The sequence below is a fragment of the Marmota flaviventris genome, chromosome 6 (assembly GCF_047511675.1).
Source record: "Marmota flaviventris isolate mMarFla1 chromosome 6, mMarFla1.hap1, whole genome shotgun sequence".
In the NCBI taxonomy this organism is placed as follows: Eukaryota; Metazoa; Chordata; class Mammalia; order Rodentia; family Sciuridae; genus Marmota; species Marmota flaviventris.
Genome location: NC_092503.1, coordinates 87,469,859 through 87,541,947, shown reverse-complemented (window position 1 = coordinate 87,541,947; position 72,089 = coordinate 87,469,859). Strand labels below are relative to the sequence as shown.

Sequence of the window (72,089 nt, the reverse complement as noted above, 5' to 3'; positions counted from 1 at the left end):
TCCCTTCAGATTGGGGGTTATTCTCAGCTTCTAGTATTTGCTCCCATTCCTTGATAGTGGTCCCCTCCCTCCATCTTCAATGACAGCCATGGCAGGCTGAGCCATTTTCACGTTTTAATCTCTATGACTTTCCCTCTGCCTTGTCTTTCCTTTGCTGCCTCCTCCATCGCATCTCTCTTACTCCATGTGTTTACTTTGCATATAAAATTCAGGATTGATTTGTCTGTTTAAGAAACATACTGGCATTTTCATTGGGGTCAGATTACATTTGTAAGTTAACTTGGGAGGACTGACATCCTGATGATGTTGAGATGTGCTAATAAAGCATACGAGATGTCTTTATTTTTTCAGCCTACTTTTGTGTTTTATAAAAGAATTTTATAGTTTTCTTTATATACGTGCTGGGCATTTCTTGGGAGATTTGTTCCTAAATGTTTTATCTTTTTGTTACCATGGTCTTTTGTTTTCATTATATCTTCTAATTGGCTTTTATTTGTATATATAAATTTTACTTATTTATGAGTGCTGATTTTACGTCCTGCTGTCTCACTGATTTTTGTTTGTTAGAGTTCATTTTATCCTTGATTTTTGGAGATTTTCCATGCATACTATCATGTAATCTGCAAATAGGGGTAGATTTATTACTTATTTCCTACTCCTTTACCTCTGGTTGTTTTCTCTAGGCTGATTGCATTGACTGTGACCTTCAGATAATGCCAGATACCAGTGAAATTAGTGGGCATCCTAACTAGTTACGGACGTCAGCAGAAATGCCTAGTTTTTCCTGATTAAGTAAGGAACAGATGTGAATTTTGCCAAAGTAACCTTTATCACCTATAAAGAAGTTCATATCATTTTTCCAAACACCTATTAAAATGGTAAATGATATTCACTTATTTTCTAACATAAATCATCTTTGCACTCCTTGTGTAAACCTTATTTCTTAGTGTGTTCTAAGAGTCTGTTCTCTAGTATATCATTAAAGAATTTTGGGGAGCGGGGAAGATGGCGGCGAGGGGAGTGCATTGCCCCCGTGTCCTGCTTCACTGTGTGGGAGTATGACAAGTCAGGACGGCTAAAGGCTATCTTGTTAGGAATTTCCAGCAATAGTGGGGTGCTCCGGAACCTGGAGGAAGGATTTCCATCGCACGAGGATCAGCTACGGGGACTCAAACGAGAGAGGTTTGTCGCACGGAGGGTAACACTGCTTATTCAGCAAATCGCCCCGCGGCTAGAGTCTGCAGCGCACGCTGGGAAACGAGGAGATAGCGACGCAGGGATACAGCGCTGCAGTTTCTGCCAGCTGTGCAAGCACCGTACTCAGGGCTGAATTCTGGGTTCGAGACGGGGGAAGGAAGCAGTCCATCTCGGTTCTCCACACCGGTCAGACCACAAAGGAGGCCAGCGGCCACCATGTTGAAAAGCTGACATCACCATCGCTGTTTTCGACTGACCGCAGCTCATTCAGCCATAGAACAGGTAATTTCAGGCTGCCAGTCGCCTGTGGCTTGCAGACAGATTGCTCGGGCTCAGTGCCTGGGTGCTTCTTAGTGCCTGCTCTTATGGGAGCGAGCACCGAGCGCGGTGCGGCCGAGTTCCAGCTCCCGGAACCGCCCTGGCCCAGGGCTGGGGAGCCTGCGGAGGCTGCTTCTTGGAGTCTGCTCTTATCAGAGCATACACCGAGCACGGAGCGGCCGAGTTCCGGCTCCCGGAACTGCCCTGGCCCAGGGCTAGGAGCCCGCGGAAACTGCTTCTCGGTCCGGGTCCTGCTGAGGGCCGGTCAGGACTCACCCGTTGCTTTGGTTGCCCGGCAAGGGGAACGAAATGCTGCCATTCGCATAGGATACCAACATGGCAGAGATCTGATGTCATCAGAAAGCGGCAGAGGAGAGAACTTCATCAATACCAGCGGCGACAGAAACAGTTAGTCTCCTGGTAGGGGGGGTGAGGCACAGACACCCCAGTCTCTCTCGATTTGTCGTCGAGCCAGAGGGGAGGAGCCGGGCCGCTGCCAGCGCCCTGAGCAGGCCCAGCGGCTCGCCGGCGTGGTGACCGCGTGACCCCAATTGGAGAGGGGGCGGAGCGGAGCCGCCACCCGCTCCCGCAAGGTGGGCAGACCCGCGACCCAGGGGTACACGGGCGTGGTAGGAAGGGCAGGGCAGAGCCGCCGCCTGCACTTGCAAGGTAAGCAGACCTGTGACAGACTGGCGGGTCAGGCCCAGCGGCCTGCCAGCGTGGTACACACGTCACCCCAACTGGAGTAGGGGCAGAGCAGATCCTTCGCCCACGCCCGGATCAGGCCCTGCCGGTGTGGTGGTCACGTGACCCCAATTGGAGTGGGGGCGGAGCGAAACCGCCACCCGTGCCCGCAGGGTGAGCAGACCTGTGACCAACCTGCAGATCAGGCACAGCGGTCCACAGGCGTGGTAGGAGGGGCAGGGCAGAGCCGCCGCCCGCGCCTGCAAGGTAGGCAGACCTGCGACAGACCGGCGGATCAGGCCCAGGAGCCTGCCAGCGTGGTAGCAGAGTCGCCGCCCGTGCCAGGAACACGCCCAGCGACCTGCCGGTGGGGTAGTCACGACACCCCAATTGGAGTAGGGGCAGAGCAGAGCCGCCACCCGTGCCCGAAAGGTGGGCACATCTGCGACCGACCAGCGGGACAGGCCCAGTGGCCTGCCGGTACGACAGACACGTCACCCCATTTGGAGTAGGGGCAGAGTAGAGCCGCCGCCCACGCCTGCAGGGTAGACAGACCTGCAACCGACCGGCGGATCACGCCCGGTGGCCTGCCGGCGTGGTACACTCGTCACCCCAATTGGAGTAGGGGCAGAACAGAGCCGCCGCCAGTGCCCAGAACAGGCCCAGTGACCTGCCGTCGTGGTAGTCACGACACCCCAATTGGAATAAGGAGAGAGCAGAGCCGCCACCCGCGCCTGCAGGAAAGAAACGCAAGCAGTATGAAAAGACAAGGAAAGAAAGGACCACAAGCAATGCAGGTCAACGCAACTTTAGAAGAGGTAACAGCTGCAGCAGATGGAATGCCAGATAAAGAATTCAGGATATACATGCTTCAGATGATCTGGAGTATCAAGGAAGACATTAGACAGCAAAATCAGACAATGAAAGATCACTTCGACAATGAATTATGCAAACAAATCCAGGAAGCAAAGGATCAACTTTACAGGGAGATAGAGGTTATAAAAAACAAACAAACAGAAATCCTAGAAATGCAGGAAGCAATAAACCAACTTAAAAACTCAATGGAGAATACTACCAGCAGAGTAGAACACTTAGAATATCAGACAATGAAGACAAAGTACTTCAACTGGAAAAGAACATAGACAGCTCAGCAAGACTGTTAAGAAACCATGAGCAGAACATCCAAGAAATATGGGCTAACATTAAGAGACCAAACTTAAGAGACATTGGGATACAGGAAGGTACAGAGCTCCAAACCAAAGGAATGAGCAGTCTATTGAATGAAATAATAGGAGAAAACTTCCCAGACGTGAAGAATGAGACAGAATCCCAAATCCTAGAAGCCTACAGGACGCCGAATGTGCAAAATCATAAGAGATCCACACCTAGACACATTATAATGAAGATGCCCAACATACAGAATAAGGAGAGAATTTTAAAAGCTACAAGAGAAAGGAAGCAGATTACATTTAGGGGTAAGCCAATCAGGATAACAGCTGATCTTTCAACACAGACTCTGAAAGCTAGAAGATCCTGGAATAACACATTTCAAACACTGAAAGAAAATGGGTTCCAACCAAGAATTGTGTATCCAGCGAAATTAAGCTTCAGGATGGAAGATGAAATTAAAACCTTCCACGATAAACAAAAGTTAAAAGAATTTGCAGCTAGAAAACCATCTCTTCAAAACATCCTCGCCAAAACATTACAGGAAGAGGAAATGGAAAATAACAATGAAAACCAACAGTGGGAGGTAGGACAGTAAAGGGGGGCGAAAATAATCAAAGAGGAAAACAAACCATGTTTAGTAACGGAAATAAACAAAAATGGCTGGAAGAACAACCCATATCTCAATAATAACCCTAAATGTTAATGGCTTAAACTCACCAATTAAGAGACACAGGCTAGTAGAATGGATCACAAAACAAGACCCAACAACATGCTGCCTACAGGAGACGCATTTGATAGGAAAAGACATACATAGGCTGAAGGTGAAAGGTTGGGAAAAATCATATCACTCATATGGACTTCGGAAACAAGCAGGAGTGTCCATACTCATATCAAATAAAATAGATTTCAAGCCAAAGTTAATCAAAAGGTATAAAGAGGGACACTACATACTGCTTAAGGGAACCATACACCAACAAGACATAACAATCATAAATATATATGCCCCAAACAATGGTGCAGCTATGTTCGTCAAACAAACTCTTCTCAAGTTCAAGAGTCTAATAGACCACCATACATTAATCGTGGGAGACTTCAACACACCTCTCTCGCCACTGGACAGTTCTTCCAAACAAAAGTTGAATAAGGAAACTATAGAACTCAATAACACAATTAATAACCTAGACTTAATTGACATATATAGAATATACCACCCAACATCAAGCAGTTACACTTTTTTCTCAGCAGCACATGGATCCTTCTCAAAAATAGATCATATATTATGTCACAGGGCAACTCTTAGACAACATAAAGGAGTAGAGATAATACCATGCATCTTATCTGATCATAATGGAATGAAACTGAAAATCAACGATAAAAGAAGGAAGGAAAAAGCATACATCACTTGGAGAATGGACAATAGGTTACTGAATGATCAATGGGTTATAGAAGACATCAAGGAGGAAATTAAAAAATTCTTAGAGATAAATGAAAACACAGACACAACATATCGGAATCTATGGGACACATTGAAAGCAGTTCTAAGAGGAAAATTCATTGCTTGGAGTTCATTCCTTAAAAAAAGAAAAAAACAACAAATAAATGATCTCACACTTCATCTCAAAATCCTTGAAAAAGAAGAGCAAAACAACAACAAAAGAAGTAGAAGGCAAGAAATAATTAAAATCAGAGCTGAAATTAATGAAATCGAAACAAAAGAAACAATTGAAAAAATTGACAAAACTAAAAGTTGGTTCTTTGAAAAATTAAACAAAATCGACAGACCCTTAGCCATGCTAGCAAAGGGAAGAAGAGAGAGAACTCAAAAATTACTAGCATACGGGATGAAAAAGGCAATATCACAACAGACACTTCAGAAATACAGAAGATAATCAAAAACTATTTTGAATCCTTATACTGCAATAAATTAGAAGATAGTGAAGGCATAGATAAATTTCTTAAGTCATATGATCTGCCCAGATTGAGTCAGGAGGATATAGACAACCTAAACAGACCAATATCTATTGAGGAAATAGAAGAAACCATAAAAAGACTACCAACTAAGAAAAGCCCAGGACCGGATGGGTATACAGCAGAGTTTTACAAAACCTTTAAAGAAGAACTAATACCAATACTTTTCAAGCTACTTCAGGAAATAGAAAAAGAGGAAGAACTTCCAAATTCATTCTATGAGGCCAACATCACCCTGATACCTAAACCAGACAAAGACACTTCAAAGAAAGAAAACTACAGACCAATATCTCTAATGAACCTAGATGCAAAAATCCTCAATAAAATTCTGGTGAATCGGATACAAAAACATATCAAAAAAATTGTGCACCATGCTCAAGTAGGATTCATCCCTGGGATGCAAGGCTGGTTCAATATACGGAAATCAATAAATGTTATTCACCACATCAATAGACTTAAAAATAAGAACCATATGATCATCTCGATAGATGCGGAAAAAGCATTCGACAAAGTACAGCATCCCTTTATGTTCAAAACTCTAGAAAAACTAGGGATAACAGGAACATACCTCAATATTGTAAAAGCTATATATGCTAAGCCTCAGGCTAGCATCATTCTGAATGGAGAAAAACTGAAGGCATTCCCTCTAAAATCTGGAACAAGACAGGGATGCCCTCTCTCTCCACTTCTGTTCAACATAGTTCTCGAAACACTGGCCAGAGCAATTAGACAGACGAAAGAAATTAAAGGCATAAAAATAGGAAAAGAAGAACTTAAATTATCACTATTTGCAGGTTACATGATTCTATACCTAGCAGACCCAAAAGGGTCTACAAAGAAACTATTAGAGCTAATAAATGAATTCAGCAAAGTGGCAGGATATAAAATCAACACGCATAAATCAAAGGCATTCCTGTATATCAGCGACAAATCCTCTGAAATGGAAATGAGGACAACCACTCCATTCACAATATCTTCAAAAAAAATAAAATACTTGGGAATCAACCTAACAAAAGAGGTGAAAGACTTATACAGTGAAAACTACAGAACCCTAAAGAGAGAAATAGAAGAAGATCTTAGAAGATGGAAAAATATACCCTGTTCATGGATAGGCAGAACTAACATCATCAAAATGGCGATATTACCAAAAGTTCTCTATAGGTTTAATGCAATGCCAATCAAAATCCCAACGGCATTTCTTGTAGAAATAGAGAAAGCAATCATGAAATTCATATGGAAAAATAAAAGACCCAGAATAGCAAAAACAATGCTAAGCAGGAAGTGTGAATCAGGCGGTATAGCGATACCAGACTTCAAACTATACTACAGAGCAATAGTAACAAAAACAGCATGGTACTGGTACCAAAACAGGCGGGTGGACCAATGGTACAGAATAGAGGACACAGAAACCAATCCACAAAACTACAACTATCTTATATTTGATAAAGGGGCTAAAAGCATGCAATGGAGGAAGGATAGCATCTTCTACAAATGGTTCTGGGAAAACTGGAAATCCATATGCAACAAAATGAAACTGAATCCCTTTCTCTCGCCATGCACAAAAGTGAATTCAAAATGGATCAAGGAGCTTGATATCAAATCAGAGACACACCGTCTGATAGAAGAAAAAGTTGGCTACGATCTACATTCGGTGGGGTCGGGCTCCAAATTCCTCAATAGGACACCCATAGCACAAAAGTTAATAACTAGAATCAACAAGTGGGACTTACTCAAACTAAAAAGTTTTTTCTCAGCAAAAGAAACAATAAGAGAGGTAAATAGGGAGCCTACACCCTGGGAACAAATCTTTACTCCTCACACTTCAGATAGAGCCCTAATATCCAGAGTATACAAAGAACTCAAAAAATTAGACAATAAGAGAACAAACAACCCAATCAACAAATGGGCCAAGGACCTGAACAGACACTTCTCAGAGGAGGACATACAGTCAATCAACAAGTACATGAAAAAATGCTCACCATCTCTAGCTGTCAGAGAAATGCAAATCAAAACCACCCTAAGATACCATCTCACTCCAGTAAGATTGGCAGCCATTCTGAAGTCAAACAACAACAAGTGCTGGCGAGCATGTGGGGAAAAGGGTACACTTGTACATTGCTGGTGGGACTGCAAATTGGTGCAGCCAATTTGGAAAGCAGTATGGAGATTCCTTGGAAAGCTGGGAATGGAGCCACCATTTGACCCAGCTATTCCCCTTCTTGGTCTATTCCCTAAAGACCTAAAAAGAGCATGCTACAGGGACACTGCTACATCGATGTTCATAGCAGCACAATTCACAATAGCAAAACTGTGGAACCAACCTAGATGCCCTTCAATAGATGAATGGATTAAAAAAATGTGGCATTTATACACAATGGAGTATTACTCTGCATTAAAAAATGACAAAATCATAGAATTTGCAGGGAAATGGATGGCATTAGAGCAGATTATGCTATGTGAAGCTAGCCAATCCCTAAAAAACAAATGCCAAATGTCTTCTTTGATATAAGGAGAGTAACTAAGAACAGAGTAGGGACGAAGAGCATGAGAAGAAGATTAACATTTAACAGGGATGAGAGGTGGGAGGGAAAGGGAGAGAGAAGGGAAATTGCTTGGAAAAGGAAGGAGACCCTCAGGGTTATACAGTGGAGAGGGTAGAGAGAGAGGAGGGGAGGGGAGGGGAGAGGTGGGGAGGGGGGATTGTGGAGGATGGGAAAGGCAGCGGAGCACAACAGACACTAGTATGGCAATATGTAAATCAATGGATGTGTAACTGATGTGATTCTGCAATCTGTGTATGGGGTGAAGGTGGGAGTTCATAACCCACTTGAATCAAAGTGTGGAATATGATATGTCAAGAAATTTGTAATGTTTTGAACAACCAACAATAAAAAATTAAAAAAAAAAAGAATTTTGAATTCATTTCCATAAGTGATATTGGTTTACAATTTTCGCACTCTCTTTATCAGGCATAGATATCAGTGTTATATTTGCATCTTAAAAAGAAATTGAAATTTATTCCTGATTTCTTATAGTTTGAGACAATTTATTTAGTATTGGGACAGACTTGTCTCTGAAGATTTGATAGAATTTTTCTAGGATTTCTCAAGAATCAGAAATTTTATTAATTTGACCTACTAATTTTCTGTTATCAACTATTAATTTCTGCTTTTATCTTTAATAATTTCTTCCTTGTATTTTCATTTGATTTACTTATTTTATGCTTTTCTTAGTATATTGAATTGGGGACTTCATTCATTCATTTTTATTCATTCATTTTTATTGTCATGTAAATTATTTTTTAATCCTTGCTTTAAATGTATGTCATAATTTCTGATGTATAGCATTTTTATTATCAGTATATTTTTGGAAATTCAATATTTTTGCTTTATTTGCCTTTCACCTGAGAGCTATTTTATACAAGATCTTTTCATTTCCAGGTAAAGTATCTTTTTTATTTTTCAGCTTCATTTTTAATTTCCAGTTTTATTGTACAGTAGTCAAATATTTCTACTTTATGAAACGTACTATGAAGTTTTCTTTAAGTCCAAGACCAGGAGTCAAAAAGGTATGGCCTATAGCTCTGCATGCTTTCTCAAGAAGCTTTTAGTAACACATAAACACACAGTTTAATGAAATAATTTCAAGTGTAATAATCTTGAAGGTCAAGAACACCCACCTCACTCTCTCCCAGTGATGACTTCATTCTCCCTGGTGGAAGAAACTTCTAAAGTGAGTGTTGTGGCAATCACTTTCTTTCTTTTCCTTAGTTTTACTCCCAAATATAAATTTATGAACGATATAGGGGGGTTTTTGCCTGTTTTTAGCCTTTATGAGAATGGAATGAATAATCCTGCTTTATTTTTTAAATAAAAGATTATATTTTTAGATAATTGAAGATTCACATGAGGTTGTAAGAGGTAATACAGAGAGGTCCGATGTACTTTTCCTCTTTTTTATATTTTGCAGTGTGTAGCATCTTCAAAACTTTTAGTACAACATCTCGACTATACTACTATCATTGATGCAACCATCCAATCTTATATTTCATTAAGATCTCAATTTTCTCCTCTTCTCCATCAATTTTCTCCTCTTTCTCCATTACCTCATATCCAAGGGCATGACCCTTTCTCTCTCCAATCCTCCCTGGAAGCACTGCTTCTCAGATGCTGCCACATCAGGTCCTACATACACATTGCCAAACCCCTTCCTTCCCTCTTGCTAGGGCCATGAACTACCAAATCCCAACTTGTATTTGACTATTTTGTGAGTATTGTTTCATGTCCTACTATGGGAGGAGATATTATTAGTGTTAATCCAGAGTTCTCTGCTCCTCTCTGTTCTTCTTCAAAGAGCCATCTCAGCCTCCCTGCCTGTCCTCATTCTCTACACCAAACACACAATCTTGCTGTGATGGTTTTTTTGGTATTGGGAGCTTTGTTGGATTTTTTTTTCCTTGTGACTTGAAGATTGTAGTGTTTCTTGTCCCTTCACATCCTTAAGTCATAGCTCCTGTATAGCTTTATTTGTTTTCTGTGTGGATCTTATGGTTATTTTGGGAACATGAGGCAGAGATTTGAATCAGGCTACTGCTATTGTTATTCAACCTCATTTAATCTTTCTAACAGCTTTATAAGTTACTATCACCCCTCAGTCTATTGAATAGGAGGAAACTGAGGCCCAGAGAAGTTAAGTGATATTCAAGAAGTTGGTAAGTAATACACCTGGGATTTGCCAATACAGACTTAGTAAAATCTCAGAACTGAAGGGACCATAACATTTCTATTGCTTAGATTACTGCTATTGTACACACCCAGAGTGGCTACTGAAATTCCTTCTTGAGTAACTCTTGAGATAGGGTCTCATTGCCTCCCATGAGCATGCTCCATCTTTGGATTCTCTATGACTAAAAAAGTCTCTTTTATATTGTGCTATATTCTGTTCCTTGTGTATCTTCATTTCCAGTCCAAGTTATACACCTTATGTTTGGGGCAAACAAAGTTAAAAAATAAGCCTGTATCCTTCCTCAGCCCTCAATTATTAGAAGATAACACTGTAGCCTAATGTTCAATAGTAGATTTTCGAGTCCCATTTCATCAAGTGGCCACATTGTTTTAGACATACACTACTTTACATATATATCACTTATAGAGTAATGAACACAGGATTACTTGAAAAATCTGACCAACATAAAATTGAGAAGGTTAATTTGTTGTCCTACTGTGGGAATTATATCTGGATGTCATATATATATATATATATATATATATATATATATATATATATATATATATATATATATAAATTTACATATAAATTATATCTGATATATCTGTGTATAACTGATATTATATATATTACATTATCAGATATTAATGACATACATACAATTAGAATTTTTTGGACTATCATTTCACTCTGTGGGACACACAGGTAGTGGTTAGGAAACATCCCAAGTCTCTTGCCACGTACTGATGACAAGGCACATGTCTTCCATGACATCTTTGTGCAGTTAGCTCACCCAAAGGCTGAACTTCCACATATACAAATGCAATGTCATTGTTTCCAACCCTGCCCATCCTTTCAGCATACAGCAATCCACATAACAACTTTTTTTTGCTTCCTTTGAAAAAATTAATTATAAATGCAATAATGCCTTTATCTTAGTAAAACAAAAATGTGGTGTAGGAAAGGATTAAAAACAGAGTCCTATTGCTCGCCACTCATATCCTCTCTCCAAATTGATGATCTTTAAAGCAGGAATTTTTATTTTTTTATTACAATTTGTAACAAAATATGGTAAGAATATAATCTTATTTTTAAGTCTTTAAATTTACTAATTTACAATTTGAAAATAAAACCAAATATTTGAGGGTCTTGTAAAACTTAGGAGTTTTGGTTTTTGATTTCAGATAAATGGGTCAAATAATTTCTTTCAACAAACTGTCTTCATTCTTTCCCTGTCTGTCTATAGGCACCCTACCTCCCTAGTCAATTTCTCAAAGAATAAATTTCACACATGAACTTTTCAATAGGTTCCATTGTTGCATTTATTTTGAGTATCATCATTGCATACAATATCACAAGTTTTTATTAGTTCCTTCTCAGCATGGATTAACATTTTAATTTTACCTCAGTGTTTTATTTTCCTTCTCCTTAGGCAGAATGACAATCCATTTGCCAGATGGCTGCCTATATGTTCCTAACAGACTGTGACCTAATCACAGGTTAATTCACTGAACATGGGAGACTTATCACCTAGGGTGAAGCATGAAAGGATTTTGCTTTCTAATTAAGCCACCAATGAATATATTTTATAGGAGTTATATCCTGTAAAATTCTCCAACATAATACATATCCATATAAGCTCAATACAGTCAATGACCATATTGTTCTAAATGGAAAGTCAATATCTTTTTATGTGAAAACTTGTTATGTTTGGATTTACATCAAATTTCCACTCCCAGCACAACAATAATACAACACAAACCCAAAGACTAACTGTAAGTAAGTAAAGCTTAGATTAAACACAGAGCTAATTTTTAATTAACAAATGGGAAACTGCTTTAAAATCATGCATTAAAAATCCCCTTTTATAGAATTTCTTGAAATGACAAAATTGTTAAATATGAGTGGATTAGTGATTGCCAGGAAAAACAGGTGGGTACAAAGATAGATAGGTCTTTGTGGTGATGGAACAGTCTATACATTAATTTCAATGGTGATTACATCTGTATATTAATGTAATAAAATGGTATAGAACTACCCATGCACAAGTTATTACCAACATCAGCTTCTCAATACTGTACTATAACTTTTTAACCATTGCGGGGGGAGAATTAGGTGACAAGTACATAGGACCTCTTCATATAATTTTTGCAACATGATCTATAAATATAAATTTACAATTGCTTCAAAATAAATACAAGAAAAACCCAACCTGTACAATTTATTCACTGTACAGATAATTGCACAAAAGCTAGCTCAGTATCATTAATAGGTATTTACCAAGATGAAGCAAATACATACATAGAAATTGCCTCTGGTCATTTTTGGAATGAGGCAGGATTATGAACAAACTTTAAAAATTTTAAAGGAGTAATGGAATGAGGGATTAGGAATTTTGTGATTAAATGTGTCAAGTACAGAGTTAAAGTAAGCAAGCTGAGTCCATTTTCGGTAAGTAACAGAAACACACTGCTAGTTAGGTGACACTGCTAGTTAAGGGAATAAATGCTTCTCTTTGTCTTTTCCTTATGACATGAGCATCTAATGTCACCTAAGTCATTCAGTAGCTCAAATAATGCAAGAGGCCAAAGTCTTCTATTTATGTAGGTTTCAGGAAAATAATCCTCAGGAAAGATGTTCAGAATTTCATGTGGTTTTCTGTTGTTCATGGTCATGATAACCAGTGCTATATAGCTAAATTGATTCTGCTGTTTGGGAAATCCCCACAATTCAGAGTTTAAGCATGCAAACCTAGATAATTTTGTGTGTTTTTGTGTTTGTTTGTATAAAGAAAGTGATATTATATATATATATATATATATATATATATATATATATATATATATATATATATATACACACACACACACACACACACATGTGCACCTGTACACATACATACATACACACATACTACATAAATATATGTGTGTATACACACACACATACGTATGTTTAAAATAGGATTATTTTACAGAGTCAGTGTTCTGAATGAGAGACAATTAATCTAGAAAAGGGTGAAGTCATGTATCAACTTGTACCAAGAAATCTGTGTAACACTCAGAACAAATTAGTTCATGGCTAGAACTTGAATCTCAGAATCTCAAAAAAATTCTCAAGAGCCTAAAGACCATGATATTAAACTCCAGACGAAACACATGGACCAGAGGAAGACAGAATTTTCTTCTACATGGTCTTAATCCTGGACAAATCTTGTAAGCACTTTCATTATTATTATAAAATTAGAAGGCAAGTGAAAGAACTTAAGTTGTTTGGGTTCCTGCAGAATGTGTGATACCATAAGAGTAATTAAGTGAAATGCCATGAACTGTTGAGTCAGAAAGACCTGGGTTCCAGACATAAATCTGACATGAATAAGCTACTGAAGTTTGGGCAAGGAATTTAGGCACTTATGATCACAAGAAAGCAAGTACATAGCCACACCTAGCCTCAGAGGTATGGAGAAGTGTAATTTCTCATGTGCCAAAAGGGAAGAATGGAATATTTGTAAACAACCTCAGTGACTACCACATTTTCTTAATTCTTTCTACTTCAATTTTGTTCCCCCGAAAACTGGGACAATAATGTCTAACAGAGGAGGACACGTGTGCCTATCACGTTATGATTCACAGTAAATCTCTGGCACCACACTGCCAAAGTTGAAATCCCAGTTCCAAGCCCTATAAGCATAACCTTGGGTAACTTAAAAGGTCTCTATCATCAGATTTCTCACCTGAAAAATAATATGCATGCCTACTATTTACCTGTGAAGATTGTCTGTTAATATGAACAAAATATTTAGAATAGTGCCCAGCACATAGTAAAGACACCAAGTATTTTCTCTTGACCCCTGACACTGCTCCTAGAATGTAGAGTATCCTGTGATGACTGGGTATGATGAAGATTATTACCATAATAGAAGCCAGGCTTTCTGCTGCCCAGCACTAGCTGACTGAATACCCGAGAAAGAATAAGTTGGTAAAAACTGACTGAATCAGATTCCACTCCCATCAGAGTGAACTGTAGTAGATTATTCTTGAGGACTTTATAAAGACTCACTGTGGCATATATTTAACAACAAGCTCATCAGGTGTTATCCCCACAAAACTAGAAGCTTCCTGAAGGTGGGCACATCTACTTGCTTGCCCCTGCCACCCAATGTGATGACCTCACCAAGTGGGTGTTTATGGAGTGGGACAGGGTGGAACAGCCCAGCATAACTGCAGTGATGTCAGGGAGACTTACCACATCCAAACAGAGCCACAGGCAGGGTCTGACTCTATTCATACATACACATGACTGGACTAGTACGTGTATTGGAATTATTTTAAAATTCAAAGATGGTTTAAATGACATTTTTAAAGACACATCTAAGCCTAGTGCTGAAAGCTGTTTAGTACAGTCAGAAATTCATAGCTTTCTAATGTCTGAGTGATGCAACCAAGTTTTGGGTGTTGTCAGATTCTCCAGTAATGGGCATTATTAAACTATAGGAATAACTCATTTACCCCATAAAATTTGCAAGTTAAAATAGTGTTTTTCTACCTGAGCCATGTAGGATGCATTTTAAGACATATTTGGCTTCTTGGTGATAAAGCTTCTGATAAACTCAACACTGTAGAATCTTTGGAGTCACTCTGAAGTCACAGGGCATTTCTCTAGTCAGGTAATTTTATTCTTTAATTATGATTATTTTAAAGATCATCCAGATATTTCTCTTTCAGACCTCCTGTAGTGTCCTGGGTTTGAAGACGCTTCTCCAAGATATGTACTATTGTTATGTTTTGAGACAAAGAGAAAGTCTCTTTGGGACTTTTTTTTTTTTTTTTTTTTTTTTGGTACTAGGGACTGAACCTGGGGGCGGTTAACCACTGAGCCACATCTCTAGCCTTTTTTTATTTTTTGAGACAGAGTCTTGCTAAGTTTCTTAGGGCCTTGCTATATTGCTGAGGCTGGTTTTGAATGTTAGGGACTTCTTAGGTAAGGGTTCTACCTGCCTTATCTAAGACCAGGTGATATAGTTTTATTGATATTTTTAATACTTATTTCCAATTTTTTTAATCAAACCATAGTACTCAGAGAACTGCTTAAATGAATTGCAGGCTGAGTAGTTTTCATAAATGGACACCTTTATAACCAATACTCAGGCAAGTGAGTACATCACACCACCTAAGAAATCCTGTTGATCATGTCCATTTACACTCATCAGTCCACTCGGTGGTGTAACTACACCCTGACTTCTATCACCATAGATACAGTTTTGCCTGTTATTAAAAGTAACATAAATAGAAACATATAGTACCTATGTTCTCTTTAATGTCTTGTTTATTTTGTTCAACTTTATGTTTGTGAAATTCACACATAATTTTGGGTGAAGTTGAAAACTGTTCAGTTACAGCACTGTATGGTATTCTCTTATATGAATACATAACTATTGATGAATTTTGTTGTTGATTGAAATTTGGGTATTTTCTGATTTGGGGCTATTACAAATAGTGCTGTTATGAACATTTATATTTATTTATTCATTTACTTATTTATTTGGATAACATTCTACAACTTTCTGTGAAGTAGGTAACAACTGAGACATAGGACACAGATGTTCAGCATAAGCAGAGATCCACCAAACAGTTTTCTAAAGTGGTCATATCATCTTATGATCTCATCAGCAGTGTAACTTCACATTCTTGACAACAGCTTTTTTTTTTTTCCTTTAAATGTACTCGTTCTAGTAGGCATGTCTCAGCACTGAGTTGTGCTTTTTATTTACATTTACTTGATAACTAATTAGACTAAGTAAATTTACATTAATTGATCATTTATTATTCCCTATAAATTCTTTATTAAATGATCATTACAAATGTTTTTGTGAATTATCTGTTCATGGGTGCTCATTTTTCATTTGCTTGTATTTTCTTATTAATTTATAGGAATTTTTTATATAATCTGGATATAAGTTCTGTTACATGTACTGCTAATATCTTCATCCATATGCTTTGCTTTTTCATTTTCTTAATTTTGTCTTTTGATAAGTGAAGTTCTTAATATTATTATTATCTAAATTATGATTTTTTTCCCTTTCTGATCAATATTGTCATGTGAGTATTTTAGGGGAACTTTCACCCAATTTAAGGTCATAAGGATGTTCTATATTTTCTTTCCTGGAAGCTTTACTGTTTTACCTTTCATATTTAGATCCATAGATCATTCTGTCCTCAGTACAACTTAGTTTCATCTTTACCACAGTGGTGTCTCTATCTACTGTATATCTGTGTGTATACCACACTCTTATAATTGCCATAACTCTATATTCTGCTATATGGTAGGTTAATTTATCATTTTTTCTTTAAGAGTACCTCAATTATTCTTCATTGTTTAAACTTTAGAATCAGTTTATCAGTTTCCAAATGAACACACATGTCTGCTTATATTTTCATTTGGATTGCACTGAATCTGCAAATCAACTGGGGGAGAATTAGGTCCTTAAGAATATAGAGTCCTGTTCTTAATGAAAATGGTATATCTTTCCATTTGGTGGTGGTGGGGGTCTTCTTTAATTTCTCTGAATAATATTTAGTTTCCAGTATAGAGAACTTACACATCTTGTTAGATTTATCCTTGGGGAAATTTGAGTTTTTTTGACACTATTATAAGTAGTATCTTTAAATTTTTTCATTTTTACTTGTTACTGCTATATAGACAACAGCTGATTTTTATATATTAACCACACAGTTTTTCAATGACAGAGTAAACCAAAATAATACCCCCAAAACAAATGTTGTGACTAAGAACTTGCCTTCTGCATTTTTAAAATGAACAAGAGAATGAAGCTGTATTCAAATCTTGAGAAATCTAAGCTGGAATAGTTTATAAATATAGATCACCACTAGATATTATATGTATGTATGTATGTGTGTGTGTGTGTCTATACATATATGTTTGTGCATACATAATATGCACAAACACAAACACATTAAAGACTTATTAATTTAAACAAATAGGAACAAGGAGACCATGAATTCATAAATAAATAAAATATACTATAAATACACTTTTTTCCCATTGAGTGTTTAATGACACAATTAGGCTTACAGTGAATTATCAATTAAAGCATTTTTTTCCAAATAAAAATGTTTACATTTAAATATATCTTGTTCTTTTAAAGTCTTTACAGCATTTGTTTAGGAATATACATAATATAAAGATAAATAAACTGTATTAGCAGCATTTAGAGAGGTATAAACCTGATCAAAATCTCAAATAATAAAGTTTACTTTTGTATCATACGCAAATAATTTGAATGTAAATAATATGCAATATATAAACACATAAACATACCTTTTCATTTAATGGCTTAACAATTTATCTCAGCAAATATATATACACAATAGTGACTGTGCAAACATTCTTGTGAATACTACTTATTTATGTCTCATTATTAGCTGCAGTGGGAACATATCTAGAAGAAGAATGCTGAATAAAAAGCTCAACATATTATGTAGGTTTATATCCAGGCTCTCATACACAACAAAATATATGTTCTTAAATATTTAAATTTATTTGGTTTTAAAAGACTCAAAAAAGCAATAATACCATTTGATAAAATTAAAAAATTTTACATAGAATAAACAATCTTTTTTTTAATCTTGCACCACTTACCACTGTAAGTTTCAGGACAGCAAGGGTTTTGTTCATGTGTTCTGCTATATTCCTGGTGCCTAGAACTGACACATAGTAGGTGTTCCATAAATATTTCTTGAATAATGAAATAAATTTTGGCATATATTTAAATAAGCTTTGAAGCATTCACATTCATGACTGAAAGGTAATATCCACTTAGATCTGGAATGTGCCAATGTTCCATTCTTTTAACTCAGGTGGAATAACTGTAGGAGGACACATATGACCCTTCTTCTTTCCACTTCCAGCAGCTTTTGTCCTCACCATGTAATCCACATTTCCTGGTAGAAAGCAAAATTTCAAACACTCACAGTAATTATTCTTTTGAGAAGACTGGAGAGCATTGTCTATAAGAGGGTTGCTTTAAGTCTGCAGGCAAAATTGACAATGCTTAATGACTCAACCAAGCTGAGTGACTCAGCAAGCACTTTAGCAGTGTCCATTACCACTGCAAAACCATCTTGTTCGAATACTTCCTTGAGACCACCTGCTAAAGTCACTGTATTCACACACAGTTTTTTGTTAGACTCTTATGAAACAATCTTCCCTATTGTCTTATACTCTAAACACAGGGAGGAAGTGAAATGAAAACTTCCTTTAATACTTTTAAAAGCAATAGTGTGTCCTAGTTTACGTGACTGATGCTTATATGCCAAGAGTATAATGGAAGTAATTGTGTCAAGATTTAATATTTAAAGCAGATATAATTAACCTCATAAGGGCTTGCTATATAAGAATATACTTTATTATTTAAATATTCTCTTTAAAAAGAAGGCTTATTTAATATTGATTAGAAAATAACAAGACTCAAATTTTGGGTAAGTCAAATTCTAGATTATATGTTCAATAAATGTCTGATATAAATCATTTACTAGAAGAAGAAATGGAGTATGGAGAAATTTTCTTCATTAAGGCTGAACCTACAAGTTAGTTCTGTAGATTTTTTTCTTAAAACTTTCTTCTTACATGCCACCCCCATCTCCCACTATCCCCTATTTTTACTTTAAAAGTATAACTATATTCAGACTTTACATAGCAGGCTTTTTTTCATATTGTATATCATTACTACTCCAAGCATGGGGCTCCCAGCTGCATCTGATAAAGTAGCAAGTCCCAGAACACCAGAACTTTTGCTTCAAAAGAGTCAAACACAATGTTTAAATGCAACTCAGGTTAATGGATAACTGTTTTGTCCTAATGTGCAATCATTTAATGTTCTGGTGCTTTTATAAAACAGGCCACAGTAATCCACAAATGTAGCTTTATACCAGTTACCAAAACTTTCATCTCTTGGGTATTTGGTAACTTAAAAAAAAAATAATAATAATGTGAGATAGTTCAAAGACAACTCATCTGACAAATCATTTTACGTTTCTTAGCATGAATTCATTAATTTACCTTTTTCTTCCTCTTGGAGTTGATCTCATAAATAAAGGACCACTGGATAGTATCAAATGTGACATATAGAAATACTCCAAATCCATTCCTCAAAGTTGATTTCCAAGGCAGAGAGAGTAAACAGCCTTCTCCCAGCTTTCTTACTTGCCACAGCTGAGAGTGTAGGATGTTTACAGTATCTGTCGCTCAGTGCTCTCTAGGGAGGGGCTGGTGGTCAGCAGTAGAAGCCTCAGGAAACCCAGCACTATTTCAAGATTACTATAATATGTCACGGAAAAAAGATCAAAAAAGTATACTTGGGACTAAATTATGGCTCTTTTATAAACCTGGGCTGAAAGGGTAGGCGTGGAGGCCACACAATTCTTACTTGCTTGCCCTAAGTTCTTGTTCCCTTCCTGCTCTGTATAATCCAGGATTTTCCTGGAATCTTCAGCTTTGGCCATGCACATTCAGGGATTCTGTTAATATTGGATGTTCAATATCTATGTTTTTCCAAAATGGTCTCAAAAGTTTTATCCCCTCCTTAAATGGCACACATTTCCTTTCTGACTGTGGGAAGAAAAGTAATCTAGCTTCTCACTCTCTGAACCATATGACTTTGTTCCATCTCACTCCCACACAGAGCTGAGAACAATGGCTGAACTGTGTCTGCAGACAGAGGACCATCCAACAGTTTAGTAAAAGTTAGTTACCTTCATTGTGGTTTATGTAGTTATAAATTCAATCAAATGAACAAAAAGTAAATGTTAGGATAAAAATCATGTGCACAAAATGGTGTATCGCAAATTGTTAATGCTTAAGTTTTTTTTTTTTTTTTTAAATCTCATACTTAGAAGGAAGTAATTCTGTAATTGGAAACATATGCATAAATAGAGTTATTATATTCCTAAACTCTTTTCTAACCTTTTAAATGGTCATGATGCTCAAAACACTTGGGTGAAGAACAGAATGTCAATACTGTATATCACAGAACAACACTACTTACTAAGAACACTATATTATAAACTAAAGTAGTATATAGTCTGAAATTGTTAGAGGATATCACTCTTTCATTCGACAAACATTTGTGGGTACCCGCCATATACCAGTGATGTTTAAAAATCTAGGTGGTAAGAAATGCATAACATCATCCCTGCCCTCAAGAAAGCTTGATATGACAGACACATAAACCTTTAAGTGTAACACATGTTATGGTGGGTCAAAAGTTGCCTGACAAACCAGGCTAGGTTGGAATATTGAATAAAGTTGGTGAAGTGAAGATAGTGCCAGTAGGAATTTGGAAAGGATAGACAGTGATGAAAGAATGTCACAGAGAAAGACAAAGTTAAGGTATGCTGAGACCTTCAAGAATTCAGCAGTGGAACAAAAGATGCACATGGGGAGGGGGAGGGGGAAGTGGGGCTAGAGAGAAGCACAGGGGAAGATGGGGGCCCTTATATGCCAGGCTAAGGGATTTGGGCAGTATGTCGAAACTACAGAGGCCAAAGGAAAAGTGTAAGCAGGCAAATGGTATGACCATATTTGAACTTTAGAGAATTTGCTTTAGCAAATTCTGTAGGCAAGGAAAATAGGGAAAGGATGACTTTCTGTGTTAGTAGTATAGAGGATAGCACAAAAACTTTTACTTAGGGAAGAGATAGTAGGCACGTAGAGAAAACAAATATGAGAAAGCAGAAAGATAAAAAGCACAGCAGAAATCCATGAGTGACTACTTCAGGAGATGAAGAAGTTGCCTAATTCTTAAGTCTGGCTTGAGTGACAAGGCTTTTCATGCAGGAGAGGTTAAGTATGAAGACAAGTGATAAAGGAAAGAGCTCTGAGAAGTACCAATGGTAATGTGAAAGGGAAGGGACTGAAACATTTATGAACTCCTGTGTGTTGAATACTGAGTTCTGTCATAATGAAAGGATGAAGACATTTTTCATGACCAAATCACACAAGCCTACTCTCTATTTTACACTTGTGCTTACCCTTTTAGCTGGTGAATACCCATGCTCTTCAAATCCAAATCAAATGTCCTATCTTGTAAAGCCTCATCTGGTTATTGCCATCCCTGATACCTGTCCCCCTTCCCCCATCCTGGGAGAAACTGTTGAACCTGTCTTCTCCCCACTACTGTAACTCTACATATTCTTCTAGCAAAGAATTCTAACTTTATTATAATTATTTTCTTACTTGTCTACCTCTCTGTAAAGCCAAGTCACTTGAAAAGAAACACCATGTTTTGTTTCACTTAGTTTAGTTTTTTAAAAATTCACACCATGTAGGAGCTTAAGTTGTGGCTCAGTGGTAGAGTGCTTGCCTTGCACATGTGAGGCACTGGATTAGATCCTCAGCACCACATAAAATAAACAAGTAAAACAAAGTTACTGTGTCCATGTTCAACTTAAAGAAAATTAAAAAAAAAAAAAAAATTAAAAAAAAAAAATCACAACATGTAGCCAGGGTTTGTTTGGCACTAAAGGAAGTTCTTGGTAAACAGTGAATGAATGAATGATGCTAACATCTGGCAATTTATTAACAATTTGAATATGATTATTAATATTTTTAATCTTAAAATAAAAAATATGAGTTTGTGAAAGCTGTTTTTAAAATCCCTGATAATGCAAAGTTAGGTTGTTTTACTTTTCTAAGGAATTCAAGGCTAAAAAAAGAAATGACTGCATCACACTCTTGTCTTAAATGACAGCAATATCTCTTGGAAAGTTAATCTTTCATGAGGGCAGCCTGAATTTGAAATTTTATTTTTTGATAGATTCCAAGTGAAGAAAAGTCAAAGTAAAATGTAACTACAGAGAAGAAATCCATGTAAACAGTCTTTAAATGGACAAGAATGAAAGGAAATGGCCCCTAATAGTTGGGTCTTAATATTGAATAATCATTTGAGAGTTTAAAATGTTCTAACTGGAAAGAACCACACCCTTACTAAATATAGTCATTAAAATAACTTCAGTTACATAAAATGATTATTTTAACCACTCAAAGACAAGTCTGGAAAGTTCTGTTGTAACATGCAATCTAATCTTTTTGCTTTAGCAGGGCTTTTGACTTTAATAGGCATTTTAGTCACATAAAGCCAATCTCTGGTAAACTACCATTTGATCATTTTTAGTTCTAAATGAAAACACTTATTTTAAATGTATATTATAACTGATCACATTTGGCATATTCCATATTCAAAAAATGTGTGTGTGCATGCATGGGAATGTGCTGGTGATTGAACCTAGGGCCCTGCATTCTATAACTGAGCTAGCCCCCCCAACCCCCACCATCCCCATCCCCCACCCCAGGCCTCTATAAGCTTTTAATCTATTATATGATTTTAAAAATCCCTAGTAGTGCAGAACATCTTTCAGATACACAGGAGCTTTCTCTCTCATTTTTAAGTTAAAATGTAGCAGCTTCAAAGTAGCCAGTGAATGATTCATTGGAGAAAAAACATTGTTACCATTTTTGAAGCTTAAGGTATCTTGTGTATTAGGATTTTTAGCTGCTCATTCCCTGCTCAGGCATAGGTGTTACTAATTCTTCTTCTTTTTTTTAATTGTTGATAAATCTTTATTTTATTTATTTATTTATATGGGGTGCTGAGAATTGAACCCAGTGTCTCACACATGCCAGGCAAGTGCACTAACGCTGCACCCCAGGCCCAGCCCCAGCCCAGATGTTACTAATTCTTAAAGTCAGGTCCAGGTCTCCTACTGCTGTTGGATTTTTAGAGCCAAATGGGAAAAATACCTGGTGAGGAGGTTTCTTATTCTAAGGGCATGTTTCCATAAGTTACTTTGCTACCTGTCCCCTTCCCTTGTCTAGATCTGGCTTAGGGTACCATTTTCTTTTCCACCTTTTATTCCACTTTCATCTTACATGCGTAGAAGGTGAACATTTAATAGGGAAACATCACCCACCAGTTGAAATCAAAACTCCAAAACTCCCATAATGTAATAAACATATCATCATATAATAATGAATTATATGGAAACCTTTAAGGAGCAACTATGAGGCAACTATAAGTACAATAAATAACAATATGTACTTATTTTACAGTAACTTCATTTATAGTAACATTAGAAGTTCTTACTCTGGTTAGTTCTTATTTATACCCTGGATCCTAAAGTTTCCATATAATTCATTATTTCCTAAAGGAAAATTGCAAACATAGAACATCTTGCTATGATGTTACAAAATATGGCTAATCAACAACAATGGTTCTTTAAAGTAGATCAAAGTACTATATTCATAAAAATCATGGACCTTTATGCAACTCAAAAAATTCCATGGTTTTATGAATAGATCCTTTATTCTAAGAAACTCTACTTCCTCTTTAATTAACCTTCTCATGTTCATCTCCAGGAAAACATTCTCTTCCTTGAACACAATTTGCTATACTTTGAATTTCTAATTTACATCATCTTTCTGTCTCAGGTACTCACTGTAGCTCAAATCAACCTGTAGTAAATTCTATAGTGCGTGGAATTGCTACAAGTTTGTGTCATATTTGTTTGTGTACAATGCTTGTGATAGGTTTTTAAATTATAATGATTAGTCTGGCATAACCTTCAATCTTACTTTTCTTGAAAATTCTTTGGGTTCCAGATTCCTTAATTTATTTTTTTTTAAAGAGAGAGTGAGAGAGAGAGAGAGAGAGGGAGAGATAGAGAATTTTTTTTTTTTTTTTTAATATTTATTCTTTAGTTTTCGGCGGACACAACATCTTTGTTTGAATGTGGTGCTGAGGATCGAACCTGGGCCGCACGCATGCCAGGCGAGCGCGCTACCGCTTGAGCTACATCCCCAGCCCAGATTCCTTAATTTTTAAAACTTTCATGCATACAATTTTATTTAAGTAATTATGCTGAGAGGACAAGAACAGATACTCCTATTATGATGAATTCATATATATATATATATATATAACTTTTTGCTGCCTGTCAATATATCACTTTCCTATTAAGAGTATAAAAATCTTATTTTTTTTAACATTAGGGGGGCTTGAGTGTTTAAATGAACATACATGTGAATTTTCAATGAAAATTATAAAGTATTCAAACAAAATTTTCTTATAGGTTTTTTTTTTTTTTTTTTTTTTTGAGTCTTCATATATTCTGTGAACAGGGTTACAGGCTATAAATCATTTTGATCCTTTTAGTCATAGTAAATTGTGGATCTTATATTTAAAAGTTGGCTTATGTTGGCTATAGCCATGGAGATGGGAGTATGACACTGTGACAGAAATGAAGGTATTCTTACCACTGTTGCCATAGGAAATATATATTAGAAGACTTAATCTATACAAACTAATAATTATTTTGAAATTAAAATGTAAAATGGTAGACTGACCAATATTTTAGCTGAATCCTGAATATTTACTATAGGAATGCTCAAATAACTTTAAAATAACTGTCACTGCTATAAAATATCAAATTGTTATGATGATACTTGGTGGCATGAGTTCAGGTTTTGATGAGGCTAGTCACTCCAATGAAAAGTCTTTACCAGTATGAACTGACTTCAGCCAAATACTATTATGTTTCAAACATACTGAGTAAGCAACCAACCACCCATTTCTATATTTAACATTGTGTGTGTGTGTGTGTGTGTGTGTGTGTGTATGTATGTATGTATGTATGTATGTATTAGTAGTAGTATTAGGGAAGGGTATCTAGAAAACTATAAACCAAACTGATGGTGGCAATTAGGAGTAGGGAAAGGAGGGGAGAACCAGGACTGATCGCCAAAGATTTTAACTGTATTGGCAGTATTAATTTTCAAAAAGAGAATGTATTCATGCAATGTGCATGTAAATCTAAAAATTAAATTGGAACATTTAATTGTAAATTTTCTCATTGTCCAAATTAAAATATAGAGTTCACTTAAAAATTCTGGATTCCCTCGAGATTTAACCAAGTTGATTAACTTGTGACTTTGGGTACTCTAGAGTTCTGTCTTGGCTTTTATAAAATGATAAAATAAAATACTATGTACATTATGGTGTGTGCCAGGTATGTTCTCAAAAAGTACACATCCTCAGAAATACTTCATGTCATAAAATATCAGCACAAATACTTCTAATATTACCATGTAAAAATAACTTCATTCTTTTGGCCTTAATTTCCCCCTGTACACAGGGCATAGATTTTTCTCAAGCCAAAGGTAGAAATATAGGGTATATTGGTTGTCTCCTGCATGGTTTCTGGCCACACAATCTCTTCTACAAAAGAGGATGAGAGCCAGGAAGGGAGCAGCCTCTAAGACACATCCTAATGGATAAAATATTCATTCCAAGAGATGTTCTAGACAAAATAAGATTTTCAAAAACAAAAGCTAAAACAAAAGTACCACCAGGTGTCACTATAACACAAAGCACTGTTGGTTACTTTTATATTCAATTGGAAAGAAATGCAAGGATTTAATATTAGAAGCAAATGGGTACTGTCTCTCAAGGCTTGCCATGGCCTAGTCTATCTAAATAGATGCGAAAAGGCACAAGCTTCAAATTAAAAAAAATATATATATAAATATAGAATAAGACAATGAACAATAAATAATTTCAAATGCAGTAAAAAGACCTGTGGAGGTCAAGTTCAATTTTGCCTTTTGGCAGGCAAACATCAAGGACCACAGTTATGTGATATTTGATGGGGACAGATTTGATCATGGAGCAAATGAACAAGTCCAACTGATTACTCAGCACTTCTCTTATTATTTATTCCATATTAAGTTTGTTTCTTAAAGTGATAAGAATAAGAGTCAGAAGTGTTCATAACAAAATTTTAAGAGATTATAAATTTATTCTAGAGATAATTAATAGCTACTCATTCATCTTAATTTTATTTAATGACCTTTCTTTAATTTCCTAAAGGCATATGACTTCTTATAGAAAAACTTATATAAAACTCTGTTTGGGGTTTTAACACATAATATATATGGTAATAATAGTACAAAGAATGGAGGAAGGTAAATGGAACTCTAGTGTTTCAAATACACTAAATGTTTAACTAAATACATATAATTACATATGTAATTACATAGAATTTTTTTTATCAAAGCTAATTCAATACTAATTCTAAGTTGGTTGTGACAAATTAAAGAAGAATATTGCAATATCTGTAGTGTTTATTAGCACCAATTCAAGGAAATATAATTTTAAAAAGACAACAGAATGAAATGGTATATCAACAAAAGAGGGCAGGAAAGGAAGGACTGAGGAACAAGCAACACATAAGATAAATAGAAAACAAATAGCAGAATAGCAGTCCTAAATTCAGCTATATCACTAATTACAGTAAATGTCAAGTGGACTAAACACTAATCAAAAGACATGTTGGGCCAACCTGTGTTAAAAAGCTAGCCCCAACTATGCTATCTATAAGAGACATACTATTCAACCTCTGGTTTAGTATGGCTCCTATATTTCCTTCTGTTTAAGCTTTAATCCATTCGTTTTATTTTCCATTATGATAGTATGCTCTTTATTAAGTGGAGCTTTCTACAGCTTATCCATTATTGACTTGTAAAAGACAGAGGAACTGTCTCTATATTTGTCATATGTTACCTTTTAGGTTTTAAATTCATAATGGGCAACAAGCATGTTTACCACAATATATTTCCAACTCCATATGGGTAGGCATTACACTTGCTTCTGAAGAGATCACATATATATCTTTATCAATCCTTGTCTATTAATGTTTCAATGTGCATCGATGAAACCAAGAATGTTTGCTTCCAGAGCTATAAGCATATAGCTCCCCAAAGAAGAAATTCACATAGTAAAATATAGAGGTTGCTGCCTTTACTATAATTAAAAATTCAGGTCAATGAATTTTTGAGTTGGCATTTTGAACTTTAATATATGCATAATGTTGGCATGGTTGCAGTGAATGTTATATTTGTGTGAAGCCAAATGTAAGTCTACTTTTGATTTGCTGATGTTGCTTCATAAAGTAGTCCCTTAAGTCACTAATTTGATATCTGTGTATGATAATTTTTAAAAGTACACAATTACTTTCAACATCTCACACAGTTGTGTCTACAAAAAATGAGTAGGCACTGGAATATAATATGTGAAATTGAAATATTCAGGTTAGAATAGTAGAATTACACATCGTTTTTCTTTGGGTACTTTTTGTTACTATTTTCTAAATGCCTCAATAGATTTTAAAACAAAGATAAACAGGAAAGCACTGAGTCTCACAATGATGAGACTTAGATAAAAAGATATAATGCTCTTTGTAGATAATTTTTTTAAAAAGATGTTTGCTTGCTACACAATAATTGACTGCTTTTTAAAAAGTAGCAAGAATATAAACGTTTCTCCAGTGGCTTATTATATTCAGTTAAACCTGAACAGGGGACTTCTTATATTTTAAGAAAAGTCTGACAATGATTTCTCTTCACAGCACTGAGGGTGGTATCCTTGTGTAGTTTTTTTTTTTTTTTTTTTTTTTTTTTTGTAGCTATCATACATTAACATGACACAATGTTTTCTTTTGATGTAAAACAGAACCCAGTAGAATCAAACGAAGAAAACTTCTACAATAATTAGTATTAAAATATTCTGGTACTTTGTTTTAATACTTAATCTTTGTCTATAAATGTGTTTACAAACGCAGATTAAATTTACCACAGATCTTAATTTTTTCCATTATGTTAAAATTCAAAGCTTGTCTCAATTGAAAAAATAAACTTATAATGAAAAGCCTCATGATAAAATAACATGCTATTTTGTTATCTTTACAAAATAAAGCTTCTAGCCCAGTCTACTTTATTCCCCACCAAAAAACAAACAAAAACTTTGAAAAAAGCTGAAATCCTATCATTTGAAAACTCATGTGAAATCTGTGCATTTATTTTCTTTCCAATCTATCTGAAGGCTGAGGAGTTTCTAAGGGAAATAAGAGAAAGTTCAAATGTCTACACACAACTCAACTGGCTCCAATTCTAGCTTAATTGCTGAAGTGTCTAGGGCAGCAAAAGCCATCTCAGAGGTTGAAAGGGGCAGAACTAAGAAATTTGTAAGAAGTTGTCCCCAACATCTCCTCTATCCCCAAAAGGGAGGAAAATAAAGCAACACTAGTTAAATCTTGAGAACAAACAGTTACCTTAGAAGTAGGACAAAGAAATGAAGAGTAAAATCAAATTCTTTTCCTTAGTGATAGTATTAGAAGTTCATGGAGAGGAACTAAAGATGCAACTTTCAGAATAACTGCAGGTTTCATTTATATTCAATATCCTGACCTTATTCATTCTGGTATGGAGTTGACACATTTCAGTAAAGAGCTGCTTACAGACACGGTTTAACACATTGCCTTTTGTGTTCATTATACTTTCTTTAATAAAAATATGCCAATAATATTTGTTATTAATTTCATATTTTGTTTTGAGACATTTATCAGGTCACATGAATAGTGTGAATCTGGCTCCATTTACTACTTGTGTGACACTGGGCAAGCAATGAACTTCAGTGTATACTTAGCCTTAAGAGAGATGATGGTAATGGCAACTCTCATTAAGATAAACATCAAGCTTCTTTTTTAAAGAGAGAGAGAGAGAGAGCGAGAGAGAGAGAGAGAGAATTTTTTAATGTTTATTTTTTAGTTTATTTGTATGTGGTGCTGAGGATCGAACCCAGCACCTCGCGCATGCAAGGCAAGTGCGATACTGCTTGAGACACATCCCCAGACCAACATCAAGCTTCTTAATCATCAAAACATATTAAGTATTCTTTGTTGAGAAACATTACAGTGTTTACTATGTAGCAGGCAGTATTCTAGGTTATAGGGCTCTATCAGTGAGTCATTGATATCATGGTATTCATAAGGAGACAAATATGATCAATTAAGAAATTAACATATAATTGACAGGTAGCAATAAATGCTTCAAAGGAAAATACAGCAGGTTAAGTGATCAACTGGGAGAGACAGCTATGTCAGATGAAAGCAGGGGTTGGCTAAGGCCTTTCTTTCTTACTAAATTGATGTTTGACCAAGAAACTAAATGAACCAAGGGGGTGCCTTTGTGTGTACCTGGCATCACATATTTGTCTAATTCATTTAGATGGGTTTCCTTTTCAAAGTGTGACATACATTTATATAGGAAGTTAAAACATGGAGAAATAAAATAGTAAAAGTAGTCCAAGAAGTAAATAGACCAGAAAGAAAATATAAAGGGAGAGTAGAATAATACAGCAATAGTAAGAAAAAGAAAACATTTATTTCCTTTTGGGCAACTGAGGTCTCACCTGTAGCTTCTGAGTTTGAGCACAATCACCCTTCCATGTAGCATCCATATAGAGAAGGGAGAAGGAAAGCTGGGCACCCAGAAGTAGGCTCCAGCAGGAAGCAAGCTCCAAGGGAAGAAAAAAACATTCCTTTCCCCCCCACTCTTTCTGTGGGGGCTACCCAATTTTAGACTCAGAGATGAGCTGCCCCAAACTGATTTAGGGTTAAACAGGAGTCTTGGGCAGATTATTTTATGAATCCCCTCGACAGTCCTCTGGAGATCTGTGCATGGAATATAAATAACTTAGAAATCAGGATAAGAGTCAACACAGGTATAGCACACACCTAAACAAAGAAGGACTTTCAGAAGACGATTAATATGAGCCCTCTGGAGAAACAGTGGGAGAGATGGATGTTACACAAGCAATTCTCTGAAAACTCACTAAAGAACATGAGTCTTAGGCAATGTAGTAAAAAATTGACTCATTGTTCTGCTATGCCCCCCCACCCCCCCACCCCCGTGGCTAAAGAATCAAAATTCTTATATGGCAGTTCTAAGTTCAAAGACATTTATTTTAGATGACAGTGCCATTTTTAGAGCATTTAACTAGAATGTGTGAAATCTACCCTTAGTATGCACTTGAATTATGGGCATGAAGTCTATTAATACTAAATGTTTTAGAAAGTGAGCTGCTCCAAATTTCAGTTTCTTAGGGTTTATTTGTTACATAGTTCAAAGTTTCCCAATCTGTCTGGACCTTGATGGCTGTATTTGATTTTAGAATCTCAGTAACTTAAAAAGCTTCCACTTTTTACACACCCTATTTCCCAGCTCTGTTCTGTCCACCACTTACCCAGCAGCTGCTTTCCTCTCTCACCCCACCCACAGGCCTCTTTGAGAGCCTGGCAATAACAGACATTTCTAGGGAGGGCAGGGAAAACATCCGACTTGTTCACAGCTGCATCACCAACCTTAGCACAGTGTCTGGCTCAGAGTAACAGCTTAATAAATGTTTATTAGATGAATAAACAAATGTCTGAAATCCTCTGCCTTAGATCAGTGATTATCTTTTATCTTTTCTAAGAAGGATCTGGGAGAGAAAGCAAGCCAATATTTATATAATATGGATGTTGATTTTTATTTCCTCCCTTTTTAATATGATTACTGGATGGAGAGAGAAAATCTGTTAGGCAAAGTCTATTTGAACAAGTCTCAAGATGTCCTTGTGGAAAAATTTAGTCTGAACCCTAATACAATCAGGGAGATTCGTGATGGCTGACTAAATGTACCCTAAAAGAGCTGATTACCACAGATTAACATAGAAGAGTGTTGACGGCTATTTATCTTTGCTTGGACATTCCCTATACAACATTTTAATTTTCATCTTTATTTATTAATATCTCCAATTAAGCTGAGAGAGGATAAAAAGGTTTTCCCAATACAACACACAATTAAAGAAGTTAGTTATTATGTTGAATGAGTGAATCTGGACCCCAAAGGACTTAGACATATTAGTGCAATGGGTCAAGTCAAACCAAAAGTTAAGCAGCATTTCTAACAAATTTCCTATGGAGGTAAAGGTGACATAGCAGTAGTCCTTGTGAAATCTTAGGAATAAGTGTAAATACTTATTCACATTCAGAAAATGGGCTACACAAGCACCAACTAGGGCAAAAGGACATTCATATGACAGTGGAAGGAGTTTTAATTGCCACTAAGCCCAACCTGAATAATACTGATGACTGCCAAAAAAAAAAAAAAAAAAAAAAGAAAAAAGCTAATATGCTTTTAGCCAACATTAAAAGAACTGTGAGCCAACATTAAAAGAATTGTGCTATCTTTAGAAATAAACCAAGTATTTATGGACCTTCTATTGGCATTGTTCTGAGTGCTGTAGGGGATAGAGAAGTATTAGACATAATCCCTGTTTCTAAGGCACAATTTAGTCATAGTGAGATTATCAGTGAGAGCCCAAAACCAAAACCCCCAAATCAAAGGCTTCTATATGCAAGAGGTGGACTCCATTAATTGATGTTTACAGCCCAAACTGAAAGTCATCAAGAACCTGCTGTAAATAAGGTCCACTACTCTTTTCAGAGAAACCAAGTAACAGAAATACATCTTCAAAATAGTCTTGTTTTATTTCTTTAGTTTTAAATGGGATAAAATTCAGTTATCTGGAGAATTCGGTTGTGGAGATTAACTCATTTCTAAATGGGGCCAAATACATCAAATACCACTGTAAATAGTTAACCACTGCAGTGTACATTCCAACTGTAATGCTAGAGCAAAGAGGGAAATAAGAATGAGTCGTCAAAGAAACAACATATTATATTCCAAACTCTCATAAAGCTGAGTCAGATTTGTGGGCTCTGTGTAGTTAAAAGTCATGACACAGCCAAACTGTTAACAGGAGGAAAAGGGAGCAAAGCTACTTCTTCTAGATAAGGCAACTGTATAACTTCTCAAAATACCTCCTCTATCATGTCCCTTTTTATAACTATGGTGCCCTACATGCCAAACAATGGAAAATTTCTTTCTCACGTGGAGTTTCCCATGCCCATAGTCTTTCTTCTTTCTGCCTATATTTTGGACTTTTGACTTGATGCCACAAAGTAAATACATACTACCCCAAATTTATGGCTTCTAATTTTAGCCATCACTCAGTGAAGCACAGAGCATGCCCACCTTTCTTTTTTTATATTTGTAGTTTTGGTACTGGAGATTGAATTCAGGGGCATTTTACCACTGAACTATATCCCCAGCTTAGGGCCTCACTAAGTTGTTGAGGCTTGCCTCCTGTCTCAGTTTCCCAAGTCAGTCTCTGGCATAACAGTCATGTGCCCACCACATCAGGCCATTAGGCTCACAGCAGCTTTTCTGAATCTCCACCTTCCTCCCTTTTTTCATTCCCTTTAGCTGTGACCTACATCACTTCCTGCCGAATAAAGTATATTCTGTACCCAATATTACTGCATCCCATTACAAATCTATTCTAATGTTTTCTCATCCTCCTTCATACAAAGACACCTTTCTGCTCAAGGCTAATTACTTCATTTCTTTTCAGCTGTTGATACTGTTGACTTCTTCCTCCTTCTTTCTCTCTCTCTCTCTCTCTCTCTTTTTTTTTTTCACACTCTAGCTTCACTTTTCTCCTCCTCTTCTGAAGGCCCCCTTTGAAGCATTTTCCTCTGCCTGCCTTTCCATGCCACATTTCCCTGATTCTGTACATTCTTCTTTTCACATTGACTAAAACAGAAGACCCACCTGCAGCTCTTTCTGACCAGGGCCTGCCTTCCACACCTCCATGCTTTGCACACATTCTAGCTACTGGGGTATCTGCTCCACTGGTTCAGTTGCCCAGGATCTGCTTGTCTTTCTTTCAATATGTTCAAATGTATTTTTTTGAACTGCTTCTTGATTCTAAGTTCTACAGACCTTCTGTATATACCTTTTCTCCTAAAACTCTCAGCAGCAACTCAACCATAATTTCTCTCATGCAATCACTGTCTCCAGGGTTTATCTTCATTTAAATGTTAACTCCTTTACATAAGGAGGCTGCCTTGTTCTTTGCCATATCTTTATGTGGGCAAAAGCTCAATAAGCATCTATCAAGTGAATAGATTACTTTGATATGTGCAAAATGTGATGTTGGCATTAGTTCTTGACTCAGAAAACATCCAAACACTGTCTATATGACCAATGGGTGGGATTACTATTCAATAAAGCTATGGACCAAGTAAGTTAATGCCCCTACCATGAGGAAGAGTTTATAATGTTATGATGATCCTGTACCAAGTAAATCTCAATTAAATTATTTTTTAGAGACTAGAAATTAACAGTCTAAATATACTGTATGATAAATTTAAAAGTACACTGGTGATATTATGCTTCCCTTTTTTTCCCTAGCAGACACTGAAATGTTTCAACCACAAAAGGGTAACTTTTGCTCTGTTATGGTGACATGGGTCACTGGCTAGTGAAGACCTATGCCATTCTTGTATACTGGATGTATAAACCTAGTAGGTCTTGGAGGAAAGAGATCTAACCTTATTCCTCAGAAGTTATCCTCTAACTTTCTATAGTAATTGCAGATAATCTGACACTATCTGATGGGGACACCAGATCCAGGAGAAGTGTGTTGTCAGCAGCTATCTTGGAGACCTCACATGGCTGGAAGCAAAGGGGGATGATGATAAAAATATCTTTTCCTCTACTTTGTGCAGTTTTTATTTTTTAATAGAAAGCTATTTGTGTTTAAAGCTTATTTAACTATCAAATCTTACAATGCACATGTAAAAGAAAATAACTTCATAGTTTCTGGTAAGGTTGGAGACATTAAAAGAACTTTGGTTGTTGGATAAATTTACTGTCCTGAGAGACTTTTACTTCCTCTCTAATTCCCCTTCAAGAAAACATTTGAGACCAGTATGAAGTTAAGAAGCTACAACTCTTTCTTCTGATGACTACCTTTCACGGAAATGACAAAATGGAAAAATTATTCCACAAGGTTCAATAAAACATCCAAATACTCCCAATAAACCCACAGATAACATTACTCTTAAACACCCTCCACTTATGGAGGGGGGTGGGGAGAAAAAGAAAATTTCCTTAGATCCATTCAACTATAAAAACATTCTTTACTACATAGAATTTTATAAAATCCCATTGTTAAGTACTTCCTCTCAAACTCCTGCCAAATGGGAGGATTACTGCTGAAACAGACAAGGAATATGTGACCTCCTCCCCATGCCCTGACGAACGTCAGGGTTACACTTTGGCACACACACAGATCTATTTTCTACAAAGGATGCAGCTTTCCAGAGATGTGAAGGATCTGGAATGAGAACACTGGCTCTCATCAACCCACTTCCTCTATTGGAAGGGAGTCTCCCAAATAGTCTTCTGAAGGAAATACTGAAGTGAAGTCACCCATGTTTAGAAAAGTAACAGTGGCTAGAAGATGTGATTGTCTCAGCAGTGGTACAAGGTCGGTCCAACAATTAGACTGAAAGTTCACTGGGACTTTTAATAAAGCAAGTTTAAGTGGATATTTGCACAGATGCATACACAGAGCTATTTGTTCTGCTTCAATGAAACTCATCCAAGTACTAGTTTTAAAATATAAACGGTGGGAAACCACTATAGTAAAGACTAGCAAAATAAGGCAATTATCTGCAAGAGTTGAAAAATCTAATAAAAAAGTAGGAAGTTGTGTGGGAGAAAAAGGAGTGACATTCTCTAGTGAGTCCATTTGGAATTTAATAATTCACTTTGGCAATCATATTTGTTTAGTCAGCAGGCCAGTGTTCCTACTGTGCTTGTACAATGCCAGGGACAGTCTTCATCTTAAATGTCCACTATGTTAAGACAGTAAAATGTTTGTAGCTAAGCTACATAAATACCATTCATGCAGCAGTCCTTGAATTTAGATTGTTTATTACATATCTCTGAGAAGATCTGTGCAGCAACATAAGACGCTTGTTAATTGAGAGATTAATTTGGCTGAATGGCACCAGAGTATGTGTTATTGAGCAATACTTTGAAAAATCCTGTGTTGGCAGAAAGTTATGCTCTAACTATAGACCCAGAACAGTTTCCCTAAATTTTCAACATCTCCTTAGTATTATAAATAAAGACAAAGACATGGAAAACTCTCATGCTTTTCTCCTTTTACTAAGCAGTGTTTTATTGCGTAGAGATATTTTTCTTATCACTGTTCATCAAAATAACTTCCTCTTCAGAAGAGTTGTAAAAGAGATTACAATGTATATATTGCCATAAATTTAAAGGTGGAGAGATGTAACAGATAATCAGAATAGCACAATTGAATTAATGTAACACTTATTTGATGAACAGTTCAAATTTATAAATAATGAAAAACTATGGAAGGCCCGTATAGAACACAAAATGTAAAAAATGGAAGTCTAAGAATATGAAACTGCAATTTATCTGTGTACATTTATTCATAAAGTATCTTTGTTTCCTGTGCTTATTCTCTAGTTCTCTGTTTGATTCTTAAATATCACTTAATTGGTTAAATGAGCACTTCACCAGGATTTATCTGTTAGAAGTTATTTATAGTAACCTGAAAGTCATAGACCTCTTTGTTTGTTGGTTGTTTGTTTTTCTCATGTAACAGATAGTGAGATATGCCTAGTAGATATTTTTTCCTATGGCAAAATTATGGTAGAAATGTTTGTGGAAAAAATGTAAATATTCTTTCAAAGAGGGAGAGTTTAGATATCTGACAAGAGGGTCATCCTGTGTATGAAGAAGCACAGAGCTTTATAACTCCTGGGCGATGAGAGATTTGTGCAGTTAATCCAACCTGGAATTATTTCCTTTTGATCAAAAAGTACCAGCTATAAACAGTTCCATCCCATAGCAAGGGGCAGATCCCACTGAGATCAGCCTAGAACAGGTTGGCCTCCTGCATATCAGAGACCCAGAGCAGAACCTGGTGGCTCCAGAATGAAGAGTGACTTCCTGGTGGCACAAGGGGAGTTGGCACTTTTTAGAATGCACTAGAGAAAAGTGGTCATCTCAGAGAAACAGCTTAGGAAGACTAAATGTTAAAGTTTGAATTTAGAGCAATAATATATTGGAAGTTGAAAATCTTTAAACTCATACTGCAACACATGTCCAGGAATCTCTAAGAATAACAGCTATGGAACAAGAGAAGAACCAAGTCTCATTCCATTCCCTCAGCATCAGCTATCTATGGAGTTAGTTATTTCCTATTTCAAAGATTGAAAGTTTGGACCTGTGTGTAATTTGGTAGATAATAATTTAGTTTTAAAAAATATTTAGAAAATTATAAATAAACTTTTCCTCTAGCATTCCTCACAGTCCTTGGTAAAGAGGGAAGCTGTGATGTAGAAAAAATAACATTCTATTATGGCTACCTTTGCCAAAATAGCCTCTCTCATTACAGGTCCAGTTTGACTTCGACCTCAGAATCTTTTGAACTAAGAACAACTCAGGCCATTGTGATTTAGAAGTATTCTGGTGCTAGAGAAGATACCAAGATGGTCAGGAGACAATGGCAGCATTAGAAGGCCCTCACTGAACAGAATATATAATTCCATTTAACAGCTGCTGAAGCTCATTAAACTATGCTGGCATGAATGATTCTTTACAACTACAAAAAGGATGAAAAACAGATAGCAGCCTATTTACAGATGCAGCAAGAGCTGTCCCTTGTTTTGCAGCTTTCAAGGGAACCAAAACATGTCTGCATAATAACTTCAACCTACAATTCAACACTATTTAAAAGTGTAGTTTGCTATAAGCTTGAAAACAGATTTTTGCACATTTCCAAAACATTCCAGCATAGTTTCTTAGTGTACTATTTCCAGGCTCCCTCTTACCTGTGGGGAAAGACTAATCAGGAAGCAATTAGCTGGCCCAGCCAATCTCTCCAGGCACACACCCCACCCTGCACTCCAACTTTTCTCTCCAAACATTCCCTGTACTTCATGTCCTCAATCTGAGGAAAGTATACCACGGATACTATCCACCTTTCTAGCTTAAACTGGCTGTTCTTGCCTTTTTATGAAAGCTTCATTGCTTTTTATTTTTTACTTTAGGTTCTCTGCCACTTCCAGAGTGATGTTGAATAAGTCACTATTAGGAAGATTGAAGTGTGGCACCTCAAACAGTGCCTGACATACAGCAAAGACCCGATAAATGTCATCTAGAATTTCATCATTACCACCATTTATTAAGACATCATTCACCAATGTTACTCATTTCACTTGTACATCATCTACTCCACTACAAGCAAAACTTCTTGAGGAAAAATTTAGAATCTGGGAAAAGTACAGCTGCATATTAGCACTTTCCTTGCCCTCCTCCCTCTTCCACCCCTTCCATATTCTCTACACCCTCCTTCCCCAAATACATACAGAGGAGGTTTTATAGGCATTATCTTGGCCTCTGAGAAAAAGTGAAGATTTAAGAACACATAAGAATGGTCTTTATACTATTTACACAGACTTCCCCTAAGGATATTCTTCCTACCAAGAGAAAGTGGTACCATGCAAACAGCTTCTGATTTTTCTTTTACTTTCTCAGCCTCTGTTCTTCAATATACTTCATATATACAACTGCCCAATATGGGGCTGCAGGTTAAAGAAGTGTAAGATAAATTATTCCAGGCCATCACATTAACATTCTATATTGGGGTTGGAGCAGATGCCCTACTTGGTGATAAGAAGCTATACTGTTTCTTTGTTCCCCTTCCTAGCATGTAATTCCTGAGGTACCTTTTCAAGGAGGTCTGGCTCGTCTCAGGTGGGATTCAAATAATCTTGGATGTCTGGTCCACATAACATCATATCATTCCACTCTTACTAGCCACCACATGGATCAAAGCTTTGTCAACTTTGTATTCTTCAGCCCCTAACACTCAGTATCCCTTATGCAAGTAAGCATTTCATATTTCTTGAAGCAAGCTGTTATTCACATTTTGAAAAAACTACTACCTTCAGATAGGGTCAGACACTATGATTAAGGTGCTATCATTTAATTTAACCAAATTCAAAATTCAAAGAACATTTCATAATTACAAAATATTAATCCAATGCTTATTGGTAAATGTCAAACTTGTCACTATGACCTACAAGGCCCTGTCCATTGCTTAGCTCTTTGACCCTGTCTAGCCCACTTGGTACTGACATATTTCATAATTTTTGCTTGATCCAACTTCTGGCCACTTGCACTTGTTCTTTTTATCTGTCTAAAATGCTTTACCTCCCAGAATCCCACATGGTGGGCTGATTTTTATGATTCCTATCTTAGGGCGAAGAAATTGCCCACGGCATGAACAAAAATAGAGAATTCTCTCCACAAGGAAACAACAATGTAGAACAAAATCAAAAGAATGAATGCGCATGCCTGTGTATGTGCATGCATGGGTGTATGCGTTTAGGGGTAAAGGTAAGAAAAAGAAGAGCATTCAATCTATGGAGGGAAGAGCTAAGGAAAAGGCCTTGGGACATAAAGGAATAGAACAAGGTTGTTCAAAGAACTGAAAGTCTGTGTAGCTGGAACTTAGAGAACAGCAGAAGATGGGGCATGAGCCAGATCAGAAAGTTCTCCTTAGAAGAGGCTTCAAAAGAGATGCACTACAGCGTTTATGCACCTTAACACTTAACTAATATCTTGATCTAAGATAGAGTTGTCATTCTTCATTTTTAAAAAATCATTCTGTCTTTATTGGTGTTCTCTTATTCTTCTTTAATCTACAAATAATTATCTTAATTTAATCTAAAAATAATAAAGGTGTTGGTCATCCCTGGGAATTAAAATTTCCCTCAGGAAAAGTAAGCTACTACTTCTGGAGATTTAGGGAATAGGACTGCTCATACCAGACTCTGAAAGCTTGTTTTCTGATCCAAAACATTACCCTAATTTCTCTGGCACTAGTCCTGCCCTTGTCTCAGGTGGCAAACTGAATTATTTTAAAAGGTGGTTCAATTAGCTATTAATTTATCATATACATTCAATTTGCAGCAATACCTAAATCTGTACCAATAATCTGAATAGATTCTGTTCTATACAAAAAGAACAGATAAATTATATTTTAGTAAACTGAATTCTAAGAAATGAAATTCATACTTTTTAAATGACCTTAAATTTTTAGAATTTCTCACAATTCATTATGATTTATTTTTAATTACTCAGAGACTTAGGATCAAGTATGAAATCAGCCCAGAATCTAAAGCAAAAGTATAGAAGGTTACATGATTATTTTATGGTACAGTTGAACATTATTCTGTGAATAAACAATGTGAAAATTTCCTAATGTCTTATTAGATTTCTGATTGTCATAATTTATTTGGGGATAAAAGAGTATAATAAAAATCAGGCATAAACAACTATATATCTGATATAGCCATGAAAACATATGAAAAAGAACAAATGTTTGAAAATAAAAATTTCTAGATGGGCTTTTCATAGCTTAAAGATTAAAATTCTAAAAATAATTTTAGTCAAATGTGAAAGTTAAAATTAAGTAATTTAGTAAAATAATTTCCTTAGTGTACAGTTTAAGATCTACTAAGTACAAAATGTGAATGTTCAAATTTAAATATGTAAATTTGAAACTTTTACTAATTCTTGGATTCATTTCAACATTATTACACTCAGTGGAAGTAAATCTTCACTTAAACAGGGTAACAATGTTTCTATAGCATTAACATCACATCCTGAAAATATATATAAGTATATATTTTTTATCTCTACTGACAGTAGAAATAATGACTATAAATGCTATTGCTTTATGGCACTGATACTTACATACATTTAACTGCATGTACTGCTATTACATCAATTTTTCTTTTCTTATAGACAATTGGTATTAGCACTTTCACTTTTTGAAAGTTTAACTCTTTAGCAAAAAACAAAAAACAAAAAACACCAAACCTAAAATTTAGAAATAGTGGTCAGAACCACAAGGAAGCACATTGAAATGAAACAGTTTATAATACCTTATCACACTGAATAATGCTTTATATTTTCCAACATGCTTTCCAAAATGTATCTTACATCTTGAGACCTTCTTGTATTGTTTTTGAAAGGAGAGCTATGGAGAGGTTCTGATGTTACTCATATAGTTGTAAATGTATCTGATGGACTACATTCATTAATTTCTTTAAACCTGCAGGATGCTGAAATCTATGGGGACAGTAAGTTTACATTTAGCTTTGGTGCTAAATGAATTCCCAATCTTTTTAATTTTTTTTTTTAATTTGTGTCAAAAAGCCTCAATTCTCAAAGTATTGGATCACCAAGCTTATATAACAATCAGATCTAAAAAGTAGGAAAAGCAGATTATCACCTGGCAAAATTAACTTACCCACTACATTCTCATTACAAATTTAAAAAGTGTATACTAATGAGTAATAATTTGTCCATGCCTAACAACTAAAAAAGAATATTAAATAAATATTTAATTCATTGACTATTATTTCTAATAATAAGCACATTCAGAGAATAAGGTTTTTTTTTTTTTTCATTTTATTTACTGGCTTTTGCCATTAAGAGGAGCAAGATGAAGAAGAAAAACAAAATAAAAACTCACTATTGGGGCTGGGGTTGTGGCTCAGCAGTATTGTGCTCGCCTAGCACATGCGAGGTCCTGGATTTGATCCTCAGCACCACATAAAAATAAATAAATAAAATAAAGGTATCATGTCAAACTACAACTAAAAAGTAAATATTAAAACAAAACAAACAAAAAAAACCCCTCAGGGCTGTAGTTGTAGATCAGTTGTAGAGTGCTTGCCTAGCATGTGTGAGACACTGGGTTTGATCATCAGTATCACATAAAAATAAATAAAGAAAATAAAATATATCTTCCACATCTATTCAGAATCTTGAATACTTATTCTGATATAGCACAATGTGAAGAAAGTCTTTTCCATTATTTTAGTGAGACCAAACTGTGGAGCCAACCTAGATGCCCTTCAGTGGATGAATGGATAAAAAAAAAAAAAATGTGGCATATATACACAATGGAATTTTACTCAGCAATAAAAGAGAATAAAAAATCATGGCATTTGCAGGTAAATGGATGGCGTTGGAGAAGATAATGCTAAGTGAAGTTAGCCAATTTCCCCAAAAAACAAATGCTGAATGTTTTCTCTGATATAAGGAGGCTGACTCATGATGGGGCAGGAAGGGGGAAATGGGACAAATAGAAGAATTCTAGAGAGGGAAGAGGGGAGGGAGGGAAAGGGAGGAGGCAGGGGATTAGCAAGGATGGTGGAATGTGATGGACATCATTAGCCAAAGTACATGTATGAAGACACAAATTGGGTGTCAACCTACTTTATATACAAACAGAAATATGAAAAATTGTGGTACATATGTGTAATAAGAATTGTAATGCAAATAACAAAAACAAACAAACAAAAAGATGGTATACTTAAGAATCATTTTGTGTAAGTTACTTCAAAAGGTAACAGAAAGAATTAACATCCTGTTACTTTTCTAATATAAAAAAGCAACTGGAAGTTTGAATTTGTCTTAATAAATCACATAAAACTGACAGCCTTAGGAAAGTGTTTGTTTTTTTTTTAAATCCAAATAGTAATAGTTAGTTAAAATTTGGCTTAAGAAAAAAAGGCAATTCTGATAGCAATCTGGGCAGACATGGGCCACAAAGGTCTAAATTTCAAGTCCTACTCAGGGTTACACCCACATGCAACTCCCTTGTCTCCACTATCCCCTACCCTGGTTTTTGCTGTTCTCTCAGGGAGGAAAGGGTTTACATAGGTGAGGTATTTATAGACATAATCACTATGAAATGAAATGCAGGTTCAAATCAGAGTTTCAGGATCAGGAAGAGTAAGTATCATTCAAATGAATCACCACTGCTAATTTTAGAAGCTCTTATACTTCCTTTAGGAAGCTCCCTTCTAAGGATGTGCCAACTTTTACTTTGGCAATCATAAATAAAAATGAAAGGTACAATAGTCATGATGGTTAGTCAGTTTGGTGCTATTATTTAAACATTACCAACTTTACAGAAACATTCAGGTTATGATTATCTAGCATCCACATTGACAGTATCTTATTCTCAGTAATTGATCTACTACAGTCCATTTTAAAAAGCTTAAGGAGTTGGGAGTGCAACTCAGTGGTAGAGAATGTGCCTACCATGTAAGAAGCCCTGGTTTTGACCTCCAGCACTGAAAAAAAAGATGATGTCCTAGTTCATGTATTATATTTTATTACGCTGATACAAACATGAAATTTAAAAAAAAATAGGAAAAAAACCACATGAAAGTAATTAATAATGGTTTCTAATTTATGCAAAATGTTAATTTATCTTACATAAGTGCACAATAACTTTGTCCAGGTAATTGTAGGAATGTAATACTGTAAATTTTTAAAGTTAGATTCTTTTTGTGAAATAATAAAAAAAAAATTGTACTAGATCTTATTTCAACTATAAATAGCACACTGTTAATATTTTTAAATAGCATTTTAGATTGTTACTGTGGAAATGTGGGGAACAAAACAAAACAAATAGTAGGTATCAATTTTAAAACTAACCAGAATGACTTTATGGAGGTTTGCATTTGTTGGTTTAAGAATATCTAAGAATGTTGTAATTTTTACAACTGGAGAAAATTCCAATAAGCAATTATTATGTGAAGGAAATAAGCAAATAGAAGAGGAAAATGGAAATTTTAGGAAGCAGTGAGGTGGTGGGGGTGCTTGAAATAACACACGCGGAGAACCTAAAGACAGTGAAGGTCAAAGAACCAGGAAAAGTTTACCCATTTCTTCCAACCTATAGTCATTCCCTGGGAAATAATGTAGGTTCCCTGGGACACAGCTGAGTTATTTGCTCTAAGTGTTTTCCGTTTACCTATTAAAACAGGCCACATTCTCAATTCCAGACCCCAGGGCCTGACAGAGGGCTCCCCCACCCAGCCCCTTGCATTTCAGTGGCAGCCAACTAACCTCTCATGGCTGGCATGACTAATTGAGTTTTTTCACTTGATGGCTTTATGTACAAGGGAAACTTACAGGCATTTTTATACATATGTCTCTCCATTACAGCTATGAGAATGGATACGATTTTAAAATTATGAGATAATCACACTGCTTTACTATCACTTCATCAATGGGCAGTAAGTGGGGGAACAGAAGCTATAAATTCTAAATTAATGAAAATAATACATTTTTAAAATACTGTGTTTCAGAACATAAAGGATGCTGCCTTCACCTCTTTTAAAGTTTCTAATTTCAACAATTCAAGCAAATAAATATTCATATGTTAAAAATAAACAGATGAACTAGAAATTAAGTTCATTACAGATTCATCATAGGATTCTCAATCTTAAATGGCTTTCATATATTTAGGATAGAATTTATTATTTTTAGGCAATATGAGTTATTGCATAAACTGTTCAATTGAGAGGAAAAAGTCTCTACCAAGGCCTAAACTACTCTGCTGAAAACAAGAACAAATAGATTTTTAAAATAAGAATCAGTTGAATCAATATTAGTTTATTTTACATACTTGACTATCTAAAAAATAAAAACAATTAACTGATACTTTATTATTTAAAGACTAAGAAGGAAATAAAGGAGGTTCAAGTCAAATAATGTGAAAGTGATTTGGTCTTTACTTTTTTCTCTTTTCAAATAATCTATATTTCATTAATAGAAATTTTTGTGAATGGCTCAAACACCTACTTTGAAACTGCAGATAAAGACAAATAGGATAAAACAGATCATTTTTTTAGAATGACTTTTAAAATACTATCTAGTATACTGGTTTTAAAAATAACAAAAAAATTATAATACATTTCTTCATTTCTCTCAAGAATACTTTCTTTTTAAGAATTACACACACACACACACACACACACATCATATTCTATATACACACAAGAGTACTTCTTCTCCTATCTATCTGAAGTTATCTAAAAATATACAAAGAAGGTTTAAAAGTTATTTAATTTGCACCATTTTTACCCAAGCTTTTAAAAAATATATCAAAAAGAAAACAAGGTATCCAGTTTTAGTAAACAAGATAATTGCTCTTCAAGTGGATCCTTGAAGTCTGAGGCAGTAGGCAGCTGCAAACATCCGACTGAAAGCCAGTTTGTGGCTTCACAGCTTCCAGTCGAGGATGTTTACAGTCGCTCACTGTCAACAGGAATAAGCCTTCTTCAGCTTTTGGTTTGGTTAACCTGAAGAAAGCTTCCCAGCAGGTGTTTCTCAGATATACAGACAACAATTTGTAAATTTAAAAGCCCCTAACAGAAATATTCTAGAAAATGTCTTAAATTCAAAACAAACACAAAGCTTCATGAATGTCTTCTGTTCATCTACCAAGTTTCTATAAAATGTTGTGATACACTGAGACCGCATATGCAAATAGCTTTCATCCATTACTGTTGTCTACAAGAAACAACAGGCAAGAGACCAGGTTACTTAATATGGCTCCAGCATGCATTATGTAATAAAAATCCTTCTTACAGCATAAGTAACCAAACATAGAAACTACACTCTCTTAACAGCATAATGTGCACATGTAACATTAAAAAGCTGTAGTTAAGTGAATTTAGACTATAAATAAAAATAGGAAAAAGTTATAAATTCTGACCAAAAAAAGAGAGACTTACGTGCTGTTTATAGATCACTTTTGTTCTGAAATCTGCTCCCAGGGAGAACTTGTACAGTCAGCTGATTTTTGAAAGAGTAAGCAACAATCAGAAGAAAAAACAGAAAGGAATAACGCGGTATATAACACACTTGTATCCCATTGTGTATCAAAGTTTCCCACTGGAAAAACACAAAACTTATCACTCTCAGCGGAGTGACGCACATTAACTCCAAAATTGAATGTTTTGAATTCCACTCCCATTCTCTTATGAAAATAAATGAGGAAAACTGAAGGTTAAGCTCTATCAGTCACTACTTTCCTAAGGTAATTTAAAACCCTTATGAGTCCAGTGAAAGATTAAGCTGATACAGAAAAGTGGGTGTGCTTTTCCCCGACATTTGGTTTTAGGTGAAGTTGCCATAGGTTCTTAAGTTGCAGAAGACTTAGGAGTTTGTGACACCAACCCAGAGCAAAAACAAAATCCTCACAAATAGGAGCAGCATCATGCTTACTGAAATTAACAAAAGTGAAAAGCTCCATAAATTACTTTCTCAAAGCAAAGGGTAACTCTATCCCATTAAGGTTAAGGAAGTTAATCTTTGAGGCAGCAGGTGAAAACAAGCTGAATTATGTTGTGGCCTTTTTCTTTATTAACTACGGACTTTGAACTATTAAAACTTCCTAGGGAACCACATTTTCTCAATGGGTCAAGTCACATAGGGGAACAAAGCAAACTTTATCAGTGCTGTGCAATTCTACATTCCAGAAATTCTTAGTACTTGGCATTCATATACCACTGCTGACCAGAGTTTGAGTCAATCCTTCAAACTCAGCAGCAGTTATCAACCTCATGAACTCTCACCAAGATACCCATTTCTTTTAAGTTATCCACATACACAGACAGGGTATGCTTTAATTAAAACAGATAAGTCCCCAAACTTACACCCTACGAGGAAATTGTGTATCAGTTACCATTTACAAAAAGAAAATATTTTTACTTCCACAAATTTTTCAGAAAGTGATAGATCCCCGGGGTGGGGGGGGGGGACTATAGCTAAGTTGGTAGAGTGCTTCCCTTGCATGTACAGGGCCCTGGGTTCAATCCCCAGCACCACACACACACACACACACATACAAAAAAAAAAAAAAAAAGGTCGTAGAAAGTGATAGATCCTCTGCTTGCCTTGGAATCTTACCAATTTTGAATAATAATTTTAAATTAAAAATGATTAATGGAAACTGACTTAGTATATACTAATCAAATCACTTTGGATAACAAATAATTCCATGAACATGTAGTGAGATAAACCTTAGCACAACTTTGAAAATCCAGGTTTTTACTCAGCAGTTTATGAACAGACATAAAACATTTTCTAAAGAGCCAAGTATGGTAGCACACACCTGTAATCCCAGATATTTGAGAGTTTGAGGCAGGAGGATTTCAAGTTTGAGGATAGCCTCAGCAACAGAGTAGATCCTGTCCCAAAATAAAAATAAAAAGGCCTGGGGAACATAGCTCAATGGTAGAGCACCCCTAGTTTCAATCCCCAGTCCCCCAATACAAAACAATAAATAAACAAATTATCCAAAGAAAGCATGGAAGACCACAAGATCATAGTTCACAAGAGTTCATAAATGGAAGGCCATTTTACCAGTTATCAGTATAGTACTTCATGGCCTATATGTATAGATTTCTTTTTCAGCAAGATCCAAGCAAGATGGTATCTATGTAAAAGCTAAAGCATATTTATTCCAATAGATACTGAAAACTTTTGTTAGTTTTGGTGAGATTTAGTATTATTTAGGTGTTTAAACTATTTGTTTTTTGGTTACTGAGCTGTTTAGGCCATATTTCACTCTCTCTATATATATCTATCTTTCTATCTGTATATCAGTGTAATTATCAAAGCTAAACAGTAGTAACAGATTATCTAGACAGCTTCATCTAACTCCATATACCTCAATTTTCTCTTACCACAACCATTCTGCAATTCTTAATCAGTAGATGAGGAGACTGCTGGATTTGTATATTTTGCATGAGTTATCTAAGGCTTCCATTATATCATTCTGGCAGAGAACCACTGTTCTATAAGGACTGAACTAAGTAAGTTTGCTTAAGACTGAAAAAATCTTATTACTATCTGAAAAATGTGACCAGTAAATCTACTCAAAATCATGGGTTAAAAACAAATATGGCAGAATAAGATCCAATTTTGTTAAATACATCAGATTTAATGCTTGGTCATTTACAACTCTGGAAATACCAAAAACAACTTGTCTAGTTCAAAACCATGAGCATTCCATTTCTTTAGCTCTGTTAATTGAGGTCCCTGAGTCTTCCTACCCAAAAGGTACAGCTCTGGATGTCTATACCCTGGTCAAGTTTTATACTCTTTCCCATATCTGTTTGAAGAATTGTTTAATTCCTTCTTGTGGGGAACAGTTTGGGACCAGCCCCAGAAAAAAACTTAAGAATTTTCTTAGCTCACCTTAGTGATTCAATATTGACCCTTTCAATTGACTCTTTAATAATGTACTTTCTGCAGGCTATATACATTTTAAGAATATCTTAAAATGTTATTAGGCACCCAAGTTCCCTACAACAACTATTCACAATTTATTCACATAAATTTAATGGCCCATATCTGAATGGAGATTTTAGGCACTTAGCAGTTGGTGAAGGTTACCATTGCTTATGATGTCTATGTGTCTGTCTCTTTCTCTCCTAGTACTCTCCTTTAGAGAGTGATGGAAATGAAAATGTGCATGTAGGAACCCTGGTCACCTAGAGAATAAAGCTTCTCTCTCTGCTTTCACCTCTCTCCTCTCTTGTCCTTATAACCTCCCAGTCTTCAGGCTAGAGTTTTTGCAGTGGTGCTCTAGGAAGGGGTGTATTCCAAGTCAGCACAGGGCATAGTGCCCAGGCTCTGCATCCTTCCAGCCTACCTCTCTTTGAGGCCCTACAGTTCAGGCAATTGCATTAATAGTGTTGGCATTCAGCCTCTGTCCTTTTTTTTTTTTTTTTTGAAACACACATGAAGACAAACACAAGTGGTCTCTCTTCCTTTTGTAGAATGCATACCTAGAACTCATCTGAAATGGAAGTGACCTAAATGTACAAAAAAAAAAAAAAAAAAAAAATCTGCACTTTAAAATTAATCTTTGTCTTCTCTGATTTATTCTTTTACACTTAGCAGTCCTCATTGTTTTTAACCTAGTTCAAGGGCTTCTAATTCTCAATATACTTCTTGCTAATAAGCAGTCTTTTGTTAGCTTTTATTTATAAGTAATACAAATAAAGACCTACCTGGCCCTTGCCTTGTGAAAATGGATAGAGGGTACAGGAATTCCCTGAGAACATTTCTCATGGCTTATGCTCACATGAAAGATTAACAATCTGAAATTCTAGGAAGAGAAGATTATCTTGAAAGTATACAGCTTCCAGAGTTATAAAATATATATATATATATATTCTACTGTAGAAATGAACATAATTATTTTGTTCAATAAGCATTCTTTGATAAAATGGCAGTGAAAATGAAGAATTAAGCTAAAAAGTATATATATATATATATATATATATATATATATATATATATATATATAGTCTTAATTTAAATATAACCTCAACTAAGTATTTGTTGTATGTCAAGCAATGTCAATGCATGGCTTCATTTCATCCCTGTCACAGCATGAAAAAGCAGTTGCCATCACAGGTATGTCATCAGTATCACAGGATTGAGTGTAGAAATCATGCCCATCACTTACTCTCTTGTTCTGATGTTTTGTTTATTGTAAGTCTTTCTGGATCATTTGTGGTGCAAGAAGACTTCATGGGTGTGGATAAATATGAGACAATCAATAATAGTTCATTGTAAATTGAATATAAAAGTTAACCAAAAAAATTAAGAGTAGAAAAGACCATTTGGTGATGAAAACAATTAAGTCACTCACTCATTTTTCATGTATTTATTCACTGCCAAGCTCTCCTTTAAAATAGTACTGATTCCCAGACAGGAGCTCTCAAACTTTATCATGAGCTTTTGGGCTGTTATCACCCTACTTTCTCCACCCACCCTGATCTGCTGGGAGCCCATCCTCTCCAACTTTGGCTGGCATCCCTACTAGGGAGGGGGATTCCAGAGGGTCAGAGCATCATAGCTTTCAGGCTAATAAGGGACTTTCCACTCCACTCCTCCTGCCTCAGGGCCCTCCCTTTCCTCCAGCCTACACTGTCAGCAGTTCCCAGGCAGCCTCCCTCAGACCACCTGCTGGCTCAGCTCCACCCTTCCTTGCTCAGGCTCCATTAGACTTCTTCCTCACAAAGAGCCTCTCTCACAAGAAATACTCTCCCAGTTCTGCTGAAACAGACATTTCTGAGGGAACATTATGTAAATTTAGGATGAGTTTCACTGTAATAATCATGTGGCAGAATTCAAAACTTGGTCTTTTTTAAAACAAATCAAAGCTATAATTCCCTAAACAGTAAAAATTCGACATGCTTAGTCCTACTCCTTCAGAGTAATAATCATTTCAGAGGCGCACAATTCTATAACAGAAACTGCCTCTTAAATGTTTATTGTGTTTATAAATTTCATAATTTGAAAAACATCAATTTCTAATTCAGGTCCAAAGTATAAAGTTGATACTTCTGTCAACTTTTTCAACAAGTTAAAGGAATCTGCAACTTAATTCATTTTTTATTTTTTATTTTAGAAAGCATTTATAAAATCAAAGTTAATTTAGAATCTTTTATTAACCATTTTGTATAATATAATATTAATAATAAATTGGCATAAAAAGTCAGGTTGACATAATTAGAAACTGAATCACTTTGAAATTACATAATCATTAAAACATGTTTTCAAAGCTATGCAATAACTGAGAACTTTAGATATTTCATCAGGTTAAAGAAAATCTAAGAAAAAAGTGATATAATCGTTACTATATTAAAGTATCTTACAAATTTTCTCTAATATGGATACTTTAATACAAAGTATTAAAAATGTTGACTCATTTCAGACGTAAGAAATAATACTTTCATTCCTCAAGAGCAACATAGACAAAAGCAAGACATTTCTTGTGAATAGTTCTCTACGTGAATAAATCTAAAAAGAGGGAGGATTGCATAAGCCTTTTCTGTCCAGGTCACAATTTTGTCTTAATCGCTACTGGGACCCTCAATGTGCCTGGGATATAGTGGATGCTCATATATTGGCTGAATTGTTAAAATGCTGGTAAGGAGATTTTTTTAACACACCTTTTACAATTAAACGCCATCTTTATTTTGAAAAATTTAAGAGCTCATAGTTCTCTAAAAATGTACTTTTTTCCCCCTTTAAAAAAAAGTTATGAAATAGGCAGAGAAGTTAATAATTGGTCCCAGGTAAGAGCCAACGCCAACATCTAAAGATAAGATTTCTCCATCCTGTGGTCTTGGGAACTGTCCTGAGACAGGCTATGATTCTGCCAAGATGGGAAAACAAGAAAACTGAGCCCTTCTGATAGATGTCAGTATAGACAGGTCTGTAACCTCCCCCTCCCTCCCCCAGACATGAGCCTGCTTTCTCTAGGAGTGGAAACTACGATACCTATACCTCATAGAGCACTCCTGAGAAGTGATACAGGTATATATGAGAAAATACTATAGGTCTGTTAGCTATGTTTCCTTATTATTACTTTCTGATTATTAATGTGCTAGGACAGATTAATCAGAACAGTGTCTATTAATGGAAACATACTAAACAAGCTACATGATCTCATTTAACTTTACCGGACATCAATCTCCTTAACTATAATGAGAGGGTTCATAACATTCTCTATAAAATCCTTCTAGTTATAAAATGCTTTGACTCTTCATTGCTTAAATTTATGAGGTAGAGTGGAAACTTCAGTGAGGGAGGGCTAGAAGTTTTAAAAAATTAAACATACACAAATTATGGAAGCAGACTTCTAACTAGTGTGATTTTTCTTAATATAAAGAACCACCAATTACCCTGAACTCATTCAACATCACTTCCCACACCCACACATTTTTAAAAATAGTGGGACTACAAAATTGTTTGAGAGTATATTTACAGACACAGTAGTTAGCACCAGACTTATAAAGCTTTCTGCAGAAGAACTTACTTGTCTCCAACACTGCATGGTGTGGGGACTGGGTTATAAGCGGCAAAGAGGCTCATATACCTTATACCAGAGGCAAACAGGAAGAAAGCATACAGAAAACAGTGACAATGAAAATTTTATTCAGAGTCCAACCAAATCAGGCTGCAAGATTTCTATACCATTTCACATGAGAATGGATAACTTAATTTAAAATAGCTCACTCACATCAAAATCAGCAGTTACTGCAAGTTAATATTTGACTTAAAGTGTTTTGGACTATCAGTTGCTCAAATAAGAATTCATAGATTTTCAACAAAAGAAATATAAACCTATAAAAAACACCCTTCCTTTCAAAGAATAGTTATTTTAAAACCCATGTTATGATTGCATTCTACTTTTTCACCTAATTAATATGTACTCACAGCAGGTTTGTGATAAATGTGAATCACTAGAGATAATGATGAAATACAGTAAGACCACATAGTTAAACATTAAGAATAGAGGTAAGAAAAAACTCAGGTCAAACAGGGCAACTGCAGAAGCAACAGCAACAAACCACCAATTTCTGTTTTGTTTCTCTTGCTTCTAGGGAGGACAGAGTGTCTGAGAAAGTATGGAATCATTTCCACCTAGCTCTAGGCCCAGGTTCCATTTCTGCCTTAAAGCAGAAAATCTTGGTGTGGTGGCAATCTAGGATGCTCAAATGGGGAGAACAGTAGAGCAAAAAGAATATTTCCATAAAATACAAAAGGATGGTGAAGTGGGAAAAAAGTAGGTTAAGCAAAAATAAAAGTAAAAAAAGAAAACTCCTTTTCCTCTTTTCTATTTCCTAAAGGTAATTTATTAGTGATTTCTCAAATGTGTGAACAGTATGTTACTGCCATACAAGTATCAGAAAAAAATCTTTAATTTACTTTGTTTCATGGACGGGGTTCTAAACAAACCTGATAGGATCATGTTTCTCTATCTGGGGAATGAACTACTATTTAAAAATAAATGAATTTATCCAAATCGACACTTTTGCCATTTAGATTAGCTTAACGTTCTGTTATTTAAACAGAATACTTTTCATAAAAATTCTACAGATAACATGATAAAAAGGGATACTTCCCTTTTTATAAAAAGGGGGGCCATAATATGAATTATTACAAAGTTTAAGAGTAAGATGATCATGTATCATGGATTTTCTGTAAGGGTCATTTTCAATTATTCTTTCCCAATATAATCATAAATAAGTAAGACATTCTTTCGAACCTGTGTCTGACCACGAAAAGTCATGAGAGATGAGTTAAACAGCAGCAAAGAAAGAAACTAAAAGTCCTCAAAGAATTTTTGTTCCAACTTTAGTTCTGTATTGTATGAAACAAAAGCAGTACACTTATATTTCTGCTAGACTATCTATTAAGAAAAGGGAACTTATTCTATACTACATGAAGAATACTTTACACTTACCTTTTTAAAATGAACTATCCTAATTTAGAATCATTGGGGGAAAATCTATCATGGCGGTTAGTATTCTAAAGCACGCAAGCCTTAACTTTTCCTTTTATTTTTTCTTTCTTTCTAAAGTTGTTCTTCAAATTGCCTCTGGTATTTTCTAAATGTGCTCAGAAGTCCTACGGCTCTCGCAGTTTTTTAACTAATAAAATAAACATAGCAATCGAGTACCTGCAGTTCTGTTAACAGTATTGTTTGTGTTATAAGCCCCATCCACAAAGGCTACAGAGATAATATCCAGTACAAACAAACATTACTGAGATACCAGTGGCATCTTAAAGCAGCACACCCAAGTTTCAAAATGCAGAAGAGAAAAATTTTCCACTCCCACGATGCTCAACTCCCTGGTAAAGCACATGTCAGGGAAAAGAGAGTGACACTGCTGCTGTTACTGTGAATTCAGGGAGGAGGTGTGGGTGTGAAGCAAATCAGCAATTCTCTCCATTTTTTCACCATCCTTCCCCATCCCAATTTATCTCTTTTTTTCTACATTCTCTCTCTTTTTTTTTTCCTCCATATTTCTACTTTTTACTACATATTTCCTTATTGTCTGATTTTAACTGCTCTCCAATTCCAACAAAAAAGATGGATTTGACCTTTAATTTTGTTGCTTAACATCAATCTCTGAATTTCATAAAATACAGATGCATAGACCCTACTGAAAAATATTTCAATGGAATATGCATAGTGCAAGGAAGGGGCTGCAGTGGGCTGAAGTAAAGGCTGGGGAAAAAATTTCTCCAGTGATTTGCAACGCCCAAATTCCCAGCTGAGGGAAAAGTTAAACCCTTCAGGGACAAAATGGCCCTGAGTCAGCCAAGAAATGCTAGGAGGTAAGACATAAAGGTTGGTGCAGCCCTGTAAGAATCACATGAGCCAGTACAATCCACCTGCCAGGCTGAACAGGCAGCTGAAACCTGAGGAGCAGCTCCTCTTTCTAAGTTTGTCCTTTGCTTCTAGAGCCCAAAGACTTAAAATTGAGTAAAGATGACATGCCACTCTTTAAGACTAGGCCCAGCTGAATCCTTACTCCTTCCTAAACAGACCCATCTTCCTCAAACTCCTGCATATCTTTCTTTTGCTTCTTAGCACTACTATTAAGTTATCTTCTTGACCTACCCTCAGTAGTCTCCCCCAACTTAAGGCCCTACCACAAGATAAAACTCTGTACCTTAGTTTTCTCAATTGTAGAATGAAGCTATGTGTTAGTGTAGAGTTAAGAGGATTATATAAACTAATATTTGTAAAGTATTTAAAACAGTATTTGTTACACAAAATATAAGAATTTGTTAAATAAAATGAAAATAAATCATCTTTGAATACATGTATCCAGATCCAAATGACAGGAAGGTCTTCATAATGGCAAAAACAGGCTTCAAACAATAAAATAATAGCAAAATAATAGCAAATATACTGATTTTGTAGTGTACCATCCATCCAAAAGACTTACTAAGGACTGAGAAAGATTTCTGAAGAAATGAGGTTTTAACTTAAAGTTGTATATTTAGTCAATTCTGATCCCAAGACACTAATCATTACTGAAGAAATAAGTCTATCTGCTGAAACAACACCTTACAAAATGAAAGTATGAGACTTCACCCTTAGTCTGGGGCATCTTGTACCTGACTATTCAGTATTGCAATGGTTTGCATTCTTTAGGCCTTAGTAAGATAATATTATTTAAGATGTTTCACTGTACACTCTATTTTTTTAAAAAAGTATCTGAAGTAAAACATTTGATTAAGAAAAAATGATGCATTTTTCATTTGCACATGGGGCACTATGAAATAAAAAGGACAGGTTAAAGTAAGGAATAGGAAAAGAGATGGTGAGAAAATAAGGTCAGTTTCATGACAACTGGACTGTTTACCCTGCTTGTAATATGTGAATATATAAATAATATAATGTGATATATAATAATATAATTAAAACTTATAAAAAGGAAACAATGCATTTCAAATTGGAACTATATATTTGTACAGTATAAAATTACATCATGAAAATGAAAACTATTTTAAACTTTAATAATCTCCTATTTAATAACCATTTTTAAGGTAGAAAAAAACATTCAAAAAATGTCTAAAGTGCCAAAAGTAAATTACTAAAAAATAGTAAATACATGTTTTTATTTTTCTGTCAGAATTTAACAAGGCTTGGAGCAGTGGCACATGTCTATAACCCCAGCAACTTTAGAAACTGAGGCAAGGATCACAAGTTTAAGACCAGCCTTAGCAACTTTAGTAAGACCCTATTTCAGAAAAAACAAAATACAAAAAACAACACTGGATGTAGTTCAGTGGTATAATGCTATAGCACCCCTGCATTCCATCTCCAATACCAAAAAAAAAAAAAAAAAAAAAAGAGAAAGAGAAAGAAAAGAAAAAAATTAGCTAACCATATTAAAAATTACTTCCAAACAAACGCTGGATTTCATAAATATAAGACCAAGAAATCTTACAGACATTCTCTAAGTGATAGTAATAAAATATTTTTTAAAAAATATATTCATATTTGACTTTTTTGTAATTCTTCAGTTATAGCAAAATTCTACTCACAATCATTCAAGAATTATAGTTTTTCATGAAGATAGTTCCTGTGAATTCTTGTTTAATTAAAAAAGTATTAGCACTGATACTTTTAATCTACACTAATAGAACTGATTTATAAAAGTTTATGTTAAAAAATATATATACATATATATATATATATATATATATATATATATATATATATATATATAGAAGTATTACACTTCTCTAAATTTTAGTATTGTGCTTTGAAGAGTTCTAACTTTTGCAGGAATAAAAGTACTTTTCATTTAGACAAGAAATTTCCATTACTTGTGTATTAAGAAGCCACACCCCATACAACTAATGACAAGAAAACATTTCAATTCAGACCTCTAACTTGGCCTGAAGCAAATTAAAAAAAAAAAAAGACTCAAAAAATACAAGGCAACTCACATTTTCAAAGAAAGGAAACTTTTGCTAAATAAGTCGCAATTATGCTGAAGAATTTATATGCTAAGCACGACTGAATATAAAAACACCAGAGCAGTCAACCATAGCTTTAGCACTTTCAGTATGATTAACAGAATGAGCCTTCAAAGGTCAATTAAATGTCAACACACTTTAAAGAGATATTCTTAAAGTCTGGTCAATGTATAATAGCATCTCATAATTTAAGGGTATCCTTCTTAATTTAAGTATAATGTGCATGTGATATATGTACATATATATGCAGGCTTACAATATTTCATCAACCAGCTTACAATAAAAAGTCACCTGGCATCTATTCTAGAGTTTTGAATATCTTAATGTTTTTCAAGTTATGAAATAATTTAAAAAACCACAACTTTGTTACTATATAGCATTATTCAATGAAAATAAAACACAAAGTTGGCTTTTATATTGAGATTCAACTAAAGGTGGATTTAAAATATGTATGTAAAAATTGTTATTGAACATATGTAGCATTTGTATGTCATTATTACCTAAACAATACAGTAAAATAACTATTTACATTGCAGTAGTATTACAAGTAACCTAGAGATGATTTAAAGTATCCAGGATGATGTATGTAGGTTAAATGCAAATACTACTACACCATTTTATATAAACAACTTGAATATTCACATATTTTGGTATCTGTAGGAAAGTGGATCCTGGAACCTATCCACCATGAATACTAAGAAATAAGTGCAAATTATAAATTCTCAAGACTAAGTTATACAGTAGATGAATCTATTTTTTCTATCATAGGAAGTCAATCCTAAGGATAATGCATTTTTGTCCCCAATACATATCATCTGGTATATAATCTATCCCCCAGTAATCTTTTCTGAATTCTTGTGATTGAAAAGCTTCTCAGAAAAGGTATATGCCAAATGAAAATAGAAATTTGTGGGACTGAACAGGTCCTGAAGGTACTAAATGCTTGTATTGATATTTTCATCCAAGAACACAGTAAGATCTCCAATTTCATCTCCCCTAAAGAAGGTCAAATTATCATAAATCCTCAGAATGAGAAAGGCATATCAATGTCATTTGGCCCAATCCACTCCATTAACAAGATAAGGAAATGTAGAACAACTTGACTTGACTCTTATAGCTCCTTGGCAGAAACTTTTCTTCCAGTAAATATAAACACATAAACACACACACACACACACACACACACACACACACACACACTTCCATTAGGACTTTATGACTAGGTTATAACTGACCCAACAGTTGTGACTACTGTAAGAATTCAGAGGAAGCGCACATCCTCGAGATGTTAATTATTTTCCAAGAAGGTATCAGAAATGGAAGAATAAAAGTAGAAACCCATAGTTCAAAAGGAAACATCACTAATGAACTAAGCTATCATGGTTGTTCCTAAAATTATGGAAAGATAATGTTAGATTAGAATGGGACTCTGTTTTTTTTTTTTTAATGTCACTCTATAAACCAGGCAGGACAGATTCAATTTCATTAGAGGATTTTAAATTTAGAAAACCTAAAATAATAAAAGCAAAGACTGGCCTAGGAATACATGTGCGAGAGAGAAAAGAGGTAAAGAAAAAGATTGGGGTCCCTCCTAAGAAGTACTGGGGTGCTGTAAGAAACAAATAAGTTGATGGGAAAGAAAGTATACTAACAAATATGAATTGCTCAAGAAATTTAAGTTAGAACTACCAGGGGACAGGGGCCTCTCTAACCATGTTCCTATGTTTTGGTGGCAAATTCTCAAAAAAAGCAAATCTAGGATTAAATTCTGGAACCATTCCTACAGAATTACAGATAGAAATCTCTTAACCTCAATGATTCCAAAAGCTAGATCACAAGGGGATAGCTGCCATTCTTAAGCCTCTAAAAAGTAAAGGACCACTGATAATTAAATGCAAAACCAGGATTAAAACTTTAAGACAGATCACATAATCAGACAAATTGAGTAAGGAAAGAATATAATTAAATGTTAAGTAAGGTGGTACAAAAAGGGAAGAGGATAGAGGACACTGCACCTGAGCCAGGAAGTGACATGATGAAACCGAATTATTAGCTGGCACCACATACAGTCCACATCTTTCTCCTATCCCTTTTCCCTCTGCTCAACAATTACTATTTAGTAATGTGCTTTTCCATTGTGTCCAGAGCTACTTATCTCCTCCAGTGTTGCCTTCTTTTCTGTCTTCTACATCAACACTCCCGAGCTAAAAAAGAAAATTTTAAAAGTTACCATAAGTTAAATGCTACATATATCAAGTATTACTGCATGGCAATTATTAGCTGATGATACTTTAAAAATCTTATAATTTCCACTCCTTTGAGGCTGGTACTATTATCCTCTTTTCCAAAGTAAGGACACTGAAGCTTAGGGGGTCAAGGATGCAGCTCAAGGCCACTGAGGCAATAATGTCAAAGCTAGGTTTGGAAGTAAGTCTGGCAGATTCCTCACCCTATTCTTTGAACATCTCTCCTACACTCTTTCCATTTTTTCCCAATAAACAAATTCTGTCATATGTGTTGGGGATTCTATGGATACAGAGCTTACAGGAGTGCTTATATGAGGTTGCAGATACAAGATTTGACAATAGAAGGCAGAGAGATTGGGTGACAAACACTTGACTGCCAAATTATCAGCTTCAGGAACAAAATCTTCAAATTAGCATTGAAGAGACAGCTATCCATCCAGTATTCTTTTCTGTTCCCTCTCAGACCTTCTGTACCTTAGGACCCATTCTCAATCATTTGCTTGAAACCTTATCTACCCAGTTGAAAAGGGGAAAGAGCCTGGGATTGCCCCTCCCACAAATCACCCACAGGCTGGGGAGAATAGAGCAAATAATGTACTAGTAGGAGGTGTCTGTGAACTCTAGTCTTCAGCCTTGTGCAATACCAGTCTTAACTGTGTTTGTAGCTTTTATTTTCGTTTACCTGCAGAGGTGGTTCATGGGGGGGGATTTCTGGCCACAGGGCTCAAATAAAAGATGAACCAACAGGTCTGGTACCATAAGGAAGTGATCAGAGCAGTGAGCATCTGGGGAGCTTTTTAAATGTTCCTAGGAGAAAGCAACACTTGCCATTACAACACTGGCAACAAAATTGTAATGCTCATTCTTAAAATTTAGTGATTAACTCTTACTTTGGAAGGAGCTTAGGAAGACAGTTAGATTCTCCTCACAGACATTCTGATTCTGTAAGTGTGGGAGGTACCCAAGAATCTGATGTTTTGCTAGTACTACAGGTGATTTTGATAAAGTTCTAAGGACCACGCCCTGAAATACATTGCTCCAACCATTTACAAGGCTGACCAATTAGCAAATATGAGTGGAGAACACAAACTCTATAAAGAAAACTTGTACAAATATCAATGCTAATTTCTAGGTTGAGAGATCACTTTTAAATAAAGCTACACCGCTTTTGAGAAGTTTCAGGGTCTATAAATGTTAAGACCTTTCCCCTGATGTAACCAAATGGACTTTTATACAAGCCCTTCAAAAATAACAGCATATCTCACTATGGTACATCTTGTATCTCTCCTACACACAGTACTTGTCTAGAGTGAAGACCCTGACTAAATGCTACTTCCAGTGCTTAATTTACATTTGGTGTATGGTTGGAGATAGTTCTTAGTGCAGATTTATTTGATTTCAAAAGAAGCACTTCCCTTCAGACAACTGAATCAAAAGATTTCATTCATGCTATTTTTAAAACAAGTTTAAAAATTGAACAGTACTCCAGCAAAGTATTATGGTTATGATCAGGACATTTAATTAGACATTCAACCATAATGCAAACAGCCACTCATTATTTAAGAAACAAATCTTTCAAAGACTCATGTTCTTCAAACAAAATTATGTCATGAAATATAGTATCTTAAATCAATATTGCTAATCTTTCTAATAGAAACCCTACCAATTTCTTTCTTTCAAAATGCAAACCCCTATTTTAAGCTATAAATTTTGGGGATGCATTCTAGAATTAAGCTCAATTTTTCTGTAAATTCTTCCTTTGATAACTTCTTTCTCTCCAGTAAAGCATGATGATAATTCTCTTTAAGGACAGGTAAGATAGATTTCTGATTATTTTTATCTGAGCACTAGGTATTTTACTCAGCAAATAGTTTTTGAATACCTTAATGCACTTCTATATTTTAAAAAATCAACTACTGTTACTATAAGCTCCACCAAGGGAGAAACCATCCAGTAGAGCACTGGACATGTAAAAGGCACTTTCATGAATGGTGAGAAAACTAGGGGACTTGGTCTTATAGTGAACAAAATAACTTCTTTTGTATAAACTCCTAGCAAAGTGTACGTGCAATATTTGTTAGAATTTTGTTCATGGAAAATGTTTGACTTGACTTTCTTATGAAAAATAAATGTAGGTTATCATGATAACCAAAAGTTAACACTTCATTGTTTTTCAAATCAATCTGCATTGACAATATTTCAATAACTAATGCCAGACCAAACCTTTAACATTAATTATTTATCAAAATTATACATGCCACTAACACATCTCAACAAAGATTATGTAAGTGCGCTGTCTAGGCGTCAGTGATACTGAACACAGTAGCTATTTTCAATCCTTCATTAAAATTAGATCAAGATGTACTTGTATTTTGTGTTACAGTTCCTGTAAGGAAGATTTAAATTACTTTACCATATACTTTGGTTACAAGTAACATTTTCTTTTTCTTCTTTGTCAGAAGAGCCCCCATCTCCCAACAAAAGTTTTCAGTAGAAATAAGCAATACAGAAACTAAAACAACAAACACAAGCACCTGCCCTGTTTACTCTCTCCCTTGCATAAAAAAATGACTTGTTCTCCCTCTAAACTGAGTCCAGAAGGACTTGCTGGGGGCACCTGCCACTTCACCTAACTCTTGACTCTCTGTGTCCATCCTGGTCCCCAGGATTCCAAATGGCACAGCAAAGTAGATCAGTCTTACAAATCATAAAACAAGCAATTCCGGGTAATTTATTTTCCCGGAAGATGGCCTATAAGTATTGGTGTTTTTAAATATCAAACTTAAAAGTTGCTTCTTAGTAGGCTGAAAGGTGAATCCAGGCGCATGTAAATATATCCTGGCCTACCGCTTCGTAACTCCTGAACCTCGTTGAAGCACAGAAAAATCTCAAATGGAGATTAATTTTAAAAAACGGGCACCACAGATCACGTAGCTGTGGCCCCATATATCATATACAGGGAGATCTAAGTGGTTCAATCGTTTGTCCAAGGTCAAGCAGAGCCAGTTACAGGCAGGGTTGCTCCGCGACCTTCTAACCTTTCCGCCTGCCCCCCTCCTTGCACAGGCTCTTGGCAGCCCCCGCCCCTGAAAGGTTCCCACGGATACGGTTCGCAAGTCAGTGGCATGTCAGTGCCTCTCCAGCGACGGCACTTTTATTTGTTCTCCCCGCCTGCTCCAAAAAGTATTAAAGGCTCCCTCCACGCCTTCTCCCTAGCCAGGCGCCCCAACCACTTGAGCCCATCGCTCTTCAAAACCGACTCACCCTCAGCCGGGTCTGGGGAGCCCTCGGACGAACTCCGGCCCTCCCCGCAGTCCCAGCCGACCGCGCCGCGGCCCTGGCTGACGACGAGTCTAGAAAGTCACCGGCGGTGACCGCGGACGCGAGGGGCGGGCCGCGCCGCGCCGCCCCGCGGAGGCGCCGCAAACTTTTCCCGGCTCGCAAGTTGCCGAGCTCGGCGGCCGCGGACCGACTTCCTTCGCCCGCCGCCGGAGCGAGGGGGCGCCCCTTCCCCGGGAGGGGGCTGGGCGAGCGTAGAGACCGTCAGTTTGGGGCCGAGGGAACGCGGGCGCCCGGTACTCTGAGGCGCGCCGGGCCAAGCCCAGCGCATTGTCTCCGCAGCTTCGGACCAAGACCCAGCGGCAGTGGCAGGAGCAAGAGCAGTGAGGAGTTGCGGTCCCAAATTTGCCGCCCCTTTTCGTCGTCGCCGCCCACTGCGTTCTTTGTGTGTCTCTAGCCGTCCTTAGGCAGCTCCGCCGCTCGCCTGACAGCTGATGGGCTCACCACGCCGGGTCCCGCGTCCCCTCGGCGGCCACCGGCGAAGCATGGCCCAGCTGGCCATGGAGCAGGGAGGAGTGTTGACAGATGCTGTCTCGGAGCGGTCGCCGCCGAGGGAAAACGAAGACTGGCCTGCGACCAGTCTAGCTCCGCACTCCCTCTCCAAGACCCGGTCGGCGCGGAGACCCTCCCTTAGCGGCCGCCCTCGCAGCCTGGTCTGGCACCCAGTGCCCGGCTCCGCGGACGGGCGCGCTCGGTCAAGAATCCTGGGGAACCTGCTCCGCCCCTTGGCTCTAGCGCCCTCCAATGATCTCGGCCTACAGGGGGCAGTTCTGTCCAATCAAGTGTTGGGAAGCCCGGCCAGTCCCCGAGAGTGCAGCCAATAGAACGCGACTCCGGCAACACACCCGCCCTGATCCTCTAGGAACAAACCGCTCAGAGCCCAGAGGTGGGACTCGATCCTGGAGCCCAGAGCAAGTCAAGTCGAGCGGCAGCTGGGTCGCAAAGTGGAGAGACAGTCTGTGGGAGAGAGGTCTGATGTCTAAATTGCGATTATTATAAGGAGTTGATGTAAATGGAAACCCGCAACACACTACTTTTGTAGGTCATCAAAATCCACACCCACACTTTTCTGGGGAGAGTGCATAAAAGAAAGCTGCACAATCCGTCCTAGCACTATTAAATATTCAAGTTAAGGCTTTTCCTTTTAGAACACTACTTTAAACCAGGTGCAGGCCAATCCCAAGCATTTGTGTTCTTAATACATCGGACAGAACACCCGATATCTGAAAAAGGTTAGTTTCTGTCCTGCTCCAAAACGCAGACTGTCACTGTTGCCACTGCAATGTTTTTTTCTTTTCTTTTCTTTTTTTTAACCTGAAAGAAAATTGCATTCAAGAATGAAAATATGGGTTCATGAGTTCTGTATCTGAATTATTTTTATCGTGGACTTTATTTCTATAATAAAGTCACAGGAACTATCTTTAGTGGAGATAAAAGAATATAGATATAGATGATATATATATTTATGATTATCTATTTATCTACCAAGACTTGAGTAAAGTGCTGGCTATAAGTTACTGCAGCTCTTGATCACAGGACCTTGTCCTTAATCAGCACTCTGTAGTATTTTCTAATTTGACTTGAATAGTATTACTCAGTTGTTTATGTGAAGTTAATAAACTTTATTAAGTTCTTTATTGAAAGACTACACCATGATGACAACAGTTTTGGTAACAAATATTTACATATTTTAAAAATAAAATTACACTTATTTGTATGCTTCAAATTGTCATGATCAGTTTATTTCTTCTGGCAATGAACTTCACATAAAATTTTTTTGTACACATGTGACACGTTCCTCCTGCATAAATTTCTTTGATGACCAATCTCATTTTTTAAAAGATCCTCTGTACAGTGAACCAAAGAGAAAAAGATATAAAAGAAAAATTACTATCTTACCATTTTCAAAGAGGAAATTACTATATAACATATTGCTTTCATGGTTGAAACCCACTGTGCCTTACCACATTTGTTTCAGGGAATAGCATGAAGCCCAAGACTGAGTTTTGTCAAAAGATGCATAAGTCCTGGATTGACTTTGAGCAAATCTTTTAATGACTAATTTCCTAATAAGAAGCTAGTATACTGGGCTTTGCCTGCTTCATTGGGCAAGTGAGAGCCAAACAAGATAGCTTTTGTTAAGTTCTATGTTTCCTGTAAAATATTGTGCCAAGTGAAAAGCAATATTAAATATGTTACTATTCTCTAATTTTCTATAAAGATACTCACCCACTAGCAGCCTAATAATATTTCCTTGGTACAGTTTTTCAATCTGAAAATTTTTGAGCCCATCAGTTTTTCTCCCAAAATAGATGTAAACAAAACCTCTGTCTTAATATTCTAGAGCAAAGCAGTATTTCAGCTGGGTCCTATGGTGCATTCCTATAGTCCCACCTACTAGGAAGGCTAAGGCAGGAAGATTCCTTGAGCCCAGGAGGCCAGCCTGGGCAACCTAGTGAGAGCCATTACTAAAACAACAAAACAAACAACAACAACAAAAATGCAGCATTTACAATATTTTTAATATCTTTTTTAATAGAGAGGGTATTAGGCTAGAAAACAAAAGTACTTAGGAAAGAATTCTGGATGGGAAAATATGAGAAATTTTGTTTACTATTGTTACCATTGACATATTTCTGAAAAACAAGATGTATTAATGTTCAACTTAATACTCTTCTACATATACTGTTTAAAATATATGAAAACTTCAATGTATACATATAAATAAATTAATGTATCCTATTTCTGCTAAATTTCCATAGTTATACATGGCAGTTATTAATGGCTAGGTCAAATTGATACTCATATAATCAAGTATTGAATTTAATATTTCACAACACTTGTTAGGGATTCACTATGGGTTTTGTGATTAATTTTCAAAGAGAAAAGTATTTTTAGATATATTTCCATGTATTAAAGTATAATTTGTTTACTTTATTCCCAAACTTGCCAGCTAGCACAGAAATTTAATTACTGCTTCAAATAAATGTAAATATGGTAACAATAACATGAAATTTACTGAATTTCATTGAACCAGTACTTGTCATTTGTACATTTCATTTTATGAGTGAAAACTGTAGGAAGATTGATCAATAGAAATCTACTATTCATCATTTATTAAGTAGATTTAAATCAGAGTATTTGATGATTTCCTGATATTGACAAGTCCACACCCTTTTATTGCAGGGGATAAATATTTTCTCAGTTGTCTGAGTTATGCTCATGACTCCACTGTAGTGATGTTTTATTTACTAAGTGATATTTTCAATTTTTTTTTTTATCTGTGACTTCCTTATCAGTTGTCCAGTATGGAACACTAGAGTTGTAGCTCCAGAAGAGAGCTGTTGGGTTTGGCACATATTTAAAGGTTTACTGAAGAACAATTTTTACTTTGGAGTTAGTCTTAGCATTTGTTGATATTTTTGATATATAAACATACAGTCTAAGTTGCTTCACGTGATCTGTGGTAATATGACTAATCACAATATTATTTTCTCTGTATTTTTGTATTTAAGATACTATCATCTTAAGATTGCTTCATCAATGAGTATAACAAACAACTGGATTTGTGGTTTCTGGATTCTGATAGTTGAAATGCTTCTGAATTTCTATGTTTTAGGCAAATCAGACTTCCATGTGATTTCTTTCCAATTCACTGCATCTAATCCATTCATCTGAAAATGGTGTTATTAGGAATAATGAAATAATATCTACATAGAGAATAAAAAAATAATTAGCTCTATTTTTCTTTCTATTTTTGACATGGATGAAGGAAAATTGCTTTAGTGAACCACAACATCAGATCCTTTTAACTCTTTTATGAATCTTATATTTTTCTGATTTCTTGAATCTGACCATACAGTTTCCTCATTGTGTGATATAATTCCTGGCAAAAATATTTTATATGCATAAGAAGGAACATAAAAAATTACAAAAAACACTGGTGATAGGCACACTTGACTCCCTTCTCCATTTTATTTTGGGTTCCAACCCCTCAGAAAAATTGCTCTTAGAGTTACAAAATTTTATTTTCACTAAAATGAATTTTTTATAACTTTTTTCTTAACTTCAACTATTAGAAAATGCAAAACTAAATTTACAGTTCAATTTAGCAAGATATTCACATATTCACTGTGATATAGATATAGATATAAATGTATTTTAGTGATAGGGTCTCCCAATGTCACCCAGGCTTGTCTCCAACTTCTGGACTTAAGCAGCTCTCCTGACTCAGCCTCCCAATTAGCTGGGACTACAGAAACATGCCAATGCCTCTAATAAACATAATATTTAATTTGTCTTGGCTTATTACTTTCCATTATGTTTATGTATTTTTTTTACTATTTGCATATATACATTTATTTAAAATATTTTATGAACTTTTTTACTATTTGCATGTATGCATTTATTCAAAATATTTTATTACATGAGATTAAATATAAATGAATGAATAACATATTTTGAGTCATATATAAACCCTGGGAAAGATGGACTGAACAAAACTTACATATAGTGAGACAATATGAAGGATATCACTGTCTTTCTCCTTCAACAAGGAATAGAAATCTGATTCACCAGGTTTAACATCTCAAAACCTTTCTCAGAGAGACAGAAAAATAAATAAATAAATATACCAGAGGGATGAAATTTATTACACTTATTTCTTTAAAGTTGAAGTTTTGTTTAAAAGTCATACCCTTGGGCTGGGGATGTGGCTTAGTGATAGAGTGTTTGCCTTGTACATGAAAGGTTATGGGTTCCATCCGCAGCACCAATCCCTAGTACTGAAATAATAGCTTCTCTTGTGTAAGATATTGGCTTATAAAGAGTACAGAATGACATTTTAGCATTTTTATTTTGTTTTGCTTTATGAGATACATTTTAAATAACTAGAAATTACAGGTTAAAAATATCAAACATCCTTTTAAAAGAGAGTATTCTATATAGATAAACAATGTATAGATAAAAATCTACAATCAATAGATTTCCTCTCCAGGACAGCAGGACAGCATGCAAGAGGCTTTCAGTAGAATCAGTAGGTTTCAGGGGTAGTTGTAGAAAACTTAACCCAACATGATTTAAATATTTTTTAAAAATATTTTCTCATGTGACTAAAACTTTGCAACCACAGTGAGGCAAAATCAAGGTAGTTAGTTCATGGAAAGTGGTAGATTAAAGCAGAGAGCAAAAGTAAAGAGGCAGATAGAGGCCAGAACAGCCTTATGCACTAATAGAGGTGTCAAGAAACTGACTAGAATTTATCAGACAAAAAAACAGAAATGTAGTTGGACCAAGTGGTGCATGCCTGTAATCCCAGCTACTCAGGAGGCTGAAGCAGGAGGATCACAAGTTCAAGGCCAGTTTGGGGGATTTATAGAGACCCTTTCTCAAAATAAAAATAAAAAAGGGCTGGGGATGTAGCTTAGTAGTAAAGTGCAGCTGGGTTCAATCCCCAGGACACAAACAAAACAACAACAAATTTTTTAAAAGGCATAAATATATATTGATTATTTCTAAATTACAAACAACAAAACTAAAAATAATATCAAAATTATGGAGTTGTGGAGAGAAGCAATACAGTAAAACCTCTTTTTACATTGGTGGCAGATAGTAAATCACATAGAAATAAAAATAAAGAAATAATTAGTAATTTCACTTTTTTTTTTTTTAAAAGCAGAGTCTTGTTTGGCTATCCACAAGCAGAAACTAAAAGCAGAAATGGTTGAAAGACTTTTCCTTCTGGTGATGATGTTGCAATTGAGTATGAGGAGGGTTGTGGTCGTTTCATATTTTTGAATATTGTTTTGATGAAAATTGTCAATATTATAGGAAAAAGCCTTAGTGTGAATTATTAAATATAAATTAGGGTATAATATATCTTGGGAAGCCCTAATTGTAAAGTAGTTAGAGTATGATAAAATGGGTTAGGACCTCAGTATGCTAAAATATGAACATTGGTCAGGAATATGGATGGTGGTTTTAAGAAAACAAATATAATGAATATACAGGAAAATTATCTTATGTATTTTATAAGCTATTCACAGTTTAGTTGGTTATCTTTTGGTGTGTGTTTGAGAACAAATGTGCCTTTGGGTTCCAAAGATTCTAGGGCAGATTCAGTCTGGGAGAGACTGCTTGCTAAGTGCCTGTTTGTTTTTTGATGAAGTAATTGTATCATTTAAAACTGACTCAGCACACAGGAAAATGTGTTCATTGTGAGTTTCATAGCTTGAAAAATGAGTGAAAATTATGGAGACGATTCTGTGGAAAGTTACAAAAGAAATTAAAAGTCTGGAACATAGATGATTTGAGAAATTATCATTTCAAGCCTTTGAAACTCCAGATTTTCAGATATAATTCATTGTTCATTTTGTGTGCAAATGAAGGAGACTATAGGGCCCAATGTGAGATGCCCTAGGAGGTGTATTAGAATCAGTTCATCTTGAATAATAGGGAAATCAATCTGTTGGGCTTGCAGGTTGTGTGGAGAGTACTCATAAGCAAGGAAAAATATCATTACCAGAAATAATGTAAGAAAAAGGGTATGCAAATCTAAGTGGGTAAGGAACCAACTCAAACAACCATTTGGATCACTGCCAGTTGATAATAAGCAAGATGGATATGAAAAACTATCTGTAATAATTAAAGCAGCAAGACAGAGCTGTAAAACTACTGTCAGGATACAATATTTAATCCTAATATGTAGTTTTATTTTATGATGTATAGTGTCATTTGGAGATAATATTTGTGAGAATTGCCTGAACTTTTACCAAAGCATTCTCATATACATGACATTTTTCTGAAGATACTTATAGTAATGATAAGAATTTGTTTTACATACCTTTAAAAAAAATGGAAACCACCTTTACATGTATAATGCCATTAGAGCCTAATATCTTTTCCTTGAGTTGAAGAGGAAGTTAGCTTGGTATAGTATTTAGATTAAAAGACATGTTTGAACTCCACTACCCAACAAAACTCAACCAGGTCACCAATTCCTCTGAGCCTTTAAATGAGGATGTAATAATTATGGATGCTGTATCTATCTCTCTCGCTGTATTGTTAGAAGGATACTAGTGGCTGATTTGTGTGAGCACCTTTGCAGACCTTTCTGTAGGTGGCCCATTTTCTTATTAGCATAGCTTCTATTGCTATTTTATTTTATTATGTTTGAGATACTGGAGATTGAACTGAGGGATATTTTACCACCAAGCTACATTGCCAGCCTTTTTTAAAAAAATTAATTTTACATTGACTCTCACTAAATTGCTCAGGCTGGCCTTGAACTTGTGATTTTCCTGAGTTGCTGGGATAACAAGTATGCATCACTGAATCCCTGTTCTATTTCTATTTTATTAATAATGGAAAGGAGATGCAGTGATCAAGAGATAATCCAATTAAATAAGGTTGGGTCCATGGTCTTAGATCCCTAGGTCTTTTAATTACTACCAAGTGTTCCATTCCACTACTTTGATCCTTGCTTTGGATGATGATCAATGAATATAGAATTAGAATAGTCTGTTGGTTTCCTCAGTTTCTTTTTTGGATTGAAGAGTTAGACAAATTGATTACCAAGGTCTTCTGATTATAAATCCTACTAGTCAAGTACTTGATTCTCCAGCTCCCTTGGGGGTCTCCACTGGTCTAGAAGGGGTGGCAACCAAAAGAGAGTTAAAGTGCTCTGTATAGAACACAGATGAATTTCTCTTGTTCCTCAGAGAAAAGAAGGGACAGAGAAACAAGAAGATGATTTGAGGTTAGAAAGTACAAACCATGAAACAGTTTATGAAGATTTTCTGAATGTGGGGACAGAAGTGATATGTAGAGGACTTCTAAGATTCAAGTATCAGTTTCAGTGAAATCTTCTTAACACATAATGTGAGCTAATAAGCTATTATGTGTTAATTGTAGTTTTGTTGTTGTTATTTGTAGTTTTGTTTTGTTTCAATGGATTCCTGTGGAACATAGGAAAATAAGAGAAGACTATGAAAATATAAGTCCCCTTCTTCTTTTCCCTAAAATTCTTGAAAAATTGTCAGGCCTCTGAGAATTAATTTCTAGACAACACTTAGAATAGAATGAAAAAGTAAATAAGTAAAAACGGAGGCCTAATTGTGTTTGAGTTTCCCTTATCTTAATAATGGTAAAGCCTATTGGTACAGAAACAGAAAGGAAAATTTCAGTATATGGAGATTATTGATGAAAAATAGAAAAAGTAGAATGATTTATAGCTAATCCAACACCATGTGCTTTATTGCTCTAAAAATAGTTGTCTGAGAAAACTAAGTATGTTTATCATTGCATATTTTGTTTTTAATATATCATCTAGCAAACAATATGTTTAATTCATATAGGATAGGGTAAAAATTGTGCCCTGTCAAGGATGTACTATAGGGTCATGTTTATGTAAATATAATAAAATCTAGACGAATCAACAACTGAATGTTGCTAACTGTGATTATTTGTGTAGTAGAATTTAGTAAGATCAGGGTAGTCTACATACTTTTCTGTATTCTCTGTAATGTTTTACATAAATTCATTACTATTAAAATGATGAAAAGATGCTCTATAAAAGATATATAACTGGGCAGGAGGTATAGGTCAGTGATAGAGTGCTTCTTTAGCATATATGAGGCTTTCTGGGTTCAAACCCTGACACTGCCAAACAAACTATATATGTATATGTGTATATAGATAGATGGATAGATAGATAGATAGTGAATCTGCCACTCCTCCATTGTTACATTAGTTATTATTAAGTTTATAATTAAAAAGAAGGATATGAATTGTATGAAATTATCAACTTCATATTGAAAATCTCTTTACTTGGGCTTTTGAAAGAAAAGTTTAAATATCCATTGCAATAAAATAATTTGGATGATTTTCATGATCAAATTAAAACAAAAAATAATATAGAGAGTAATGAAACAAAATTTAGTGTGATGGTTACCTCTAAAAATCTAAATTCCAGCATTTTTTGTCAGCTGTTTATTTTTTTCTACAGGATATGAAAAATCTTTGTTGCTTATTAACTCACATTAAGCAGAATATTTAAGGACTAGCAAAATGATTTAATAGCAAGAATTCCTAGAAAGAAAGGCATGACTTTTCACTTTTGGGGGACTTTGTAGTCATTAAAGAAGATAGGTAATGTGTACGTAACACTCTGATATAATTTAGAACAGAGTTCTCAACCAGGGAGATTTTGCCACCCTCCATCACTCAACTTCCTGGGGATGTTGGCAGTGTCTGGAGACATATATACTTATCACACCTGGGGAAAGGAGTGTGCTACTGGCATCTAGTGGGTAGGCACCAGGGTTACTGCTGTGTATCCCACAATGCACAGGAGAGCCCTCGACTGCTAAGAATTATTCAGCCCAAAATGTCAACAGAATACAGGTTGAGAAATCCTACTTCAGGTACCTGTTTACTGAGAAACTAAATAGCAACATCAACCTCAAACTTAAAAAAAAAATTAAAAAAAAAAGAAAAGGAAGAAATCTTCATTCATGTTTTCTTACAAGCAATGGAAAACAAAAATTCCATTTCCTTCCCCCCAAAGTTGAATATTTATCATACATTTGTTGTGATATAAAGTAATATGTAGAAATTAAGAAACCTAAGGTAGCTAATCACAGTCTTTGAAGAAATAGAACTGAAATGGTAAGTCTCTGAGAAAATAAATATGCTTCAACAGGTTAGTTGGGAATGCCTTTAAAAAATGCCTCAAGAGAATATTTTAGCTAGCAACTTGAAACTATTGAGAACGTGAATCCAGTGATCTGTCAGGATCATATATTAATAATGACTGCTTTTCTCCCAAGAAACAAATGAAAACACAAAATGCACTTATTACAATGTTTTATGTGCTGCTCAGAATCTTGAGTTATTAGAGAGGCAGTGTGGGTCGAGGTGCAGGTACACAGGACAGGAATCTTTTCCCCCACCCTGCCAACATGCAGCCTGTGATATCTTGGCAAAGTTCCTGACAACACAAAGGTGGGCAGTATTTTGTATTGTGTTAACCCCCAAACTCTGTAGCATTATTTTAAAATGTAATTTCTGTTAGTTAGTGCAGGAATTTCAATGAAGGTCATTGCATACCCCACCCCAATGAGGGCACTAACAAAGTTGCCTATAAATACAAATGAACGCGATTGATTCAAGCATAATCTCTTATTCTTTATTATTATTTTCTTCAAGGAACAAGGTAAGTTTTGTGAAGGATGAAATGATATTTCAGGATATTATTTTTGGTTTAGTTTTTAATTAAATGTGTTATGCTGCACAAAACAACAAAATCATTCTGGGAATGTTAGATGAAGATGTGCTGAGGACCACGTTACTCTATGTTGTCAAAGGTTTTCCTTTTAATGGGTGTTAGAATTGATTCTACCAGGTTAATCAGAAAGGTATAAATCTCATTCTTTAAATATTTATTTTATATTTTAATTGGTATAGGGATCAAGAAACCAAAAGGATTGCAGGATGAACTCTTTGTAAACATTCCGTGTTTTCTTTATAATTTTAAAAATATAATAAATATATTTTTCATTAATAATAATTTCTTTCTAGTATACAAGTAATATTCACTTGCCACTTAAAATTTGAAGAATTCTGGAAAGGATACAAAGAAAAAATATCTGCAGAGACCTTCACTTTCGATGTATGTCAACTTCCCTCCACTTCCTCCTTAAAATGGGTCACTGTATATCCAAACCCTACCCTCAGCTCCATCACATTTATCCATCCCATCAACATTCTTCCAAACCAAATTTTAACATGGTTGCATGTATTTTAAGTGGCTGTACCAAACTCAGTTCTGCAAGCACTTCTTGTTTTTTTTCCTCGATAACACATATAGATATATAATGTTCACAAGTCAGTGAATGCTAAGGCACATGTACATAAGGAAATTTCTGGCATATGCAAATTTCCTTCTTGGATGTTTGCCATTTCTCTGTTCCTTTCTTTCCCACTCATAAAGTACACTGAAGTATGGGAATAACATTAAAGGGATAATCTGGATTCTACCCTAATTTTTTAAATAATGTTCAGAGTTTGGTACTTTTCCTACTGGTCATGACAAATTACTTGTAATATGCCTCAAAACTAATATAAGTATTTTGTGGATCTCAGGTGATTAACACTAAATTCAACTAAATGAAGATGTCAGGCAACAATGAATGGCCCTGCCCTCAAATGTTCTCTAATCATTTTCTTAAGAGAACTGGCTGAAAGTAGAGTTATTGAATTGAAGGACATTAATTCTTTATATCGTCTGTTAACTTGCTTTCCAGAAAAGTTGTTCCTATTATAATAGTCTCACATTCAACAATACTGAAAGATTTAATCTTAAATGAAAGTATTTAAACACACATGTTTAGTTTTTATTTTTTTCCT

The 72,089-nt window shown here is 35.6% G+C and overlaps 1 long non-coding RNA gene across 2 annotated transcripts; it reads right to left on the bottom strand.

The window, feature by feature from the left end:
* Nucleotides 1-13,204: 13,204 nt before the first annotated feature.
* LOC114086705 (uncharacterized) lies at nt 13,205-61,335 on the bottom strand. 2 transcript variants are annotated; one of them, XR_011707719.1, is made up of 6 exons: nt 60,609-61,335; nt 58,027-58,151; nt 57,114-57,302; nt 45,902-45,977; nt 44,520-44,580; nt 13,205-18,026 (listed from the first exon to the last, which is right to left on the bottom strand). It is a non-coding gene; the product is annotated as an uncharacterized lncRNA (long non-coding RNA). The 2 variants fall into 2 exon arrangements; XR_011707720.1 differs by lacking the exon at nt 58,027-58,151.
* Nucleotides 61,336-72,089: the final 10,754 nt, after the last annotated feature.